The 72,089-nt window shown below is 41.4% G+C and overlaps 1 protein-coding gene across 1 annotated transcript; it reads left to right on the forward strand.

The window, feature by feature from the left end:
* The first annotated feature begins 20,149 nt into the window (after positions 1-20,149).
* Positions 20,150-57,641, forward strand: LOC147902613 (dihydroflavonol 4-reductase-like). Its single transcript, XM_087374069.1, has 6 exons — positions 20,150-20,449; positions 20,580-20,749; positions 20,861-21,064; positions 21,147-21,306; positions 21,460-21,652; positions 57,410-57,641. The coding sequence occupies exons 1-6, from the start codon at positions 20,335-20,337 to the stop codon at positions 57,555-57,557; spliced, it is 990 nt and encodes a 329-aa protein (XP_087230195.1). The 5' UTR covers positions 20,150-20,334; the 3' UTR covers positions 57,558-57,641.
* Positions 57,642-72,089: the final 14,448 nt, after the last annotated feature.

Genomic DNA, 72,089 nt, shown 5'->3' on the forward strand with positions numbered 1-72,089 from the left:
AATATATCTAACTTGCATCCCTTTTGCTACTGGACTGATTGGTCCTATAAAATCAATACCCCATTTCTCAAAGGTTTAATAAGTGAGATAAACCCCATTAGGGGCATTGAATCTTGGTTATGGGGTATGGAGGCTTGTTGGTGGGGGTTGCAACACTTAACAAATTTGGCTACATCTGTGAAGAGAGTCGGCAACTATAAGCTTGCTTGTAGCATTTTGTGGGATCTCTTTTGAGATATGTGTGATCAAGGGCTTGCTCTAGGCTTGCTTGTAGCATCTTGTGGGCCGTGAGCTCTCTTTTGGGATATGTGATCAAGGGCTTGCTCTAGTAGTAGTCATATGATCATGTGTGTGTGTGTGTATGTGCGTGTGTGTGTAGTGTGAAGCACACTTAGTGCTATGAGATGTTTGGACCATGACACAGCTAATGATAAGGTGCCTATGATGTAGGAGTCCCTATAATGTAGGAGTTATCTACTTTGATGTAGGAGAGATGCCTATGATTTAGGACACCCTCTCTCTCATTCTATAAAAGAGAGGCTTTCCTCTTAGATCAATGGAATACACTCTTTGGTTCCCACTCCCTCTTTCCATGATGCACTTCTACTCTCCCACTCACCAACATGTGGTATCAGAGCCTCCTTGAGCCTCTAGTCCATTGTAGCTCCAAAATGCCACCTCATCATCTTCTTCTCCACTCTCCACCCTCTACCCTCTTCTTCATTTCTACCCTCTTTCTCTCTAGAACTTGCAGAGCTCGATTCTCTATCCTCATGCAACTATTTCCTGATCCCTATGAAATAAAGAATCTCCTTCCTAGGGCACACCTCTCACACCGAAATTTTGTGTGTACAGCCCATGCAAACACTAGTAGAGTGATGCTATAAGGTGTTTGTTGACTTATTTTGAGCTCAAATGGTGCAATGAGCATGGAGAAACAAGCAAAAGACCAGTTGAAAAAGGGGCAACACTCACGAGCAATTTTGCCCAAATTTTTGACAATCCTCCTAGGTGGAAAATCTATGGTATATGACCTTCCAATGCACATTAAAAGCCCTCTTAGTTATGCTTCATAGTGTTTGAATTAAGGCCTCCAAGTTACTCTATTTTTACACTACGAGTTTGGGCATTTTTGGTTACTGGATGCTTAATGCAAGCTTGGAGATGGCTTATTGACAGAAAATTCTTCTCCACTTCTAATGCTTCATATGTGAAAGCAAAGAAGAAGAAACAAGCACCTAGATATGTCAATAGGAAGGTGACAAAACTTGAGAAGAAAAAGTCATATAAACCATATTATTATTTTGATGCAAAAAGATTAGGATTCTTTGATTTTATGGCTTTCAATATGCACTTGTATGGTTGAGTCTCATAGCCATTTGTAAGAGAGCATACACTACCTAAACATAGAGGTAAGACCCTCTCATGGCCACTTTTAATATAGACAAAGTCAATGGCCAAGGGTTCCATACTTGGCAAATGAAAATCAAATTTGTGCTTATGAAGGAAAATTTGTGGGATTTGATCAAGCTAGGGAATCAATCATCACAAGAAGGTGATGTTGGTATGTGTGCAATGCCCACCTTTCATATGTAATCACCAATGTTCCATAGTGCCCTTTTGTAAGGCCCCTATTATGAGGAGAAGCCATGGTGTGAGCACTAGAAATTGGTAGGATCCTAGTTTTGACACTAGATGAGGTCTCATGGTGGTGACTATTTGATGGTTAGGAGATGCTAGAAAGAACAACATACTCCTCGAGGGCTCAAGGGAAGCGCCCCCAATCCTGGGGGTCTGGGGGCAACACCCCTAGTGGGGGGTTCGGTGGTAGCACCCCTGATGGGGGTGTGGGGGTAATGTCCCCAACGGCAGGGTCCCACGATGGTATGTCTTCCTTTGCATGCACATGAGCATTCACGCATGAGTTTGCTTACACATGTATGATCAATGGTTGGTGGTCAATGGTCTTTGGCCGGTGGTAAAATTCAAACAAACATGTGCCACCGTCCTCACATTTAGTCACACAATGTGCTAAGTCAATATGAATGTGCCATCGCCAGCCCACCAATGTGGTGGAATTTGTCTACTACGAAGGGCTATATAAGGAGGCCACTTCTCAAGCCTCAACATCGAATGCCAATACCCCTACTTCAAGTCCTTCTCCATGCACTGTCTAGATTGCCATCAAAGTTCTAGTGCACGAGTGGACATCATCATTAGTTGTATCTGATACAAATTTTTTATTCTACTCTATTGTGTCTTTTCTTTGGTTATTGTACTATTGTTGTTGTCAAATGACCTCTCCACTACATCATATTTCTATATGGTATCAAAGCACTAGGTGCTTTGATTAGTGATAGTGCAAGAAACTCAGTTTTGCAATAAAGCTTTAGCATTAGGTGTGATGGCTACTCCTGGTGGAACTTTTGGAGTTTCTATTGTTATTGTTGTTGCTGCTACTTCTACTTCAACGATTCACATTCAACCACCCACCTTCACGGAAGGCAAACTTGATGGTATAAATTGCACTCTTTGGAAGTTCAAGATAAGTGCAATTCTAGACTCATATGAGGTGCTAGAAACAATTATGGGGGGTGATCTGTTGGAACTAGTTGTTGGCATTGTCGATCCTACATTTCCTAGCAACATAATTCCTCCTAGTACTACTGTTCTTTGAGCATGCAAGTGGCACAATGATGATGCACTTTGTGCCATCATCCACAAGTGTGTCTGATTTGGTTCTCACATTGATTCAACACACGTCCAACACATCCCAAGCTTGGAACATCTTAAAGAATCAGTACAAGATCCACAATTAGACTCAGATTCAAAATTTGGAAAATCAACTTGCTACCCAAAATCTTGTAGAAGGGGAGATTGTTGAGACATTCATCATGAGGATCAAGAATCTGCATGATCAAATGGCTATTATGGGCATTGTAAAGACTAGTGAAGAGCTAGTTGGGAGGTGCATACAAATTCTTCCACAGAAATTTAACGGTCTAGTAATTGCACTTAACACTCAAGTTCGAACTCTTGCAGTTAATTTTGAAGAATTTTGTGCATTAATACTTGAGAAGGAGATGCAGTTGTAGAGTTGTGATGGTGGGAGCAATGCTGCTTTCACTACTATTACCAAAGGGAGAAGTGCCAATTCTTTAAAAAAGAAGAAGTTTCAAGCGTCGTGTTACTATTGCAGCAAGAAAGGTCATGCTGCAAAAGATTGCAAAAAGAAGCAATACGATGAGAAGAATGGGACCTTGAAAAAGGACATGGTCAACAATGTTGAAGTTGAGCTTGAGCTATTTATGGCTATTGAGGAGATGTGCTCCATGACTCAATCTTCACCAAGCAACAATTCATGGGTATTGGATATTGGTGCAACTTGACACATGAGAGGTATGAAAGAATGGTATAGTTTTCTTTAGCCTCTACAAGAACCGACAAATGTCATGGTTGGGAATGATGCAAAATGTGCAATTCAAGGGACCAATACCATCTCACTTGCGATAGCCAATGGTGAGTCTAAGAAGCTGTTACACTTTTTGCTCCACAAATCAAAAGAAATCTACTTTTTGTTTGCTGCAATAATTGATCAAGTTCTTGAAGTTCGCTTTAGAAAATGTGAAGCCCAAATATTAGATGCAAAGGGAAATGTTGTGGGAACATGCTCTAAGAAAAACTTGTATGAGCTCATTGCACTTTTAGTCACTTCAGATTTCGAGATAGGAAGGCTTTGGCATTAGTGGTTTGGCCACATAGGCTATGCTGTGTTAAAGGAAATGCAAAAGAAAGGGATGCTTGCACATTTGCCTGCACTGACAAATAAGTGGGAGCCATGTGAAGCTTGTTTGATGGTGGGCAAGAAAGCCAAGAAGACATTTCCACGAGAGACCAAAAATCGAGCAAAGTCACCTCTAGAGCTGGTACATGTTGATCTCTATGGTAAGGTGTCTACTACTACTTTGGGTGGATCTCTCTACTTTATGCTGATAGTCTACGATTATAGTAGAAATATGTGGGTGTATTTCCTTTGGGATAAGGCTCAAGCTCTTGAAAAGTTTAAATTGTGGCACAAGTTGAGGCAATAAATACATCAGTTTATATTCTCAATCGGTGCTGTACAAAGGATCTCAAAGGGATGACTCCACAAGAGACCTACTCAGGTAAGAAACCTTCAATTTCTCATTTTCATACATTTGGATGTGATTGTTATGCACACATCATTGTTTGGAGGAGCTGTGAGCAAATTTCAACCTGCAAAAATTTGCTTTTTCCAGCGACCAGCAGCATTTCTTCTTTGAATTCTGATAAGTTGGCCTTAGGGGAGTTGCCTCTACTCTAGGAACACCCACACCAAGTTTAATCACTCCAAGAAATAGGCATCCAAATCTGTCTTGGAACGCTTGCAGTGAGCATAGAGCTATCTCTAGCAATCCATATCAGATCAAATAGTACTGCATCCAAACTCGTGAGGGTGGCATACAAATTTGAATCTTTGGTTTATAGTTTTCTCTGCATCCATAGGTTTTCAAGGGAGACCATCGCTATAGAGAAGATATGTTGCCTGGCCAGGCTACCATATCCTTGGCCATCCTTGTAATGATCCTCAGCAACTCCTATTGTATAGAAGTGGCATGTGTCATCCCTCCTCATCTACTCTAGCGATGGACCTATTGGGAGGACACTGTGAGCCACTAACCAAAAGAAATAGGAAGGTGGATCCACAATCGAGTCTAAAACCTAGTGAATACATATTGTGGCACACACAATCAAGAACCCCTATGGCAAGCAGATGAATAACCAGTCGTGCATCCCTCCATAGATGTCTGACTACACTAGGACTTCCACACGGAGAGGGCAGGTATCACCATTCTTGGATATTGTATGAGGACATCCAAAGGCACATGCAGCATGGGGTGGTTCTACTTCTAGGGTCCTCAATTTCAGGACCAAGGATGCACATGTATAAATTCTAGACTTTCAAGGGACTCACTAGATCACATATTGTTGAAAAGAGTGAAAAGAAAGGGCTGCCACATGGATAGCATGATGGCTATCATGTGAGCAGCACATATGAAGAGATACTTGGCAATGGAAGGGCTTCCTGGAGGGAAGATCTTGCAGAAGGAGATCTAGATGCTGTCCACATGGAGAGAGGACCTGATTGCATAGGAGAAACAGGGCTGCCACATGGCGATGACATCAATAGAGGTATGGATGATGTAAGCAGGCCATATTGCGGTTGGTAGAGCTGTTCCATAGCGTGAAGGAGACCCTGCAACGAGGTGTAGAAAAGGGGTAGAGGTGGAGACTATTGTGGGCCAGCCACCTGGCCATTGATGTGCCCACGAGTGGGGCCTGGCAATGGTTCAAGAGGGCCATCAAAGGGCCCTTAAATAGGGCTACCTGCATAAAGTCGGTCAAGGGGGGTCAGTACAAATCCCCCTACTAGTCGGCCAGTTTTGGAGGGCTCATCCCCTATCAAAGGAGGGCCCTGTGCCCTCATAATATCATATTTGGAGCAGCCTTTGAGGTGCAGAAAGGAGCAACACCATCACTATCAATCAGATCAGACCATCAATTAGATGCCTTAAGCACATTCACTTCTCACCTTTGAGATAACTTATGCAACATTCCATATATAGATACCATATTGGAAACATAACACATCATCCAAGCTGTATCTCCACTCCTAATGCCCTATCAAAGAGGCTAAATGCTCATACAACAATCATAATACACTGGAGCTACACTATAATCCCATTGTTGCCAACTGACCTAAGGTTGGGACAATCATATAAATGGATCAGCCTCCCAGTCAATGTTGCTCCTTGTGTTGGTCTTTGCCCAGCCCTTGGGGACTGTACATGGCCCCAATGGGAGGCCTTTTCCCATCCCCATAGCTAGCCTTAACTATATATTTAACTCCAATATTGTTTCTCATCCCCATAGCTTGCTCTTAATGACCACAAATTTGAAATTGTGCTACAACACAAACAATATTGGAGTGGAGTTGTGTATCACTTGCCCGAACTATAACAATTTACCTACTACGCTTTGGAGTCCCATATATATCACAGAAACACACAAAAGACTCGTTTCCCTCCACAGTGGCTATAAGAAAATGATCGAATGAATACAAATAACCAACTAAGTCTTCAGACATATACCTAGATGAATCAAGGAACATCCCCAAACTCATCCTCTGAAAACACAACATAGTGCATTTTCAATCTCACGATAGTCACTCATAAGATTGAAAACCATAAACTCCATCCCCTACATCGATTGACTATCCATCTAAGTAGATGGACCTATGTATGATATATATGGGACCAACTCCACTAGGCAGCTAAGGGGAGAGGAAAGCTCATCTGACAATGGCTCAGGATTGGGTGAGAGCTAGCACCAAGGAAGCAAATCAATGATACAATGCTGGTGTTGCTCGACTTGTCTGGGTCTATCCTCCTACTCTATAGTCTTCGTGATGTGGACCACTGTCTAGCAAGTGCTACCTTCACTCAAGTGGTTTATCTACCCATGTCATAAAGAGAGGACATATCTTTGTCCTCATGTGAGTAACCACCCGGTGTGAGGTCTATCGAATCATGCCCTTTGACTCTCTCCTCATTTGGTTCCCTATTCTCTCTCTCTCTCTCTCTCTCTCTCTCTCTCTCTCTTTTCTCTCCACTCTACTAGTCCTTGCTTTTGTTCATCATCCCTTTTCTTTCCACCTTCTCTGCGGAAGGAGGGGCATGTGTTTATGAGGATGTGAGACAAAAGGAGAGAGACTTACTGGTAAACAATGCTCATCCATCCCACATACCCGAGTGTATGGTGGGAGTTCCAACTTTGGCACCAATTGAAATAGGCTTGGGATATAGCATTCAAAAATATAGCTTCTTGTTGGAACCGTTCATAACACTTTCATATTTTGCATATCCTGCAATTATTTGCATTGCACGAGACCACATTTTGAACTAGAAGCCTATCAAAGACTACTTGTGCTTCTGAAAGGAAGCCCTATTTTGCATACGTATTGACCAAGGTGCTCTAAAGAAAAGGATCTCTTTCCCACCCCTTCTTGATGATCTCAGCATGTATTTCTTAGCACTTTTCTATTGCTCCTACATTGCCACAAGCTTTCAAGCTTCAAGCAAATGTCACATCATACAGCCCCTTTCTGGAAATTGTCCCATGCGTTTCTCAGCCCTTGTCTATGGCTCTTATGCTGGCATAAGCTTTCAAGATTTAAATAGATGTGATAGCATCCGAAGAAACACCATCCATTTGCATCTGTTTGAAATAGCACAATGCTTTGTCACCAAGCCCACGTTCAGGATACCTTGTAATTAAACTTGTCACGTGCTTTTTTTGATGTTGCAAGCACACCACATTTTGGATACATATTGACAAATGGGCATATCCCACAATTAATGCCCTCCAAAGACCACACTTTGAACTAGAATCTTATCAATATCTTCCCTTATGTTTGCAAGGTAGCCACATTTGCCATACATATCGACCAAAGTTGTGCCAACAAATGGATCCCTTTCCAACCCCTTTCTTGCAATCTGACCATGTATTTCTTGGAGAATCTGATGGAGGTCACTATTGGTGAGGGAAAAACAAGCTTAGTCACATAAACTCTAGATTTGGAGGATCTCAGCTATTGAGGTAGCCAAAGTATAGGTCTATGCATCTGTCTTTGTGTCTACTCTACCTCAGCTATTGATGAGGAATACAAAGAGCAATTTGAATATGGCTAGGGATGCTATTTGTTGGAATGACCGAAAATCCACTGTGCCGAGACCTTCATTAAGGCTCCAGGCTTTATCCTTCATAGATTAAATCAAAGAGCTCTTAGAAGCAACCTGCCCAAACATAGTTTTATGCACTTATTTGATCATCAAATTGCCCAAAGGATTTCCTTGCCTACGTTGTGCAATACGTTGATGATGGAGGGGGTTGTTGCTATCCCCACTAAGCGACTACTTCCAAATGGAGTTGAATAGTGACAAGCTGTGCTTCCTATGTTGCCCTTTATTCTTGCTCGATTGCTATGACCATGCTATTTTTGGCAAAAGGCATAAAGTGTGAGCTTGCATTTTCTTCATTAGTAGGTCTATACCCTCTGCAAAGAGTTTTCTTGACATCCCCATAAAGCATCCTCTGAACTTCACATCAACGATTAGCAGAGTCACTTTGCAATATTTAATGTATACAGTGCAATCTCCTGATTGGGTTGGAATCTTTACGCTTGGGAGGGGATTGAATGCAGAGTCTTGGTGTTCCGGTAGTGGGTTTCTATTTTTCATTACCATGTTTTCACCATTTTTTAGTACTCCTTTCCTCATGGAGGTTAGCAAAATAGACTATGTAAGACAAGAATGACAAAATAGTTCATACAGCAAGAAGACAACAAAGAGTTCGGTGAGGCATAGGGCAAGGGCAACTCAAGTGAGCTAAAGCATGACAAGAAGGTTACTCAGAAATCTGTTATCTAGATATCCATGCTACTGATGCACATGCTCACTCTAAGAACTAAACAAGGATTTCCTCATTCAAGCTTTCAGGATAGCAATCATAATTCCTTGCAAAGCCAATCTGATTGTGGCCATCCAATATATGTATATGACAAGGGTTTCTAGTTTGTAGCTCCTTAAGCACCTTCTTTGCAACCTTGGACCACTCACAATTCCTCCATACTTGCCAAAAGCTGATTTCATATCCCTCAACAAATGGATCTCATCATACAAGCTTTCAAGAAGACAGAAGCCTTCATTCCTCACAAACCCACTCTTCTAGTGCCCGTCTAACCTAGGTGTGGGAAAGCCCCCCCCTCATTCCTAGCTCCTCTTCTGTGAGCTTGAAACCATACAAAGTCAACACACCATATAGCTCACTGCACATATACCTAGAACAACAACCACCCAAGATGTTGATATGGCATGTTAGCCATTTTAACACTAATACCTAAATGAAAATTACTATATACTAAATGCAAAGTTCTATATCCCAAACTCAAATTGCTACATGCTATATACAAAATACTATGTGCAAAATACAAAATCATACATTCCTAACGCAAAGTACCATGTGCAAAATGCAAAGTGCTATGTTCTATATCCCAAACTCAAATTGTTCATGCTATATGCAAAATACTAAGTGCAAAATGCAAAATGATATGAACCCAAGGAAGGGTACGTTCCTTGATCTTATAATTTTTGGAGGGGAAATTTGCCGACTCTCACCCCACACAAATGTGTGGTTAAGTTTATTTGTTTATGTGTTGGATACAAAGTGCTATGTGCTAAATGCAAAAATACTAGTTAGTGAATTCTATGTGCTATATGCAAAATACTATGTACAAAAGACAAAATCATACATTTCATAAAACAGTACCATGTGCAAAATGTAAAATGCTATGTTCTATATCCCAAACTCAAATTGCAACATGCTAAAAATACTATGTGCAAAATGCAAAATGATATGAACCCAAGGAAGGGAACGTTCCTTGGTCTTATAATTTTTGGAGAGGAAATGTGTCGATTCTCCCCCCACACGAATGTGTGGTTAAGTTTATTTGTTTATGTGTTGGATACAAAGCGCTCTATGCTAAATGCAAAAATGCTAGTTGGTCAGTAAGTGCTAATTCTTAATGCAAAATGCTATGTATGAAATTCATAGTGCTATATCTTAAATTCAAATTGCTACCATAAAAATAAAAATTGATAAATGAAAATGCTATGTCCCAAATTCAAATAGCTACCAAAAAAATGCAAAAAAATATATGTTAATGCAAAATGCAAAATGATATGAACCCAAGGAAGGGCACGTTCCTTGGTCTTATAATTTTTGGAGGGGAAATGTGTGGACTCTCCCTCCACACAAATGTGTGGTTAAGTTTATTTGTTTATGTGTTGGATACAAAGTGCTATATGATAAATGCAAAAATGGTAGTTGCTCAATGATTAAGTGCTAATTCTTAATGCAAAATGCTTTGTACAAAATTCAAAGTGCTATATCTCAAATTCAAATTGCTACCATATATATAAAAAGTGATAAATGAAAATGCTATATCCCAAACTCAAATAGCTAAATATATGTTAAACAGAAACTCCTATGTGCAAAAAGAAAGAGCTATTTGCCATGTTCCAAATTCAAAATGCTATATGCTACATTCAAATTCCTATATGCTATATTCCAATTGCTATCAAATTGGTAAAAATATAAAGTGTTAACAACCTTGATATTTTGTTTGCAGATTATTTGAATTGGTGAATTTCAAGTCATTTTTAATGCTTTGATCTACAATGGGAAAATAAACTAGGTGCTTCTACTTTAACATATAATTTACTTTAAAAATATGAAAAGGTCACTTATTGAAACAAGAGAACGTGCTTCCTACATTAGCATAGAAAACAAGAAAAGATGATTACAATCGAGTTTCTCTTCATGGCTATTCATCGAAAAATTTCTAAAAGAATGGAACCAAATTACTTCTCAATATATTTCGAAGATGCAATATTGTCTATTTTGTGGTAGAATATAATTTAACACAGGTTCTTTTACAAAGTTAAAATTAGTAATATCACTACTAGAATCAAGTAAACACCATATGACTTATCCAATACGTTCATAAGTTTGCATGTAGAAAATGACTTAGGACATAGATAAAAAATGGTAAAGTCATAGTATTGAAGGACTCTTAATTCATAGCATATATTAGTCAATTTTTTTCATTTTCAAAGCATTACTAATTTTGTCCAAAACTTAAAAAATATTTCATGTATGAACTGTTATTAAAAAATGCTTTTAAATATGTCATGTTTTTAGTGATATATAACTCCATTTAAAACAAATCCAATAATAACCACTTTTAAGTATATTACATAAATTTTCATGTATTGTTACTGTCATAAAATATTGTAGTGTATTTCAAATATTTCTACTATTATAGTGCTCTTCTTGATATCATAATTAATTCTTCTCAAATTGCAAGTTTACATAAATCTATGTTCTAAATTAACTTTAAAAATTAAGTCAAAATGAAAAATATTATTCAATAATTTTCAGGAAGCACTAAATTCATTTATATATATATTCTAGTTCAATACAACTACCTACCTGGATCTAGTTTCTTTAATGTTGATGGTTGAGACCATGCCACCATTTCTTACTGCCTTTGGAGAATATTTCATGCTTGATACATTCTCGGTAGTGATCACTAAAAAATACTTTAATTTGTGCTCCATAAAATACCAAGCTGTTCAAGATATTTGAAAGACACCTTGGAACCAAAACTCAAAGCCATAATTTTATGCAAAGCAACAAATCAAAATATTAAAAAAATTGCTAATTAAATATTTAAAAATTAAAAATTTAAAAATTTAAAAATTTAAAAGTTCAAATATATTTTTAAAAATATATTTTATTGAAATTTCAAAAGTTCAAATATGTTTTTAAAAATATATTTTTATGTTTCTGGATACTATTTTTTTATCTAATATTTTTTTACATAAATAATTTAATTCAAAATATTTTATAAATATAGATAAAAAAATTTTATTTAAATTTTCTAAAATTTTATTTGATTTTTTTAAAACTTTATTTTATTTATTTATTTATATATCTATATATTTAAAATTTAATTTAATTTTTCTTAAAAAAATTTAAATTTTATTTAATTATATAATTTTAACTTTTTATTTAAATATAATATAATATAGTTTATTTTTTAAATAAAATTAATTTATTTTTTAGAAATTTTATTTTATTTATTTAAATTATTTAAAATTTAATTTGTTTTTTTAAAATCCCTGCCTTCGCCTCCCCCCTCGCGCCTCCTCCTTCACCTCCCCCCTCACGCCATTGCCTCCCCCTCTCGCCTCCCACCTTCATCCTCTCCTCCACCTCCCCGCCTCTACCTATCCTCCCTAAAACCGGTCCCTACCTCCCTGCTCCCCAAAAAAAAAAGCCCTTCCGTCTCTCCGCTCCGAGCCTCCCCGCTCCCAATATTATACATTAATAACATTTAAAATTATGTATATTATATAGTAATAACCTTTAAATTTCAAAAAGTAGTCAATCAAAGAATTGAATTAATTTAAAAAATAAGGAAATATTAAAATTTACACACGTGCTGTTAGAATGTATGCTTTTCTTCCATGTGTATAATACTTGTTAGTCGAAGAATGAAGAATTAGATAATGCATTTGTAAGGTAGGTATTTAAAATCATAGAATCTAGAAGAAATCTTGATTCTATGAATGTGTGTCATTTCCAACGTTGTGGTGAGAGAAGTTGTGTAGTGATAATCACCAACGTTGTAAATCCTGAAGTACATTTAAAATATCCACATGGAGACTTTAAAACATTGGGAGATATCTTACAATGTGACATATTTGATATGCAAGCACATAGAATGCTCTGGGACCGAGACGAAATTGTTCCAAAGAGGTACTTTCAAGATATCAAGAAAACTTATTTTGAGGGGAAAAAAGTAGAGATGTTATCTTGCTCTGGAGAAGTTTTAGCAGTTGGCAACTTTAAGGACTATGCTCAGAGTTTTTTTTGTATAGTGGAGATAATTAAGTTGACTAGTGTAGGTGTCATTCAAAATGCAATGGATAGTACTTCACATCTAGATGTCCATAATACTATGTCTCATCTACAAGTTCATAGTACTTGTAAATGGGGGTTAGCTTTCTTGAAATCAGTTTGCCCAAGACAGTTTCCTTCAATGTCATGGAAGACACAACAGAATATTATCAGAAGAAAAGGATTATAACACAAATGGGATCCAAATTGATAAGAAGCTATAGTAGTAATCAAGAGTATCATAGTGGCATGCTGACATGTATTGAGAATATTATAGTAATAGATGTTGATGCAGAAAAGGTTTCTTGTGTTGCAAGTGACTCAAATATACTCACTGGTATAGAAGACTTGTCTTGTGTTGCAAGTGACTCGAACAGGCTCACTAGTATAGAAGACTTGTCCTGTGTTGCAAGTGACTCGAACAGGCTCACTGGTATCGAAGACTTGTCCTGTGTTGCAAGTGACTCGAACAGGCTCACTGGTATAGAAGACTTGTCCTGTGTTGCAAGTGACTCAAACATGCTTACTGATATAGAAGACTTATCTTGTGTTGAGAATAATAAGATGGGACCACAAAGAAAAATACACACAAAGATCGATTGGATAAGTGATGTAATAATAGGAATTGATGATATTATTAACAATGATCATGATGTTACCACTCGAATGCAGGGCAAAGGGGGTAGAGAATCTAAGACTTGTCATGTTGTTTGTAAAATTGTTGCTAGCATGCCAGAGAATATAGATGGGAGAATCTTGAGTTACGAAGGAGAAAGAGTTTAACCAAAAAATTCAAGAGGCATTCAAGGCAACAAATTGACATCAATGAACATGTCTACCAGATTGCCATTTCCAAGATATTATAAGGCATCAAATAATTCTCAAGCCCACACTGCATTTGATTATAGAGATGAAGATTCAAGGAAAATGGATTCGAGGTTTGATGGTCTTACAACTGGAAAACGCTAGACACTATTTACAAAAAGAAAGTATGTGAGTGTGAAGAGGTGAAGAATCATGGCATCGATTCCAGAACCAAAGAGACATGCAATGTTTTCCGAGGAGAATATGGAAAGGATGCTTATGCAAGTTTGTTGCAAGAGACTTTACATTAGAAAAGTTGGGAAAGATGATTGTGCATCCATACGCCTTAGTATTTGGAGTAAGACAGCACCTAATAGACATAATTATCTTCTTCAAGAGTTTACATGCTTTCTTCATCAAGGCACTGATCAAGATTTGAGCACAAGACACTGTAAACCTAGATTGAAGCCCATGGTTAATGGGAGACCCATTTGCAATCGAGGATATCAATGGTTAACTGGACTATCACATGGCACATACTGGACCATCTGGGCAGAGATGAAAGAAAAAGTGGTTCATACAATTCATGGAAATACCTACAAGCTTAAATGCCATGGAAGCACTATAAATGCAACCGCAACATTAAAGCAAGTTCTCGAAGACCATGCATTACCACAGCCTCATTTTCAACAAACAATGCTAGATGGATGTGTCGAATGTCAATAACATCTTCCTTTGGGAATGACAAAGAAGGTCGTCCTAGAAACTGTCAATAAAACTTTACAAGATAGAGACGAGAGCATGATTTCACGGTCAACTTGTACAAAATTTGGCGTAGAGAATTTTTTCCATGTCAAGACACCATCAAAGCAAAGGATGTCAAAATGTAAGGCATGTGATGAATTAAAAAATGCCATTCAACATAGTAAATGTGAACAGCAACGAGGAAGATATATTAAATGGCGATCAATCCATTTACATCATGTGCAAGATGCTCGAAAGTTGTATGCTTCTTGGAGAGAGGAAGCTATTTCACATGTTGATAAGTCCATGTGCATCACCATTGATGGCATGGACTAAAATACAACAACTTTGCCATGATATAGACGTATCCCACCAGCATTGGAGGGCAAACGTGGACTAAAAACACACTTGTGTGGAGTATTAGTACATGGATACCGAATCTTTTGTGATGTATGATTGATAGTTTGCATGACCATGATAGTAACTAGGTTGTTACATCAATCATGAAAGCAATAAGAAAGGTCAGAGATGCTCGTGGATGTTTACCTAACAGATTCTGAATACAAGCTAATAATTGTTGGAGAGAGAACAAGAATAAATACATATTTGCTTTATGCTCTATGCTGGTTGGTTTGAAAATATTTGAAGAAGTGGAAGTTGGCTTTCTTCTTGTCGGCCATACGCATGAAGACATAGATCAAATCTTCAATGTTATCTCTGGTGAGTTGAAGTCAATGGATGTTTTGACAATTGAGGATATGCTATTTTGAATTAGGAAAAAAATTGGAGGGTCTCGCAAGGAAGAATCAGAAGTCGCTATCTTAGAGAGGATGGTAGATTGGAGAGCATTCATAGAGCCACATTTAGGATACACAAATCCACACTACTTTTGGTTTCACATGCATAACAATATTCCAATGATCTCTCGGTGGGGTCACTCATCTTACGTAACCCTGTCACGTGAGTTCAACAGAAGGATATTTTTATTTTCTAAAATTTACAGAATTTAACTTACATAAGGGATTATTTAAAATGATTTTAGAAAAAAATTACAGATTTGTATAGAAAAAGGGTTTATTTTATTAATGAAAAATCTACAGATAAGGGATTTTACAAATAAGCCTTGAACGCACGTGATATAGAGAGTTTATACATAGTGACCCCCCCGAGAGTGATCTAATGGAAGCACTACTCAGTAGATGGAGATCATTTATGGAGTGAGTCATATGCTTTATTACAATGAATAATTCCATTGGAGGAAACTAGATTTGTTGTTGCAAAAAACAAATCACTTGACATAGATGAAATGAAAGGCTTGAAAGCCTTCATTAAAAATCTTCAGAGTATGATGCAGAAATATCCTGAGCAATCAAAAGCTAGGTCACCAAGTTTTCCTTTGGATATAAATATGTTAGTAGATATGGAGGAAGCAGAGGAATTGCTTTTACCTCGAAAATATTGTGGCAGGAAGGGTTAAAAATCTCCAATCGACCTCAAGTACACCCATAGTATTAGATCATGTTATACAAGCCCATTTTGTTTGATTGAGAGGCAGAGATATATGCTTTAGCTTGCTCTTATATTAAAAAGAAAAAGGGTAAAGAAGTTCCATTTGTCCTTATACTCAAGGCTATACCTAGCTCAAATGATGCAAGATATCCAAAAATCTTCAGGGCTACCCTCTAAGGGTAAACTCTAACAAGGAGGCTAAAAATTTAGTTGAGAGTTTGTGCTTAGGAACGTGCAAATTTGCAAGAACCAAGAAAATATGAAGGTACATTCCCAAGAGAAATCAAGAACATGTCCACCAATATTGCTTCATAGGATACTTCCTTTTTGGCACTAGGAATATCAATAAGACTAGTCTAGCATCCTCCCTTCACTATATGAGAGAAATCACTTCCTCTCTCTCTCTCTCTCTCACACACACACACACACACACACACACACACGCACGCACGCACGCACGCAAAACCTTCTCTCTCTTTCAAGGTCTTCATAGAATCTTAAGGAGGTTCACTATGTATAAACCATGTATATCGCATGCCTTCAAGGCCTATTTATAAAACCCCTTACCTAGAAAATTTTAATTGATGAAATGCACCTGTTTCTTATTCAACTCTATAAAATTATTCCCATAATCTTTTTTGCACGACCCTTCTAATATCTATACGTGAGAATATGAGAAAAAATGGAATTAAATATATCCTTCTATTGAACTCACGTTATATAGCTTATAATAGTGAACTTCTTGAGCTAGAAGTATCATTATGTACAACTTTGTATACAACTTGGGAGTGAAATATGAAAAGCATGTACCCTTGCTCATAGAACAAAACAAAAAGAATGGAAGGTGCAATATTTGAACATATATCATGTCCATCAAATCCCACGAAAGAAGGTTGGAAAGGCACAAGTGGGTTAGAGCACTCCACAAGAGAGGTGGAGATGGGAGTTCTATACATTTAATGCCTTATATTGGCAAAGCGTCTGAGGATAGTTGCAAAACAAGACTCATAGGGTAGGCACACATATACAAACTTAGTATATTGGACAAAAATTACAATGGTTTATACATTAATGGTTGAAAATTACAAGGGAGCACACCATCAAAAATTACAATGTACAACTAGATTAAAAAATGGAGATCAAATGGAGAAATAAATAAATGAATGTATGTCTAGAACCCATTTTCAATCTGCAATATTTATGTACATGTTCTCCCTAGATGATTATGAGTATGAAGCTTCTAATCATTTGCCGAAGGACTTTTAGTTTCACTATAAAATTATAAATGCAACCCTTCATTTAACATGGACTACCTAGTCCCTAAATCATGGTTTATCATAGGTATTTATATATAGTTTTGTGATTAATTTGTATTTTTTAAAGCCACTTTTCACATTATCATAGTCCAAAGGTATGGTACAAGAACTTATAAAAGCAATTTTTAATTTATGTACTCATGATAAGTTAGAGTACAACAACTGCTAGCAATATGTCCTCCTTTTCAATTAAAAAAGAAGCATTCAATTAGTTGGGGTGGTCACTCATGATGTGTAAATATACCATATGGGTTCAATAGAGGGGCTTTTAGATTTAAAAAAAACACAAACCTTTATAGAAATATACTTATTGGCAAAGGGGTTTTTTAATTGGGTATTGAATATTTTTTTAATAAGTTCATATAGAAAAAGGGGTTATTTTAAAGGCTTCTTTCTTATATTCCTTAAGGAAGAGTTTGACGTATAGCTCAAAGGTCCAACCACGTGGCATTCAAAGTCAATGTGTAGCCCTGAATCAATGTCAAAGTGGACAGAACCAGATGTCATGTTGAATCCATACCCGATAAGAGTGGTCTCAAATGGTTGAAAATCATTGAGATGCATAGCTTTTGGCAGAGAGGAGCGGCCTTTAAGAGCATAAATGCAAGCCTTTCAAGGGTGAAGTAGATGAGGTTGCTACAGGTGTGGGTGACAAAGGAACCAAGATTCATTCGCACAATGCATTGCCACACCGGCCCTTAGAATTTGTCCAATTATTGCATCGGAATTCAACATGTAGTTTGAGAGAGAGGGTGAGAGTCTACAGAGCTTGAAATCCATGGCGTTACAAAAACTTGCTACAATAGCAATCTACTTCGAACCCCCATCGACTTTGCCAAAGGCTTTGTGTCTATGTGCTATGGCAAGCAAAAGTATACAAATCCACGTCTATCTCTAGATCATGTGGATCTCTTTGTTAGTTATTGAGACAAGGGTTGCAACAACGTTTGGTCTTCCCATGGATTTCCTATGTCTTTTGTTTCTTCTTGCTAGGAGTATAGAAGACTAGAATTTTTTGCCTATTAGAGATGTTGCCCAGTGTCCAAGAGATGCCAGAGGTTAGAAGACGTCCCTTGAATCATGAAGACGACTCTCATGAGGAACATTTGAGATCATGAACTGCCCGGAACCTAGAGGCAAAGTTGAAGGATTCATGCTGCACACGTTACCACGTCCAAACCGTACATGGGAGTTTGCCAAGTGCCCATTGCCTCATATCTTTAGCAACTTTACGTCCTCCCCACATAGTTTTACTCTATGATAAATTCTTCTAACCCTGGCAGAAAACTAACACACTCCAAAAATTATCCAAAGAGACAGTCAACCAACAAAGCCAAAATTGTTAGCTCCTCATGAGCTTAGAATGCATAGTCTTCTTCCAAGTCAATCACCAGGATTCGTCCTTCTGGCACTAACCTAGCAACATATTCTTCTTGTTCATTCTCTTCGATCAACCATTGAACTCCATACTGTAGAGCCAAAGAGAGTTTCGAGCATGCTCCAGTTTTGTGCTGCTGTATTCGAAATGTCGACATCGTGGAAAAAATCCACCCCAAGTGCTCATCCTAGAAGGCCCAGGTCCTTGTCATTCTTCAAGTCCCAGGCTTGCATCTTTTCCAATTCCTAGTTATTTGCTAGTTTTTTCTTAGAGCCCAAAATGACCCCCAAATGCCCTTCTCCATAAAAAGTAATTTGCCAAGCAATTGCCACAAAGGGAAGTTTCACCCATCAAACTTGACATCTGGCATTTTTGGAAAATTTGACTTGGAGGAGGTCTTAGACCCATCTGTCCATATTTCTTCTTACTATAGTAGAGCTTGGCTGCACACTTCAACTAGTATGTCAAGAGGACACGTCCTTCTTCTCCAACAGCTTTTGACTCTCTTAAGATCTCTAGGAGCATTTACTAGGTCAAATCTCGGTGAGATCCTTCATGAAAACTTCAGGTTATGATTATGATCCCTTAAATGCATCAAGTAGGATCGAGGCCTACTTTGATAACACTTGTTGGAATTCTGATTGCTTCGTTCCTTGAATCATGGAGATGACTCTCATGAGGAACATTCGACAAAAATAATAGGGTGGCCCCAGTAGGATCGGAGGGGAAGTAGATGAAGCCAAGGAGGTACTAGATGAGAGAGAAAACCAAAGGCCAAGGGGTAAGCTAGGAAGTCGATGACAAATAGAGAACTCGAGCAGGCAGTCAGAGCTAATCTGCCATTAAGTGCTTACGTCAAGAGTAGGGTAAGTGCGAGAGATAGAACTGCAGAGAGACGAACATGATGACAAGTACATGCAGACACGCAATTAGTGATAGGGGTTTCCAAGCAACAAATTGGCGAGGAACAAGAAAAGCAATAAGGCAGACATTATGAAGAAAGGGAGCTCATTTTGAGGCCTTTTAGCCAAGAAAGAAAATAGCCCTCCACCAATCAAAGGCGGGCCAACATAACGTTGAAAATTTTAGAAAAAGGAAAACAAAAGAAATGTGGTCGAGTTTGCATTCAATGAGGACACTTGAGCTACTTTAGTATCATTGAATAGTTAGAAGATTGAGACAAGTCTTAAGAATGAAAACTCATCATTGACCAGTCAAACGATCATAGGAAAAAAAATCAATTATGAATTGCCACTTGATTGTAGTATTGAAAACAATGTTTAGAAAATCATATAAATGTCACACATATACCAAAGAGAGATAAAGAGGTGAATGGCTACATTAACTCCTTCATATCACATATGAGGTAAAGAGGTTAATGGATGTTGTAGATGAGTCATATATATATTTTAATTGAGAGCCAATAAGGTTGCATTGATTGGCCACAACAATCCTACAAAATGTTATATGTAGTACACTAACTCCGCATTGAGCACTTTATATATTTATGAATATTTTTCAAGTTGGGGGACCTCTTACATATTGCTCTATATATATTGCTAAGGTTCTTGTAGGTAAAAAAGGAGATCATAGGATAGATTTTTTTATTCCCCTTCCGGGAGAATTTAGATACAAACGAATCAAGGGTATAAGATGAAACGAGATCAAAGGCTTAGATTCACGACAAGTGGTCAAGGGGTTGTGAGAAAACCCAAGCATCTCGGTAGGCTGCCTTCGCTAAACATAGGGATGGACAATATATAGTAGTGTGCTTCGGGAAAAGATAGTTCTTGTCTCGTGGGCTGAGCAGAAGCTCGTGGAAAAAGAGCGTCTGGGCAGAAAGACAGAGAGAGAGAGGGGACTGTTGCGTAACATCGACAGAAAAGGAGACCGGTTCATTGTGTGCGCGAGAGAGAGAGAGCGAGAGAGAGAGAGTTCGTTGGCCAGCAGGCTTGGGGAATTCGGCACTTCAATTCAATGGCGAAGACAAGCACGGTGTGTGTGACGGGGGCTTCAGGTTTCTGTGGGTCTTGGTTGGTGATGCGGTTGCTCGAGCGGGGATACAGAGTGCGTGCGACCGTACGAGATCCAGGTTGTGCATATAGAAGTTCTAGTAAAATTTCGTAGTCGACAAGGGGAACGTCTTGGTGCAATTCAGTCATCGAGAGGAATTGCCGAGATGCATGTGGGATGCTAACGAAGTTGTGCAAAAAATGTGGCAGAAAACATAGCTAAGACGTCGCATCTGCGTGCTCTGGCGGGAGCAGCGGAGAGACTGGAGATCTTGAAGGGAGACGTCTTAGAGGAGGCCGACTTCGTGGAAGCTCTGAGGGGATGCGAGGGAGTTTTCCACCTTGCATCGCCTATAATCTTTGAAACAGACCATCCCGAGGTAGACACTCTATAACTGATCCATCATTCATAGCTTTTCGATCAAGTTCAACGCTATTGTGTGAAGGCAACATTAAACCCACTGATCAAGGTTGCTCCGTTTGCAATATAGCGAGATCTTTTTGAACCGGCAGTGCAAGGAACACTAAATGTACTGAAAGCTTGTGCGAAGTCCCCCTCCGTCAGGCGTGTCGTATTTACATCGTCCATCTCTGCTATACCGCATCATGGAAAGCATTCGCCGCCCGATTATCCTCTCGACGAGTCTTCTTGGACCTCAGTAGAATTCTGCAAGGAAACCAAATTTCGAACGTGGGTATGTGTGTTTTCGACTCTCAGATCTCCTGAATCTCGTGGGATCTAACAAAGCTCAATCAACAGGAATACTGGAAATGCAGGCGTACTGCGCTTCAAAAACCTTGGCGGAAAAGTCTGCGTTCGAGTTTGCAAAGCAGAATGGCCTGGATTTGGTGAGCATTAACCCTGCCCTAGTGGTGGGAGCTTTCCTGACGCCAGAAATCCCAAAGTCGGTGCAAGCTGCCCTGGCGATGGTCACAGGTGCGAAATTACTGTTTGGATGATGTGGAAAGAAACATCGATAAACATTCAAGAACAAATGGGTCTCTTGTGACTAATAATTACAGTAGAAGGAAACACAGAAATGATCAAACGCTCGGGGTGATTCATGCCGATCGTGGATTGAACGTGCAGGTATGTCACAGAATTTGGAATACGTACGGACGATGAGCTATGTGCATGTGGACGATGTGGCGAGGGCGCACATCGTGGTGTACGAGACCCGTGAGGCGGAGGGCCGGTATTTGTGCTGTGCAACGAGCGCCTTCATCGACGAGATTGCGCAAATGTTGAAACAACATCATCCTGAGCTTCCAATCGTAACAGAGTACGCTTTCTCTAGCCCTTGCTTCCCACCTTCCTGAGTAGCTTGGCTCGAATAGCTTCACGTCCTCCTCTCCACTGAACACTGTTATCGTCCTTAAATTGCCAATTGCAGCGCTCCTTCGTTCGAGTTCCTACATAGGCCCAGGCAAGACACCTGAGTGAGTTACATCGGTAGTTGTCATGTTTGTGCTTGGCTATTTTGAATGTTTTGCTGTCTTGAGAGCTGTTTCCACAAGGCGCAAATGCGTGCTCCTGCGTGCGCGATGCGCCCTCGCTGCGGTTCCCGCTTGCAGAAGTTGAAAGATGGCGGTGGAAGTTTGAGCAATTGGGTGGAGCAACGAGCATTTTGTAAAATGGTCGACTCATTTCAGCACCCAGGTGCTTGAACGTCGATAGTGACGCTTTGGACATCATGCTGAAGCTTTGAGCTAAGCTCCTGGAGCTTGCCTCTCTCCCTCTGCCGCTCCCGCTGTTCAGCCAGTGCTCCCTTCCCACCGCAGCGTGTGGCCCAAGTATTCAACCTATTCCTCAGCACCGGTGCCTAATTGAGCACCGCACCGTGTAATTGTGGAAACAGGAGGTTGGAAGAGCACTTTTTCCCCACGTGAATGACATAACTATCCAAGGAAAACCTATAAAGAAATTTCACATCAATTTTAGAGAAGTGTCACTTCGATGTGTCTCAAGGGTTTGGGAAATCTCACCTCACCCTAATTCTAGAGCATGGAGTGCCGTTTCCCACGGTCGCCCCCCTATTTCCCATGTATTTCCCCTCTATTTCCATGGTACATTTTGCATAGCATAATGGAAATAGCTATTCCCCCTCTTTTCCCCTTCCATGACATGAGATCCTAAAGACTTTTGGCAATAGGCAATGTTCTAGCCACTTAAGCTCCTCATAGCAATTTGACATTCAGAAGTCTCACTTTTTACACTACTTTGTACTTAGGATTTCAACTTAGCATCTTCTTTGAACAATGGTTTTGCAATCAATTTTTAACTCAAATTTTTTGTGGTACATGCTAGTTTCTCAATGCATCCATGGCCCTTCGTTTCAAATATACATGGCAATCGCCTTTTCCAAATACCTAGAGACCTTGTATTCTGGTACCAAGCCGCATGCTGCACCTCTTCATCCACTCGGTTTTGTGTCTCTTGAGCTGATTGTGTCTTAGCTTCTTTTTTGGCTCGCTTCCTTGCTACGTGTCACCTTCTTGTTTCTTTCTTCATGGATAACTTGCTCCTTTGCTTTCTTGGCCTCCTCACTCTTTGACTGTATTAGCCGCATACTTTTGTTGCTTCTCCTCGGAGGGATAACTCATAATTATGTAAGTGTAGCACATGGGTTCAATAAAAGGAGTTCTTCAAATCTTCCTTTTACACATTTTTCTCATACAAAAGTGTATCATATAAAGCGGGTATTCATAGATTGAATAGAAAAGGGGTATATTTAATTTATGATAAATTTACTGATAAGGGGTTTTACAAATAGGCCTTGAGTGCACGTGATATATAGGGGTTATACATAATGAGCAATCCCCCTCCCGCCCCCCCAAGACTTAGTCTCTTCCTATTCTACTTCACTAGCCGCATACTTTGTTTCTTCCACAGTTGCTTACTCATTGGATTTGCGAACTGCTAGCTTCATCACTTTTGTGATCGCCTAGGTCTTCTCTTGTTTGCTAGCTTGTCTCTCTTCAATGCTTTTCTTCACCTCGGCTTCCCTTAGCTACGACCTTTTAGTTTTCTTGATGGTGCCCCCTTCATTCTCTTTCACACATTGCGTTTTCTAGAGGAGGTGTTGTCTTTGAATATCGTAGGGTCATGGGCACCAATGCTTCCATTGCTCCTATGATGCCTTCTCCTTTTGATCATCTTCTTTCTTTGGCCTAGAATTTTCAAACCCTAGGGCCTTGGACCTTTTAAACCCTAGCATCTCGACTTGTTTTAGAGCTCATCCCATTTTCACTAAATCCCTTCAAATACTTTAGAGTGAGCTTGGATTAAACTCCTTTCAGCTTTTCCTTCAATATCAAGACCTTGTCGTTGTCCTTCTTGCATTGGTCCTCCAAGATGCCAACTCTGGTCTTCAATTCAACGTTCTTTTCATCAGGCCAATCACTATGTATTTGGGCATCCTTTGCCTGTGTCTTCTGGAATTGATTTTATTATTTAATCATCTTGACTTCTTTTCTCAATGATGCTATCTCTCTCTTGGTGACAACCATTGGCATGGGTGCAGGGCTGAAAACTTCTCGCCCCAATGATTCCTATGCCGTAGATTGAGAGGTGGTGAGAGAATGACAGTCGGTATCAAGTAGGAGATTTTATGGTCCAAAATTAATGAAGGGTAAAATAAAAGTAGAAAGTCTTGTTTTGGTTTTGGTTCAAGGTGAATCAGCTATGGAGATCGCAACTTATGCTTGGGTACTGATGAGAATATAAGCATAGCTGTGCTTTCTAAGTTATTAAAATTTCTAGTTTTCTCTTTTATTCTTTACAAACCCCCTTCTTACTTCTCTTTTCTGTAGAAAACAGGGCAGTGCAGGATAGCGGGGAGAGAGAGAGAGAGAGAGAGAGAGAGAGAGAGAGATTTATTAATGTTGAAAGGCCGAAACGACATGAGACCAAAATCTGAATACATCGTTAGATACACCCCATGATGGGGAACTGGAGGTGTCTAGTTCACCCCCACTATAGTGCAAGCACACAAGTGACAGAAAATGACACAGGTGACATAAATCTGAAGTGCAAATGCTGGGGATGTTGGAAAAACACTAGAGCTCTGCCCATGATCAGTGCTGGGGATCTAGTGGGCCCTAGCATCCCTGAAAGATTTGTAAAACCTGCAACTGTCGTGCCCGAATCTACTCCATGCTTCCTGTGTGGGAGTGATGTGCCAGAATTTGTCGAAAGGTGGTCTAGTGACGGATTGCAGAAATACATTGTACTGGACACTCCATGAGGTATTGAAGTTGTGAATGAGCCTGGCGGGTACTCTTACAAGCATCTGCATACTTCTGTTTCGATTGGTCATCTTGCATGTTCTTTTTAGACAATTGGAGATGAGCCGTATGCTCTCCAAGCCATCTCGTGCATGTTGATTTTTCATAGCTATGTCTGCAACTGAGGAAGGCTTTCCCACTTTGCACCAATACATTGCCTCAAACATGCTGATTCCAATAGAAGGATGCTTGGTGATTTGGCAACATCTGCAAGTGCAAGGCACTTATCCAACGACCTGGGTACCATGGAAAGCATGCCGTAGATATTCCTCCACCATTCGTTCACCTTCTGTACTAACGATCAGTCTCAGAATGGCATGCTGTGCTAGGGGTGAGTTAAGTACCTACTGCTGTAAATAATTCCTACAAAAAATGACCCATAAATTTTTTAGCTGGGTCTTGGTAGGTATGAAATGGGCAGCTTATGCTTGGGTACTGATGAGGACATAAGCGTAGCTTTGCATACTAAGTTATTATTCTTTCATTTACTCATATTTTGTCTATAGTTTCTTACGAACTCCCTTCTTTCCTTTGTTCTTTTGCTTGTTCTATAAAAAATGTATATGAAATGTATAGATGGTTTCCCATCCTCTATCTATAGAAGGAAGCCCCATGATGAAATGCATAGCTATGTATATGTCCATGTGCCCTCTCGAATGAGTAATGGTGGCAACAAACCAGCTGGTAGTTTGCCGTCCACTTTATTTTGTTGACATGGCAAACATTCAGCAACATATTTTACTACATCTCTTCACAAACTTTCTTAGAAGAAACTCTGCCTTATCCTCTCATGTCTTTGTGACACTTGTATGACCTGTCATAGGACAAGAATGCATTTTCCTCAACACCAGCTACCTATACAGTGAGTCTGGAACCAAATAAATTTTGTTCTGGAACCACAAGAAGGCATTATGAAATTTAAAATTAGGATGATCCTGACATGAGGGCTCCTGCAATATGAAAAGATGGTTGTTGTCTTAGAATGCTGCATGCACTCTTCTTGAATGCCATGTATACAATCCTGGTAAATTGTAGAGACTGCAGACTTAGTCAAGTTTTGTGTAGATGTGCTAGTGTTTAAGTTAGTGTTAGTTGTTAATGAGGGACCTTAGTTAACCTTATCTTCTTCTCTTGCATTCTGCTCTATGCTTCCCCTCACATTAGCAAAAAATAGACAAGCTTCATGCCACCCCTCTCTCCTCTCAGCTCTCCCTCACTTAGGGAGCTTGTCTATTTGATAGATACGATGAGTGGAGAGCAAATCTCTTCCTTGAGAAAATGGCTTGTGGTGAGGAAGTAGAGCCCATGGCCTGTTTTAGGACCCTCCATTGGCTATAATGTTTACACTATAAACAAGACAATTCCATATCCTCCATGTTATCCAGCTAAGGTCATTCAAGGATCCATCAATGAGGAGGAGAAGTCAATGCAAGTGTAATATGGATCTCATTGAAGCTTGAAACATCCCAAACCTCTAACTAAACCTTTGTGTGCACCACGAGCTAGGACCAAGTTTCTTAGATCTAGTTGATAAGTTGAAGAAATGTATGCTTATTTATTTTGTAAAAGTTTATGTTGTGAATATGCATATGCATCATTGTCTGTGATGTGCTCTTTCTTTTTTAATGTATTTTGTAAAAGAAGGGCTTGGTTTGGGAAGTGGTGTCTAGTTCCTGCGCTCACAAGGCAGGGGGCTAAGAGGCACCACAACCTAGGAATAAGGTTCTTAGATCTAGTTAACAAGATGAAGAAATGTATGCTTATTTATTTTGTAAAAGTTTCTGTTGTGAATATGCATATGCATCATCGTCTGTGATGTGCTCTTTCTTTATTAATGTATTTATTGGTGCATTATATAGAGTAAGTTGAAATTGGTTTGGCATGCTTTATGTAGTGTAGTATTATGATTTCAAACATAAAAAAAGGGCTTGGTTCGGGAAGTGGTGTCTGGTTCCTGCGCTCACAAGGCACGGGGGTAAGAGACACCACGACCTAGGACCAACTTTCTTAGATCTAGTTGACAAGCTAAAGAAATGTATGCTTATTTATTTTGTAAAAGTTTCTGTTGTGAATATGCATACGCACCATTGTCTGTGATGTGCTCTTTCTTTGTTAATGTATCTATTGGTGCATTGTATAGAGTAAGTTGAAATTGGTTTGGCATGATTTATGTAGTGTAGTATTATGATTTCAAACATGAAAGAAGGGCTTGGTTCAGGAAGTGGTGTCTGGTTCCTGTGCTCACAAGGTAGGGGACTAAGAGGCACCATGACCTAGGAGCAAGTTTCTTAGATCTAGTTGACAAGCTGAAGAAATGTATGCTTATTTATTTTTTAAAAGTTTCTGTTGTGAATATGCATATGCATCATTGTCTGTGATGTGCTCTTTCTTTTTTAATGTATTTATTGGTGCATTGTATAGAGTAAGTTGAAATTGGTTTAGCATGCTTTATGTAGTGTAGTATTATGATTTCAAACATGAAAGAAGGGCTTGGTTCAGGAAGTGGTGTCTGGTTCCTGCACTCACAAGGCAAGGGGCTAAGAGGCACCATGACCTAGGACCAAGTTCCTTAGTTCTAGGTGACAACCTGAAGAAATATATGCTTATTTATTTTTTTAAGTGATCTGTAAGGACCCCTATTAGATGCATATAATCTTGGATGTGGGGTATGGAGACTCTTTAGCAAGGATCAAAATGCTTAACAAACTCATCATCATCTACGAAGAGCGTGGGATATCATAATCTTGCTTGGAGTAGCTTATGGTTGTAAGCTCTCCAGGGATATGATGATATGTGATGCTTGAATAGCTTCATTTAAGACCTATATAAATTCATCCTCATGGACCTAATGGTGCATTATGCCATCCTCCCCATTTGGTAGAGTTGGACAACTATCAATTGATATAGAGCCGCATCCTTAATAAGTTTCCTAGTCCTAGACTTATTGAGGGCCTTGTCTTGAGGGAATCCATTGGCTAGAAAGTGTCTGATCTCTTAAGTCCACTTTGGGACTAGATCCACAAGGAATAGTGGAGACTCCTATTGCCAGTTCTCCCATTGGGAATACGGGACATATAGTGAGCCATAAAGTAGGTGTGTCCCTTTCATACAACTACGATGAAATCAAACTCTAGAAGAATCATGACTAGATAAAGGAGAGCCTAGTGATTTGTAAAGAAGACAAACTTGCTGGCCAACAAGTAATTCCTAAACTTTTTTATAGTGTACACCATGGCAAGTCCTTCTCGCTCAGTTATGGTTCTCGCTCAGTTATGGTATAGTTCATTTCTGCATCATTCAATTGACGGCTTGCAAAATATATTAGGTAATCTAAATTAAAATCACTTGGTTGCACCAACATGCACGCTATTACGAACTTAAAGGAATCAATGTGGACATGAAATATCAAGTCCAAGTTTAGTGCTCACAAGATTGAGGATGAAGCCAAAATAAGCTTGAGGGTTTCATAAGAGACTTGGCACACTTTTGTCCAATGAAAAATGATCAATAACTTATACAAAGGGCCGGCATAATTGTAGATAAATCTATGATAATAGCCCATAGGCCCAATGAATCTCTGAACACCCTTTGCATTAGTGGGGAGTGGTAGCTCTAGGATGAGTTTGATTTTATTATACTCCATGGAGATTTCATTCTTAGATATAACAACCTCGTGTTTAACCCAAAATTGATAAATTTTGAGTAGGTTGAGAGAGATTTGGTAGAGGAGACACCTTTCAAATATGAGTTGTAGGTACTTAAGCTAATCATCCCATGTAGAATGAGCACACAAGTCATCTAGAAATACCTCTAGGAAATAAATTCCTATGGTATTCTTTGAAATCTGTGATCATTAGTCTCTTGAATGTTGCAGGAGCATTGGTAAGCCCGAAGAGTATCACCTTGGAAGCATAAACTCTCATTCCATGGAAAATGTAGTTTTGTGTTGATCCTTTGGCACTATGGACACTTGATTATATCTAGAGAATCTTTCTAAGAAGCTATAAGCTTCCTTTCTAAAATACACTCCATAAAGGGCAGTAGGTAGTGGTCCTTTTGAATCTTTCCAAAACATGCTCCAAAAAGGGCAGCATGTAGTGGTCCTTTCGAGTCACGACATTTACCTTTTTGAGATGTACACATGCTCAAATATTTCCATTCTTTTTTTAACACTGTGACAATGGGGGATACCTCATCCGTATACTCAACCTTGTATATGAATCCTATGTCAATTAATTTATGTATCTCTTCTCTCACAATCATCGTAAACTTTGGATTCATCGGGTAGGATCTCTACCGCACCAGTCTAATATCATACAACATAAGGATGGTGTGTTGTAAAACCTCGGGCAGCATATCCTACATATCGGTATACTTCCAAGAGAAGAAATTTTGCTTATTCAGGAGGTTGAAAAAAGTTGTTCTTACTCAAGGGTGAGGCATTGGCTATGCAAACCGGTCTAGGGTCTTCACCTTCATTGGCAAGGTCCATTTCCTCGACCTTAGCCAAAACATCATAATCATTTTGGTTCCCTTGCTTCGCCAGTTGCTTAGTTTTCTCAAGAAGTATTTTGCAATCTTGAACCGTGTAAGCTTTGAAGTTCTTGGGGACTTGGCATAAGTGAGCTTCCTCTTCCTCATTCTACTCCAAAGCCTTTAAGGTAGGTTGCTTCTCCTTTGGAGAAGTCTTGGTATCTTTGAATTTTGAGGCCTTGCTTTTTTGCGGTGGCTTACTTTCAAAGTGGCCTTAGCCTCAGCTAGAGGGGCTTCTTATGCTTTAAGGGATCTTAGGGGGGCCTTAATTATATCCAATTAGGCTCCCCAATTAGATGAGAATTGATGGTGTGCGGTGATAGCACCCACATATCTCAACCAATGAAGATTCATCTTCACTTTTTGTACCCCTTGGCCATCCTCTGGTGCCTTCAAGATGTTAATCATGCTTAAGGGGACTATAGCCCCTGGTACCTTGGAATTGTAGGCTGTCATTTTTTTTCATATCTACTAGGCCACATCCATGGTTGGGAGGACATGCATCTAGTTCTTTGAGAACTCAGTTCTGGCAGTGGATTGTACTAGTGTTCATCTCAGTCCTCTCCCATTTCCTTCTCGTTATTATAGTCTTGGAACCTATTTACAAAAGTGGTCCTTTATGTGGTATCTGACTCAGCTACAAATAAACTGCAAGTCATTGGGTGGGCTCTCCATGTCTGGAGGTCGTCCCTCATGATTTGTTCGTCCCTCGAGGGGGTCACATCATATGTAACCCTATCACATGAGTTCAACAGAAGGACCTTTTTAATATCTAAATTTTACAAAAGCTAATTTACATAAGGGAGTATTTAAAACAATTTTGGAAAAAATTTATAGAAAAAGGGTACATTTTATTAATGAAAAATTTACAGATAAGGGATTTTAGAAATAGGTCTTGAACGCACGTGATATAGAGGGTTTGTACATAGTGACCCCTCCGAGGTTCGTCCTTGCACATATAGAGTCTATTAGAGGCCTAGTCATGGACTAAACTTGATGCATGCATAAAGGGTCCCCCAAGAATGACATCATAGCGACTTGGCTATCTGTGAAATAAAATCCATTACGACAAACCAAACATGATACGCTTATGCTAATTACTTTTCCCGTATGCGACACATCGGATGGAGCTATAGACGACTTTTCTAGTTGTGCCTTATCCATCATATTATCATCCAAGAGTACAGCTAACTTGCTACACAACTCAAATGATGTGGGTTTAAGGGTAAATAGATGATCATGCAGGTTTTCATCCCTTAACCAGAGGACTTGAGTGGCAATAATTGCTCTTTGCTCATCCTTTCATGAGGCTCACAGTGGGAATTCAAGTGTTTAATCCTTATAATATATTCCCTTAATGTCTCATTCTCTTTCTACTTGACCTCATACAATTGGTCTATAAGGCTCCATCTGGGATCAGTGGGACCGAACCCCACTATGAATGCTTTTCTCAGCATCTCCTAGTTTATTTTCTCTTCCACTTCTATGGCCCTGTACAATTTGCATGCCTTACCATCTAGGATTAGCCCAAATGCATTCACTTCGTCTAAGTCACCAATGTCTCAAAGGTCTCACAAATCTTCTTGAACCGTTCAACATGGGATACTGGGTCTCCCTCTCCTAAGAATTTAGTTAAAAGCATGGATATGGTGACTGGACGGCTCCTTGATGCATCAACATCTCTCCCCAATGGCATAATAGCCTATGTTGCGGCCCCCCTTCCTAGTGCTTGCACTAGGACCCTCATAGCCTCATCTGTCAATACCATTTGTGGTGAAGCGGAGGTGGTTGAGGGGTTGGCATGGTACCATAAAGGGTGGACTTTGGGTTGGATTATAAAAGGTTATAAGCCGTATGGGTACTGTTTTAACTATCCCTGGCCTAATAGGACCTGGACTCAGCATCCATGGGTGCACTTCGCCGTACTAGCCACACTGGGGTGGAGCTTGCCATAGGTATGTTCACATTGGGCACCGGCTTATAGGGTGCAACCATAGGGAAAGGAGTGCCTTCTGGGGCTCCTACCCAACTTGAGTACAAATTGGGACGAGGGGCCATCGTGCAAGGAAGAGTATTTTCCTCAAAGTCCATTTGCTCATTTCCCTGCCCCTCTGAACTCGGTGGCCAAAAACTAGGTACCTAGATCTCACAAGTTCTGGTGAAGGATGGCTCATCCTCATAGAATTGAACATGAGGTCCTATAGGATATCTAATCAAAACGGGCATTGGGTTACTTGAAGCACTATTATTGGCAGATGTTGGAGGAATGTCTTGCTGCTCCTCTAGCACCCTGGTTTTCCTCAGGAAGGGACTGAATAAATATAGGTCAAACAAGCCAAATCGCCCCATAAACTTAGAGAAGCATTCCCTCAATCACGAGGCTATGGTTGAGGACATGGGAGATTGGGGCCTAATCAAGCTAGAATTTGGAGCCATGGTGGCCCCAAGATTTAAGTTTTCTCCCATTTTGGTGTCGAATCTCATTGCATCCTCCGAACTTGACGACTTTGTGTATATGGGACTATGGATTAAATAAGAACTCAAGGTCAAGATCCTGAATGGAGCTGACAATGCGGTGTGTGATGGACCTCTTAGAATGTTTTTTAAGGCATTGTCTTCTGACTCTAGGTCAATTCCTATCACCCTACCAGACCTTAGGTGCATTTTTTATCACTTAGCCTAGCTGCTCCAGTCTAAATCAATCACTAAGTCTCTCTAGACTTAAAGTAGCAGTCATTGTGTTAGCGTTAAAGTAGTGACTACCTGAGTTGCCACATTATCAGGTCACTATGTTAACCTTAAAGCAGTGATTTCCCAACGTGATGGGTTCTTAAAGTAGTGACTCCCCAACATGATGAATTAACATGACAAATGGTGAAGCTATGACCTCATAACGCAATGGATACCTAACGTAGTAGTTGAATATAGCAACGACTCCTTAACACAACGGCCTTGGAGTCGCTATTACATTAGCCTTAGAGTAGCAGGTTGACTTTTGATATGATAGTTATGAGTTCATTCAATGCCACATGTCAGATAGGTGAGGTGGGTGGGGGTGATTGGCCAACAGCTAGCAATTAACGGGTCAGTCGTTGCATTATAATGCAGTGATTTGGTCAGTTTTTCTGTGTTAAGCTTAACGTAGAGACTCACTGTCTGGCTATGTTGTCAATTGATTTTTGGTTCTCCTTGTGAATTTTTGTGTTTCTATGTAGGAATTTGTGAGCACTAGAGGTTGCTATCCTACCTAATCTACCTACTCAAATAAAAAGACCACAAAAAACAACTCTAAGGCAAGAAATGGGAGATTTTCCTAGGGGTGTCTGGGAACTCACTCACACCTCAACCAAATCTTATTCAACTTCCAGTTTTTAGCCTTTTCAGCAAGATTTGACACCATAACACCTTAGCAATCACACCAAGTAACTCCTTCTATGATTGGACCACAAAAAATACTTCAAAACAAGCTCAAATAAATCAAAATCAATATATGGATAGAAATGACAGTTTTTGCTTTTTCCACTTTAAGCACACACTTTTCCCTCTCAAAACAATCCTATTATCCACTAATAACACTCCTAGTTTTAAGCTAGAAAGCATTGTGCAATGGGTGGTTGATGGTAGAAAGCTTGTACATAATCAAGACATACCTCACACTCCCCAGCAACGGTGCCAAAAATGTGTAGCAAGTGGTGACTCCATGTGTTTTAGGGATCTTGGAGGAATGCCGGCGAGGAGTCCACTCCCAAGAAAATCCTTGTGAGAGCTTTCCATGCGCAAGCCTAACAGTTGTATCGCTATTGTCTACTAGATTGTGTCTATGTGATCCCGCAAGAATGTAGAGGGAAAGAGGGAAGGAGAGAAGGGGAAAGAGAGAATGTAAAAGAGAAGGGCAAAGGGAAGAGTGAAGGGAGGGGAGTGGAAATAACAAGGCAAAACACAATGGAAAGCAAGAAGACTCACTCACAAGAGAATGAAGAGAATGAGAGAGCTTGTAATCCAAAGTTTGCAAATACACAATGAAGACCAAAGTCTAACTTTTGGCCTTTTATACAATCCACCTTTTGAAGGGAGGGATGATTTTGAAATTCAAGATGGAATTGAGACATCTCTTTAAATAGAGTCAAATGAATTCATTCATGATGCTTGGGGAATGAAACTCAAGATGATACTAATGGAATGGATTTTAGGCATCTCATTAAATAGAGTCAAATGAACTCATTTGTGATGCTAAATTGGAGATAAATCCTTGAATATAGTCAGATGAATCCATAGAGTGAATTGACTAATGAGCTAATCAAGAATAACATAAGCATAAATTTAGCTCATCAACAAGGCGAGGCTCATAAAGATAATTTTGAATGACTATAAATATCATAAAGACAAATACAAAACCATACTTCTTTCTCCTAATATGGTTCCATGAAAGGAACTCGTAAGAGTACTTGTTATTCATGAAAGGAAGTCGTAATATGGTTCCATGAAAGGAAGTTGTAAGAGTACTTGTTATTCAATTGTACACTCTGGGAGTAACTCTCTAGTAGTCATACTCTAGCTATGGGTGATGATGTTATGCAAAGACAATGTAAATTCTTCCAACTCTTATTGGAACGAGTTTAACTAAAGATACTCAAGTAAAATGTAGTGAAAAAAGCTTTAAAGGAAGCAAGAGGAGCATTCCTCAATTGGATGAAGCTCATAGCTTCATAGATAAATGAGCAAGTCGCATGAATCTAGTCTTGATGGTAGAAGGGCAGATGAGTCAAAGCCCATATCTACCTATTAGCACAGGAGAATTCAAAGAGAAAATCCTCAGAAAATCGTACTATCAACCATAAATAAATAAAATAATTTATGAGGGATTAGTCGAAGAGAAATAAAGAGCAAGGAGTGACCCCACCCATCGAACCACCAAGCAATGTGTCATTGCCATCGAAGAGGCAAACAACACAAAGTAAATGAAGCTCCAACTTCCACACAAACCATTGTGCATAAAGGCAAACCCATCCCACTTAAATCACATATGAGAGTGTGTGCACTTTGTCTATAGCTCCAGACTTGTACTGTCTTTCTTGAACTGGAACTGCAGGATGGAGTGTACCAAAGCAAACAACATAGTATCAAGTTAAATTCTAATGCCATAGTTCATAAAATGGCTAGAATGCCAGAATTGTCATAAAATAATTAAAGAGTTCTTTTATGGCCTGATGAAACAGTGTCTGATTAATATGTGAACGCTGTATGTCAATTGGCCAATTATTGTATTAGTACAAGAGGACTCACATGGTCTCGAGCCCGTTGAAGGGTATGTGCATTGTTCAGAAGACCCACTTCATGGTTTAATAAGAATCCCTGAGGTTACTAAGGTAAACCCTAAGGTAATAAGAATCACTTTGATGAGACAAGAAGTACATTATGGAAGGAACAAAATACCGGATAGCTGACGGCATTCATCATGAACGTCAATTGAAGGGAAATGTCCTTTGACGTAATGATACCACTTTGGGCATCTATGTTATGGCTTACCAAGCCACTTACAGATAGAGAGTTTCATAATTAAGGGATTAGCTATCTCTAATTTCTTCTTATGCTTTGTGCTTTATTACAAACAATTCTTCAACACCATGGTAAAGTTAGCCTAATCCATGGCAACACCATTTAGTGGCAATGCATAACTCCGTGGCAATGCATGTAGGCTGGATGCTCCAGGACAAAGGAAAAGGGAACTCAATGAGTGGCTCTTACCGGTTTAAAGATTCCAAGCTTGGAACGGTGGAGCTTGGGCAGCACTACGTTTTTTACCACACAAAAGAGAAGAGCCAAGCTTCTTTAACAAATGCTTGATCGGAAAAATAAAGATGTCAAGTTTGTGAAATCTGGTGTTACATGCTCAAAGCACAGGAAAATATTTGATCTTTTAACTTCAAAGCGGTCGGATTGATTCGCTGCTAGACACTATCCTAAGTCAAGGTAGTAATGCAACGTGATAAAATTACCTCGTTGGAAGAATTGACGACGGCATCGACTTCAAGATTCCAGGGATGCCCACGCCATAAGTACAACTTAGAATTGATCTCGTGGTCGAGAGGAAATCTGCAGCCAACAACTTCTATTAACCCATTGGCAATTGTGAGAGGGTCGCCGAAGGAAGCGAACTCATCGGACGCATTGCTCCAGCGAGGAACTTGATCAAGCTTGACGACATAGTCAGCTCTAGCACCACCTGTCATGTCTATCACCAATTTTATGTTTAATGTTATCTTGCTATAAAAACTCTCATGTATCACATTTGTCATAAAAGCTCGGTCCATGCGCTTTTACTCAAGTATCTAGAAATCCCATATTCATATCCCGTGCCTCTCGAACTAACTATCTCGATATTGCATGCCGGCATCACCTCCTCTTTGTGGGTGTAAGATGGTGAGGGCATCAAGCCCTATATCTAGCCTAGCAAGAGGCGACTAGAGAGCAGCAACATCAAAGACAGCCTACCAAGCTAGGATCAGGGAAGGCAGGAGGGGCTAGGCCTTGCAAGAGTATGGAGGGCATTTGCCCTTGTTTTGAAGACCCACAAAGTTGGTGGGTATAGAATGGAAGCCAACCTAAAATGTAGTTCAGAGGACCTAAAAGTTAACTAGTTGCATGATAATTGTGGAATGGGGTCTCATCTAGTGGGACCAATCAAATGGAATCAAGTATTGTAAGGGATGATGTTGCCATGTGCATAAGAGACATGTGGAGTTGGTTGACCCCTAAAGTCAAGTGCCTGCACATGGCCATTTGGCATACATTAAATAGAGGCATGTTTAAAGACAAAGTAAATACCCTTTGAGCATTGTACATCAATATTGTGACTCAAACCTACTACAAATCTAGGAACAAAAACGACGTGCATTGTTGGCCAGTATTGTAGGAGATTACTTAATATCCTTTGCCCATTGTGCATCGATGTTGTCAATATAACCTACTACAAAAGCTATTGAACAAAAACGATGTGCATTGGCGCATTAGAAAAGGCTTCCTCGCCCATTAGCAAAAACGATGTGCATTGGTGCATTAGCAATGACTGATGATCCAAAGGGTTCAAAAGGGTGGCATTTCCATGAAGATTATGGATATAGAGATCAAGAGAGAAAGGCTAATAAAAAGCTAGAGCACACATCTTGATAGGACAAAATGATGCCCCCACACGGGGCTGGATGGCTAATGTGAGTATGGGATTGGGTTGGGAACGTGGGTGGGCTAATATAGACATGGCAGAAGAGGGGGTTTCTTGATTCTTCCTTTCTTCCACTGTCACCCTTTGCTCATTCATCAATGTGCATCCCTAAAGCGAGCTGGGAGAGAGGGGATTACAACATGTTATGTATCCCCATAGACATTGGATTATATTAGGACAATCTCTAGGGACATATCTTACCTTCCTTAGCACTCCACGAGGACATCTAGAGGTGCAAGTAGCTAGGAGAGGTCTTGCTCATATGGGACTTCAATGCCAAGACCAACAACATGTGTGTGTGTGTCTGTAAAAATAGAAAGAGAGTATGTCCCCCTATACATTGATACATACATTTAAGTATTTGCATGTGGCATTTTAGTTTAGTTCATTTCTTCTTATTTGTTGTCATAAATCTATAGAATCTTCCACTATACAAGATTGTGAGACTGGATAGATGGCTTAAGTGTACTAAATGTATGAGAATGCTTGAGGGGTAGATTTATATTTAAAGCCTCTATTGATTGGCAAGTTCTTTGCATTGTGATAAATTTCTAAATATATAAATGTATAGAAGTACATGATGAAATTAAAGTTAGATTTTCACACACACACACACACACAACTAAATATGTGACTTACTGCGTATTCACTACTCTAGCTCTATTCATTAATTTAGTTGAATTTTTACCTACTTTTCGCGATCATAAACTGAGACTAAAGAAATACTTAAAATATCTAACAAGACACCTTCTACCAGGCCATTATAGAAAATTTCATTCTTTAATTTTGTGTCATTTTAATCATTTGATTCTTCTTGCTAAGAATCTACTTGTTGTTTCTGTTTACCTATGTATGTAGTGTCCTTTCATGTTCTTGTTGAAGATAGAAGCATAAAGAGATATATCCCTACTATATGACTTAATGAGGGGTAGACATACTGCTAATGATGGGCCTACCATAGGCTTAAGTTAACCAAATGTGCATTGGATATAAGGGCACAAGTCTTCTTTTGGTGCTTAATTATATAGATCTAGCCAAAATTTTAAATTGTATATATAATATGTTGGCGAAAGTATATTTATTTATTATATACAACTTTGGCGAATTTTCATGGACAGAGGTGGAAAGTGAGAGTGAGGATGGAAAACTATTTTTTCTTATAGGAAAGCCATTTGAGAGCATTTGAGGCTTGTGTTTGATGCTTTTGGGTATTTCAAGTTGGTATTTCAAGTTGATAGAAACTTAGTGGGCTTGATTGCTAAGGTGTGTGTAAGGTCCAAACACCTCAAAAAACAACAAAAATAAGGATTCTTGCCAAGATTTGAAGTAGTTTTGTGTCTTAGAACTCACCCTTTCTGAAATTTTGCATTTTGGCTTTCAAAAAGTATTTTTTTTTCAAGTTTTTTTCATTAATTAGGTAGATTAGGTAGTGTAGCATTCCCCCATCACAAAAAATTATGAACGAAAACTGCAAAATCTTCAAAAATCATCAAAAACCAGTCAACGACACATTATGTGACTATCCCACTGAGTCGGCGTTGTAACCCTATCGCACCAACCAAATACCCCACCGATCGGCGCATTAGCGATATCTCACCAGTCAACCCTATGTTGACCCGACACCGTAACTGTCCTATCTTGTCGACCTAACCTCTGACCACGATCTACGAAGCATCGATATAATGGGTGTCAGAGTTGCTATCGTGCCGATCTGACAGTTGTTGACTGTCATTGTAGTCCCACCCCGTCGACCGTTGCTATCCTATTACTCTGCCGCCGATGCAGTGAACCCACCCCCACACTCGTGGTCATATTTGTATCCCTCCGCTCATTGCGTTACTCCCATCACATTGCCCGTCACTATTTTCATTCAGGTGACCGTTGCTGTTTTGATCCTGTCGTCCAGTGCTTTACACTTACTCTACCGTTGTTGTGATACGCTTATCCCCATCAAGTGTTGTTGTTTCGATCCCCACACTCATCGCGATACTATCTCGCAGATTGGCTTGTTAGTAAGATCCCATCGATTCCCTATCTTGTCACGTGCTGTTATTCCATATCCCTACGCCCGTGGGGATAGACCTTGCGACTGTTCGCACTGACCATGTGGCAATATTTATCCCATCAATCATCGCGATACATCTACCCCACTGCCCATTGGTTATATTCTTACTCTATCACCGTTGCTCTAAACTTATGTCATTGACCGTCGCTAAAACCGTATCCCACCACTAGTTGTTATATCATATCCCTCTAACCATCACTATAGAGCTATTTCACCGACCGATGCGATATCTCTAGGGTAGCCAAAGAATTAAAAGAAAATTCTAGAACCTCAGTTCAGCTTGAGTGTTCCCAGCCAGAGGCATCCCACATGCACTTGAGGTTTGGAAGGATTTTTCCAAAGGATCCCATGCTAGAAGAAAGCGCTTCGAGCTACATTCAGCCCACCCTCCATCTTAGCTAGGAATCTGGATGCTCGAGATCCCGAGCCTCCACTCGTTCATAGGTTACCGATGAGAAACTCTATCTAGTTCTGACAAAACAGAGAGTCTGGAAGAAGTGATCATGATGCAAGACCCCTCGGGTCCAAGGACCTCAGAAGATCCATTCACAAGTGAAGCCTCTCCCACTCTCCTGCACCTTCGGTTGCATCCAGGCTTAGAGGTACACTCTCTAACATGTTTGGCCGCTTAGGACAAATAGAGTCGATAGAATGGAGAATCCCTTTGCTAGCATGTCCACAGGAAGGGAAGGCCAGCAGCAGATAGCTCTCGAACTCTAGACTGGGGCAAAAACCACCTTCATCGAGATCCAGGTCCCTCCACTTATGCCAGACCTCCCCAGTGGGAGAACATGGATGATGAAGATCCATGGATGAGGTAATTCCATAGATAAGACCCAAGTAAAGGGGATACTAGGAACTTCCAAGGTGGAGTGCCTTATGACCCTCTAACAGCCCTGATGCCACCAGCATTTGTCAACTATGGGGCACCACAGTTTCCACCCCACCGCCCGCTACATAAAACCAACATTACCATGCCCCAGGACCCACCGACTCCAAGAGTCTGTCAGCTTGGAGTAGTCGGAAGCTCCAGATCTGATGCAGAAGATGTTCTAGGAAGGCCCAATGTTGCATAACCTCCAAGACGAAGGAGACCTATATGGCTTCGAGGACATGTTGTTGATGGAGGAAGAAGCTTCACTAGAGCCCTACGACAACGCCGGGTTGGCTGCTTTCCTATCGATAGAGGTGAAAATGCCTATCTCTTCCCTGCTCAAAGGAAATCCCATCCTATGGCGTGATCTGTCTAATTGGATGAACAGACCATTTCTACCTCCAACCCCTGCCAGCAACCAATCAACGTTAGAAAAGGAGTAGAACCTACCCAAGGTTCCCATCAACAAGCTAGGCCAGTACTTCGAGGGTGATGACACAAATGCCTCTATCCCCATAGTCTACCAAAACTAGAAGGTGGAAGCCATCTTGGATGGGGGAGCAGGAGTGAGTGTCTACACCAAGGAATGCTAGGAGAGATGGGAAAAACCCGCAGTCGAGCAGACCCATCTGGTAGTAAAGTTAGCCAATGGGGGAACTGTCAAACCCCTGGGAGTGATGACTAGCATAAACATTAAGGTATTTGGATTCACGTATCCCATCAAGTTCGTGGTCATGGACTTCCCTTGACAGCCAAGATATGAAGCTATCTTAGTCAGGCCCTTCTTGCAAATGTCCGGACTCATGCATGACTTGTGCAATGATAATATCTACTTATAGAACGAGGAGCAAAAAATGAGAGTGGACCTGCACACCTACAAGGCCCACCCATTGTCAGGACACCTCTTTGCCACAGAGTCTAACACCACCACCCGGACCACCTCCGTAAAGTTATCCAACTTCTGGTATGCACCTCTCCCTAAGCCAGAATTCTCACAAAACTGAATGCACGTCTTAGCCAACATAGATGTCCAAGAAAGAGTAGGGTTTCAGATCACCACCCCAAAGCTCGAGGGTCGGTCGTTCCCCTAAGAATGTTTAACATGCTCAAACCCCAAGAGGTAAGCAAGGAAACCATGAGGGTAAAATTAGATTTTCACCAGCTGTCCTACGTAGGTGCCACCACTACTCACCACGAGTTCTCCTCTAATTGGGGAAACAAGGTAAGTAGGGTAACCACCCCTGTCGACTCTAAAGTACAATGGAATAGCGCCTTTTAGGTCCCAAATCCCCTGTATCCAAAGGTAAGGCTAAGGCCAAAAAGACCACTGCTCCGATAGAAAAAGAGGAGGAGATTGAGGATAAAGAAGACCTACGGTAGGTACCATCTCACTACAAGGCCTATGCTATTTAGGATTGTAAGATCTCATACCAATAGGCCAAAAGATCTCAAGAGGATGGTTGTTCTCAAGGGTATGATGGGCTGGCCCCGGTCAAAGAGGTAAACCTAGCCCGGGAAGGACAGGACCCACAACTCGTATTTGTCATCGATGACCTCACCCCCAATGAGGAGAATGCCTTGATAGCTCTCCTCCAGGAATATAAGGACTGCATGGCATGGAAGTACACGGACATGAAAGGGGTACCTACCACAATAGTGCAGCATACAATCCCCATGATGGATGATGCCAGGCCAATATGGCAATGCCCCTACCCTATGAATCCTAAATATGCACTCATAGTGAGGGAAGAAATCTAGAAACTCATAGATGCAATATTCATCTATGAGATCGAGCATATGGACTGGGTATCACCCATTGTGATAGTCCTAAAGAAAAATGGAAAAATTAGAGTATGCGTGGATTTGAAAAAGGTCAATGCTGCCACGAGACATGACCACTACCCCTTGACATTCACGGAACATGCTCTAGAAAGGGTAGCCGAAAAGGAAGCATATAGCTTCCTAGATGGATTTTTAGGTTACAATCAAGTATCGATTGCCCCCCAAGATCAACATAAGACCACCTTTGCAATGGAATGGGGTGTATATGCAGCCAGGGTGATGATATTTGGATTAATCAATGCCCTTGCTACCTTCCAACATATGATGATTATGGTATGGCTCGAACCCCATGAATGCAGCTCAAGACCTAAAGTGGTGAGGCTTAACTTCCGCGAGACACTCAACGGTAACCCTACCTCAGGATATTTTGGAATCAAACTCCCTGATTTTGATCTGTACTCCTTTTATGGCCATTTTCTTTGGCCTGGCTATTTCCATGGATGTGGAGCTGAAAAGTGCATGTTGCTTGCACTCCTTGTAGTTTCGTGGATGTGGACCTAAAGTGTGCATCTCCTTAGTCCTGGTGGTAGCTGGAACATACAACCTATGCCTAGAATCCTTGAATCCTTAGACTTTGGAGCAGACTTTGGGTATTTGGGGATCAAACTCGCTGAGTTTGAGCTATACTCCTTCTGTGTGCACATTGCTTGTAATCATTGGCCTTAGGGTATTTGGGGGTCAAACTCCCTTGAGCTTGTCCGTTGAAGTAGATCATTCAGCCTGGTCACCTTTACTCATTGATTACCCTACATTCGGCGGCTGTACTCTGTGGATGTTAACATGCCCCCTTTCCTATTATTGATCCGTCCACGTTGGAGGAGGTTGGTGGTGAGGATAGATTGTAGGATGGTGTAGCTGTCCATTTGTCATGACGTGAGGCGAGTGAGGTACTTGCAGTGCTTCCAAAAATGTGTGGCATGCATATCCTCATAAGTGCGGAGGTGATGCTTGTGGAGATTGCGAACGCGAAGGTAGAGGCAGAGGTCCTAGAATTGAGTCGGATCAACGTCGGGGTTGAAGACAATCTGGTTATTCAGATTGTGGATGCGGTTGTCGATGGGGCGATTGTGGGTGGGAAGATCGTGGAGGAGTAAGAGGAGGAGGCAATTGAAATGGATGGCGGCAAGATCTGCACTCTGAGCCATATGTGTTGTTGAATAACTTGAGGTGGAAGAAAAATCCCTTCTGAGTTTTTTCTTTGGGGAAGTTGTACTTAGGAAAATTGTACAACACATTTGGGTCCTTCTGTTGGAGCTCTCTGAATGTTGCCCAAGTCCATCATCGTTCCATGGTATGTAGAGTGGGTGGACATGACGATTGATGGGTGCACTATGGTAGTAGTGCCAAAATTTCTCGGGCTTTAAGAAGGGGAGCCACCAATTTGACTGCAGACTAGCATTAGCATCAAACGCGAGTACTAGGGCATCAGGGGCGAGGCTGTATTCTCCTCTTATGTGCTTGGGATGCATGCAGCGCCAATCGTCAAAGGACTGCATGATGAACTATGTGAGGGGATGCACCTCAAGAATTTCGTAGAGGTGGTGGTGTGAGCCCTCAAGCTGGCACTTCCAATGGTGCATGAGAGCGCTATCTGGTAGCTCTTGAAAGGACTGTAAGTCCGGGTGCCAGTGGACAACTTCAGGGGGAGAAACTGGCGGGGATGGTAGAGAATCATCATCTGCAAGTGGCATGGGCTTTGACTTCGTTGTTCCTACAGGACTTGCTGCATTAGCTCTTTGTACGAAATTTTCTACTTTGAGTAGCGTGTTAAAGGATTTGTCTGGAAGGTCGACTGGAGCACTGAAGGAGATGGACTGGGAGGGTCCGTGCTGTGCGGTGGTGGTGTTAGAGGCATTAGACAAGTACTTGGGCAGTGTTGTCCAAGGGAGGGGAGGGTGGGCAGCTTGTTGGGTGGGTAGGGTGGGATCTAGAGGAGGCGACAGTGGAATTTTTGTAGGAGGGCGGTGGTATCAAAGAGGATGATTGCATCATTTCCCTCTTCCTCAGTGACTTCCTCTAGGTAGGCTACGTGAATTGTTTCAAAATTGCTCACCAAGGACTCAAGTGAGTCTTGGAGAGCCTATAGCACCCTATTGAAGAGGATTATTATTCCGAGGGGGTGGAAAGTTGTGGACTGGTAGGCCCTTGAGATTGGATGGCTGAGGCTTGGCCGTAGGTCTGCGTCCAATTGATGTTTGCATGCAGACTTGCAGGAGTGCAGACTAATGACGTGAGTTCCTCGCACTTTGCAAGTTGCATCACTTCATTGTCCGTAGGATAATTAAGGGACTCAGTGATGACGCTGCACTAGGCTTGAAAATTGAGAAGGATGGGATGTGCGGATAGTTTTTGGAGATTGCAGAGGCAGAGAAGAGATAGAGAAGTGGGTTGAATATCGAGAGAAATATGACGGCTAAGATGGGGCGGTAGTGGTTGGGGTTACGACGAAGAATAGTCTAGAGGGCATTAGGAGAAAGTGGAGAAGTGAGGTCTAGGTGGAAGATGAGATTTTGTGTGCGGAGTGCATCAAAGTCCATTTGAAGGGTTTGGGGGATGGTGCGTGGTGCAAGTGTGTATGTGGCTAATTGTGTAGACACCTCCCTATATATCCAAAACTCCTGTTGCTCGCGGTCTTCTAATCCTGACTCCTCTGATTGGCTGGTGGCAAGCTAGCATTCAATTTCTTCTTGGAGGGAGACTGTTAGGATTCTCTCTTGTGGTAGGAGATCCTGTAAGGAGTGGACCTATTACTCGTGGGACTCCTGTGATTAAGCATATCGCTCCTCTGCCTGTGCCTATTGCTCCCGTGTTGTGCACAGGTTTGACTCTACCTTGTCTACCTGGTCCATGAGCGTCTGAACCAGGGATTCACTAGTGGTGAGGTCGTCCTTGAGCCTTGTAAGAGCGAGCTTGAGCTCTTCCACCTTGGCTCGGTATTCTTCGGCTCTATGTATGGCGGCATGGCTTGTTGCTTGGGCTATGACCATTGCCGATTGGCTTTCATGCATTAAGAGCTGGGCTTGGATGAGACTAGCTGAGAGTTGTGAGGCTTGTTCTTGCCTCCTTTGTAAAATCGTGTGGGCGACCTATGGGAGTTGTGCCATGGCGGGCTTCAAAGAGGTTTAGCTCCATCAAGCCCGTGCGTGACAGCTGTTCTGTCATCATGTGGCTATAGCCACCTGCTACCTTATACTAGGGCATGCTGCAAAATTGTAAGGCCTCCATTAGACTTGCCATGGAGTGGAAGAGGTGCCGGTGGCAAAGGATGTTGTCTCATGAGGGGTGGTGGAGACTAAGACATAGGTCGGCGTAGTTTCGGCTCTTGTATGGAGGTCAATTTTGATCGTCTCATTGCCATGGAGATCTTCTATGAGAATGGGATCCCCTTGAAATCGTTTGCTGTTGTCTTGAGGATCTGCCTGCCACAGGCGCAGTTGTTGTCGCATGAATTCATGCAACTGGCAGTCCTCATATCGGTCGAGAAGCTGACTTGTTTTCGGTTGCACATGAATTACCGGAGTGACACTAGGTGTTGTCCTTGCTCTCTTGGGCTTCACCTCCGTTTCTTCTTGCCTAGTCTATACTGGGCCGGTGGCAGATTTCTATACTAAGCTGAAGCCGACGACTGGCAGATGTTGACTCCTTAAGTAATAGAGGACCGACATGTACATGGGATTACCAATAACATCCCCGTGGGTGTCAAGATCGTCGCATCTAGCTGTAGAAGTAGTCAGCCCAATTTGTCTCTTGGAATTCCACCATTCACAGTAAGATATTGGGCACAATGGACTGATGATGGTCCATGTGCTTAGCTTGAGTGAGCCATTGCAAGGCTCTTGCTGGTCACTCCACTTCGGGCTTGTAGATGGTTGTGAACTAGAGGCAGCCCCTGCACTTGTGGCAGTTGTAGTGACAGACCGTTTTGAGGGCATCGATCTCTTTCTTCTGCTTGGAGTATTTCTCCCCGACCACTGGTGGCAGGTTGACCGTGTCTAATTTGGTAGTGGTGGGGAGTGCCTGCTGCATCTCACAGGATGCCAATCTTGGCATTATTGTTGTACGCCTTGAGGAGTTCTACCAGATGTGTCATGTCCAGGTGGCATGGGAGATGGGCGGCAATTCTACCCAAGCCTGTAAAGTTGAGTGCCTCCATGGCTATCGGGTCCTAGAGAGCGGCATATGCCACTACAATATGGTAGGAGCATGTAGTCGTGGCCCTCATATACAAAGCATGAGTGTATCACACAAGCATTTAGCTCTTAGAGCCATGCTTCTCCAAGTGGCGAGTGTGGTTGGGAGCGTACGACCTTGTACTAGCCTATAGCGGTTGGTGCCAGGGTGCGCTTTTGTGACTTCGAGGGAGGCCTGCCTACCGTAGTTGGATCTTCTTGAGTGGCCTGCTTGGTGGAAGTTTCTTCGCCTTGTAAGTCTTCCAAGGGTATCTCGGTCGGCATGTGGATTGTGGCAGATGGAGTGCTTTGGGAGTCCGATGGGCCAGTGGCCTTTGGGTTAGGGCAAGGATGGAGTCCTAGGTCGGTTTTGAACTCAAAGAAGTTGTGCTCAGTATCCATCGCAAACAAGGATGGGAGTTGAGTGACGAGGGAGTTGGTGGATGAGGAAGAGCAGGAGAACATAAACTTGATGTTTGGATTGTATTGGAAGGGGGCGAGAAACTGTCAGATTTTTGGGCAAATTTTGCAAGAGTTCTAGGGCAACATCTATGGTGATGACCCGGTGGGGTAAGCCTACTTATATAGATTTCCTATTCCCCCCAATCGGCAAGATACAGGTATGGCAAAAGTCGGTGCTAAAAATCTATGGTGGCAATCGGTGCTGAAGGCCACGACCAATGTGGCATAGAATGAAGATGGGGCAATGCGATTTGGAATGGCGACGAGCGGTGGTGTCTTTCCGTGGTGTCGATCGGTAGTATGTGAGGATTGCGACGGTTGGTGGGATACTTCTAATGTGACAACCGGCATGATTTGTCAATGGTGATGGCGACGGTCGACGACATGTTGGGATCGTGATGATTGGCGGGATATTGACTGTGTAAAAGAGAAAAAGAAAGGAGTGGTGTTGGGGGGGGGGGAGGGTGACTGAGCAGAGTGCACTTGTGCGGTGCGAATGTGATAGTGAGATCAGTGTGCAAGATTATGAACACATGTAAAAAATGCAAAAATGGATTCTAATCACCTGGTGCTGACCGTGTGTGTATGCGGTGTGTTTGGAAGGAACTAGTGGGCTACAGGTGTGTCGACTGAGATGCCTATCATACTGACTCACCTAGATCTGGACGCGATGATTATGATGATTGCGGTGAAGGCGGGTGTCGTACTACAGCATAGCATGTAAGGAGCCATGTAGAGTATGTGCCCAGTTTATTTTTTACCTTGGATGCTTGGGGCACATTTGTGTCGGACCTTGTTGCTGCTGCATGGTCCGTCTTCTTGGGAGAAGCGAGCTTTCATGAGTCTACCTGTGGGACCGAACCTTGCTTCTGTGAGTAGGACGATAGCATTGGAGGGGGTACATTCACCATTACATTCGAGTGTTTGTCCCTAGAGGGAGGTTCTTGTGTAACTCTTTGTGGGGTGGAATTCGATTCCTACGGAGTTCCACGTCTACTTCATTCGGTTCGTTGGCAGGTTCTTGTAGTGCTACCTTCGACATCCTCATGGTTTGCACTATCGACTTTTGGACCCACGTGACTTTCTTGCCTTGGCCGCCCAAGCGGGTGGTGTTGATCAAACTTTTGGAGGTGTGTGGCGGTGGATGAGACGGGGCGCAGGTGAGCGGTGCAACTTTCTTCTAGTAATGGATGGGTTCAGAGGAGGCTTTCTTGGGGCAACCAAAGCTGTCATTGCTGCTTTACCGTTCTCTGGGTGTTGGTTCCAATCGAAGTGACGTTGGGCACAAAGGATAGCATCTTGTACTTGTAGCTCTCGAATTTCTTGGGTGGAGGATGCTAGCATCAGTCAAGTAGGCAATGGCATTGGTTTACCACTACAGTGAGCTTTCTTCTCCTTTCAAGCTGGGACCTTAATTGGGGTGCTAGTGGAGGCTGGGGCTTCCGGTCGGCCTTGCTATGTAGCGTCATTATCATGGATCGACAAGGTCAGAGCCAAAGAGGGGGGGCTTGGTTCACACAATGGAACTATTGCCGTTTGGCCACCATTCGTAAGCGAAGTAGTTCGAGCATGCCAGTCGATTTGACAGTTGATGGCGTAGCACCAGGTTCTTCCCAATATAATATGTTCTTCGGTTGCTTCTGTAGGGAGAACATAAAAGTGTATATCCATAGCTTGGCAAACAACCATTAGACTTAGATTTACATAATCCAAAGCTTGTAGAAGTTGGCCATTTATAGCTCTTATTGAAGCGACGGTGAGGGTTAGGGGTACCTGTAGCTTCTCCCACACCTCTTGGGAGAGGAAGTTGTGGCTCGCTCCTGAATCCACGAGTTCTCTGATGCGCATGCACGAAACCTGCAGTTGAACAAGAACTTGGCTGGCTCTACTGTTAGCTCATCCATTAGTTGCATCTGTTCAATCGTTGCCTTAAGCAGAATCATTTGCCTACACTGTTGAAGCTTAGCATTATGAATTTTGGCTTCCTCGATGGCCTAGTGCTTCATCCTGGCCACCTCTTCCTTGAGTTCTTTTTCTCTATGCACGGCTTGAAGGGTGGAGAGAGTGAGTGGGCCGTAGTATCTTTTTAATTTGCTTTGTTTAGGTAGCCATCCATTTCTATTCCATCCAAGGTGGCTATTCGGCATGACCCCTAGGGAGTGATCTCAACTATGCGGTAAGGACCCATGCCTCGGTACTTAAGCTTATGTTTGGTATTGTGGATGTTGTATAGGAGCACCAAATCTCCTTCTGCCAGGTCCTTGTTCTTGCGGTTGTGGTCGAACCACTTTTTATGTTGGGCCTTTTCTACTCGGAGAGAGTAGGCCACACGCGACCTTGTCTCTTCTAACTTTTTGAGGTCGACTAGCCATTCAACTAGCGCATTTTTTGTGAGTCTTTCAATCACGACAAGATGCACTACATACTCCATTGGCATTACTACCTCTACCCCAAAGGCTAACTTGAAGGGGGTACAATGTGTTGCCACTTTGTAGGAGGTCCTATAGGCCATAACGCTACTATGAGCGTATGCTCCCAGTTTGTATGACTGGCTTCTACCGTACATGTGATGATCTTACAGCATGTTTTGTTGGAGCTCTCGGCCAAGCCATTTGCTCTGGGGTAGTATTGTGTTGACTTCCTATGAATGATCAAAAACTCACTCGTCAGGATTGCTATGGTTTTGTTGAAAAAGTGAGTTCCTCAGTTGCTGACTAACTCCAACGGACATCCAAACCGCGTAATGACTTGTTCATATAAGAATCTGGCAGTGGATCTTGCATCAGCCTTAACCGTGGCTCTTCCTTCTACCCATTTGGTGAAGTAGTCAGTGGCCAAGATGATGTATTGGGCCCCAGTCCCCTTAGCTGCTGGGCTTATGGGACCAATGAAATCGATGCCCCATTTTTCAAAGGGTTGGTCGGCCAGGATTTCGGTTAGGGGCATCATGTCTACCTTGTGTGGGATTTGGATATGTTGGCAGGGGTCGCATCGTTTGATGAATTTAATCATGTCTTCGAAGAGTGTTGGCCACCGGAGACCAGCCTACAACACTTTACCTGCTATAACATCAGTGGCAAAATGACTTCCTGCGATTCTTGAGTGGGCTTCTTCAAGCACCTCGATGTATTCGTGTTCGCACATGCATCTTCACAGTATGCCATCCTTGCCCATGCGGTATAGTTGGCCTACTAACAGCTGATATGGTGTTGCCTCCTTAATGAGTTTACAGGCTTTATCCTTCTTAAGGGCGTGACCTAGGGGTAGTCCATTGGCCAAGTAGTGGCCGATTTTCGCGGCCCATTTGGGAATGATGCCAAGGAAGAAGAGAGAAGCATCAGGGAGATCATCGTCTACTCTCATTAGAGCCTCACCGTTCGGGATCCTCAATAGGTGGTTGTCGAGAACATGGGTTTTGCCCTTACGCACAACGATTGTGAAGTTGAATTCTAGCAGAATTAGCACCACCTGGTGATGCGCCCTGTCATGCAGGGTTTGTTGACCAAGTATAACAATGCTTGATCGTCCATGAAGAAGACAAACCTATTAGCTAACAAGTAGTGCATGAACTTCTTTACTGCATAGACCATGGCGAGACCTTCCCTCGGTGGTAGTGTAGTTAACCTTGGCCTCGTTTAATTAATGTCTCGCAAAGTATACCAGGTAACACACATCCAATGGCAAAGTTAGAGGCATCAATGTGGACATGGAATATTAAATTCTAGTCGGGTGACCTCAACACTGATGCGGTGGCTAGAGCTAGTTTGAGGGTTTCAAAGGATGTTTGGCATTCTTCAGTACACTCAAAGGATACTAGTAGTTTGTATGGGTAGGGCTTTGGCCGCATGATTGGGAGGGGAGAGAGTGGGATAAGGGGGGTGAGGGAAGCCTCTAATATTTTGATAATTCTCTAAAGGGCCCTTTTTTTAGTCCAAATTTGTTGTAACGGGTGCTTGCGAGGTCTGGAGGTGCTTCCAAGTTGTGGAGGTTCACTTCAAGGCTAAAAGAGATGAATGAAAGTGGCACAATTCATGTTTTTAGTTTTACCTCCTACAATATCGATATTAGCATATTAAAATTACCATTGGTATTTACGTCAAAAAAAGTGTTGAAAATGAGATACCTTAATTTTGTAAAAGTTTTTATTCGGGCTCAAACTTTTTTATTTGGGCTCAAATGTTTAATGCTTGATTTTGTTCCAATTATTGATAGATTTAAGAAGATGATAACATGAAGTGGATTGTGACATGCTTGTTTTGAGCCTTAGCATCAGCGTTTAGCCGCTGCAACTTGAGCTGGAGTTCCTGGAACAGCCGTGGGATCTGCATTTACATCCCCAAATCACCTAAGCCTAGGAGGCGTGAAGCTAACACAAGCGCTATTTGGGAGATGGTTAGGACCACCTCCTAATTCTAGGCCTGTCCCAAACGCTCTAATATGGTTAACACAAGTGCTATTTCCGCTAGTAGGGAGAGATGGTAAGAATAGCAATATGCCTTGGCACCCTACGGGCCCAAGAGCCCTTGGTTATAAAGAGAGAGAGAGTGCTAAAAAGGAAAGGGTTGGCCCTCCCTTCAATAGGTGACTTGTATAAAAGGCCAAATGGTTGACTTTGGTCTTCATTGTTGTTTGCACCAAGTTGAATACATGCTCCCTCTTCTATTCCAAGAGAGTGTTTTGGGTGTTCTCTTGTTTCCTTCATTTTGCCCTTGTGGTTGTCACCCTGTCCCCCTTCACTCCCTTCTTCCCCTTCCCGTCTTTCTCTCTCCTTCTCCCTCCCTTCTCCTTCTCCCCTCCCCTCTTCCTTTTCCCTTTCTCTCACGTGAAACCACATTGCAACAATCCGGAGGCCACTTGCATGACACTTGCGGACGACTTGTGCTATGCATTACTCCCACAAGGAGTAGCTCGGAGTGGAAGCTCCATCAACATATCTTTAACGTTCCCATGACACGTGAGTCACCACCGAGATCCACTACATATAGGCCACAATTGCTCTAGGTCAAGATATTGTAAGCCTGGTACTCATTTGAGCATCATCAAATATAGGTTGTAGTCAAGACAAGTGGCTTAGCCTACAATCCTCAGATCTATAGTCATTCCCCTCACTCATTGTTGATTCATGTACCATGGCCCCACATGTAGTATCAAACCCATGTATGTGCCTTCATCTCTAGATACTCTCTACTAGGTCTTGAAAATTTGAAACTCCTCCAACACCAAGCCAGTGTTAACAAGGATGATGGTGCCTCTGATAAGAACCAAGGTGGGTGCATTTGGGCCATTTACATCCAAGCTTGATAAAGAAGATACATCTCCATACTCCAACAAGCATTCTAGGCACAAATTTCCAAGAATATGATGGCAAATCAGACCGCCTAGTCCCAAATCCCTCCATTTGACTTCAATCTCTTGCCCCATGTAGAGGTTCTAGAGTAGAGTGGAGTTGACCAAGAGTTCTCCTTCACTAAAGATGATCTCCATAGGAAGAGATCAAGAATAAAGGGAATCTATTGAAGGAAGAGGGCACACAAGCCCTATAGAAACTTGGACACATGGTCCAATATTTTATTCCTCCACAAGTTGATCAACATGATAGTGAGAGAGACACAAAAAATCATAGAACAATATGATACCCTATAAGTTTTCAAGAACATGCTCAATGGCAAGGTCATCGATCTCATAGAGTCGAATTGAGAAAATTGAAGGTCAAGCAAGCTATCCTCTAGGCTTGAATTAATAAACTTAAAAGGCCAAACCACCCCACCTAACATGTCTCACTCCCATCCATTTGTCCTCTCCAGTGGATTTTGGGCTGATATGAGCAACACAAGTCTCTCTCCAACCATTTCCTCTTGATGCAAATGCTCTATCCCTTAGCTAGAAACTTTTGCCTACAACTCTCCACATCTCTATTGATATCTTACAAGCCATTCTAGGAAGGAAGAACTTGTGTATAACATACTACCCAATAACCTAACACTTGGAGATGTAGCCCCTTGTCCACAAATGTATTTGCACCTGGCTCAAGTCATACCATTAGATTAAGCTTGCATTTATGATTGTTCCAAGTATGAATTTGATCTTTCAATGAAAGTCAAGGCCAAGTGGTACCAAGCAACCTACAAGGTGAGCTATTATGAATAATTCTCTCTCTACATGTAGAACTTGTATCTAGAAGTTGCATGTGGGAGTTGCAAGTTACATGTAGAAGTTGTGTGTAGAACGTGCATGTAGGAGTTGCATGTAGGAAGTGCATGTAGGAATCACATGTAGAACTTGCATGTAGGAATCACATGTAGAACTTGTATGTAGAACAGTGTAGAACATGCATGTAGGAATCGCATGTAGAACTTGCATGTAGAACATGCATGTCGGATACCTAAGAGAGATAATTCCTAGTCTTATATGCAAGTACAAGCGGAGCTTTATCACTACTATACACACACATTCTATGCTACTTAAGTCCATGTTGACACAGGATCAACATACTCCTAGATCCATTTTATTAACCATTCTCGGGCTATGGCTTCAGGGGCTATGGCTTATTGTGATCATGAAGTTGGGATGCCATGCATGTAACCCAATGGCTATGCAACTTGTGGTGTGCCAGTCGATTCTACTGTAATGTCTTTGGACCATACAATTTCTACTTTGTATCTAGGAAGCCTATATCCACCATTTGTGCAAACAAAGAGATGTGGCATGCTTCTAAGAAGTTGCCTCTTTGATAGAGTCTGCTTGTAGTATCAGCATTCATTCGGCCACACTAGGATTGAAACTGAGTGTAGGAAAATGGTGGTCGATGTGGTTGGGAACCTCTAGAATGTATTACAAGGTTTTGCAAAAGATAGCACTTTGTTAAAGGATGCGGTCAAAATGTTTCCTCGCATTATTGTCTCATGGTGTTCAAATGCTCGGGTGAGTGTGCCTTGGATGTTCCATTCTACATCATAGTATGGCTCGATCATTGGCCAATTAATGGCACGATCCTTACCCAAAGTGTTAATGTTGGCCTCCCTTCTGTGCCATTGTGGAACTGCTTAGAACTTGGGATGGGTTCTGAGGCATGGAGGTGCACAAAGACATTGTTTTCACAAGATTACATCAAAGATCTTGGGGCAGCGCCAATCAGGTTAGAGATCCAAGCTTCAGTAATTTGGTGCTCATGAAGGTTGGCAAGGAAGTTGTTCACCTCAAGTTTTCCTATCAAGATATTTGTTCCAAAAATCCTTGATAGGGTTACTCGGAAGTGGTATTACATCAAAATCATACCCATCATTGGAATTTGGCATGGGAGTGCAATTTGGATTATCTGGATCTACATATTCAAAATCAAATATTGGGTCCATGTAAATTGATGGCAGCACAAGTAGTGTCGGAGGTGATGGGAGGACATGGAGAGAATCAGGGGACATGGGGCAGTAATATGGAAGAGTGTTAGTTGTGGGAGTGGAATTAGAGGGGAGGGAGGAAAGAGCTGGGAAAAGGGTTTGAGCATCTTGGTAATCCTTGGGGGTAGGATTAGCAAGGGAATGGAAGAAGCTAGGTGTGAGAGGCTGGTAAGTTTGCGACTGTAGGGTTAGTTGAAAGTGGTGAGAGGCATGAGCAAAGACATAATTAAGGGAGTAGATATTTGGCTAAAGCTCAGGGAAGGTTAAGAGGGTGGTAGCAGCAAGCGTAAGTAAGGTTATGAGATTGGCATAGAGAGTGGTTAGATATGGCAAGTTAGATGTGAGATAGGCCCCACATTGTCATCCTCTGACAATACTTTTTTTTGGTGAGATGGGATCATCAGCTGCAAGGGTGGGATCTTGGTCATGTCCTAGAGATAATAGTGATGGATTTTATAGCGATGATAACAAACCACCAATGACCCTGAGGGGAGTATTGTCCGTGAGGCATCCATATGCAATGAAAGCATCCATCCCGAGTGCAGTAAACCTGGCATGTGTAGACAGGTAGAAGATATTTTTTTCATCTTTAGACAAGTCTTGGAAAATTTTGTGTAGAGTTTAGCTCCCATTTGATGTTTGGATGAGCGGAGATGATTTTGAGTTGGAGTTGTTTCCATTGGATAAGCACTCGTGCTCTGAGATGATCTTCCTCTTGTAGAGCGGCCACAAGATCTTGGTACACCACCGTTGTGCATTGTAGTGGGAGTTCATTCATCCATTTTTTCCTTATAGTTATGGTAGATGGATGCATATGCATCCTTAAGATTTTTCATTTGCAAGGTGGCCTGTGCTTGTTGAGGAATGACTTCAGTGGTATTAGACCATTGGTCCAAGACTTGTGCTTGAGCAATGCTAGCCTCTATAGGGGTGGCAAGTTGGTTTTTTAAGAGTAACTAGTCTTCAAAATCTCCATCTTAGTTGTCAACAATGTCACTTTTGGAACAAATTTATTCAGGTTTTTCATAAAGAGAAGTGAGGTCTCTCTCTCTCTCTCTCTCTCTCTCTCTCTCTCTCTCTTTTGGTGTTCCTCAATCAACATGTAACTCACTATTTTTTAATCACTAACATAGCATTGGCTAATTCATTCTCCTAGTGGGACTTATGTAGCTAAATTGTGATTAGCTATGCTTCCCTTATTTTTTACTCAAAGGAATGCATCTCAACTTGGACATTGTCCATGTTCTTTTGCATTTGTTGGATCTCTTTGTTTCACTCCTCTTTTAGATCAAACAATTAAATTTCCAATTCACATATCCTCTATTCTTCAACTATTCTCTCTCTTATACCCTTCAAAACATTTGGATTATTGTCAAAATTTGGTCTTCCATTTGTGTGCTTGCACTATTGTACTTGTGTATCAACCTTCTATGATTGGCTCATAATTGTGTAGGCCTTCCTAGTTTTTTGAAGACAATCCTATGTGGCCTTTACATTGATTTTTGATTCCAAATATCTCTCTAAATGCTTTTATCCAATGACTTAGAATCATCAATGAGCACATTCGCTAACCCTTTGAGCATCAAGTCCTCTAAATGTACTCATATATTGTGGCAATAGCTTCTCTAAGTATATCCAAGTGTTCTACTAATCTTAGACCACATTCACCTTGATGATGTAGTCCTACACTAGATCTCCCAAGTCCATCTTTGTGTTATACAAGTCTATCTCAACGTTGAGTATCTGGGCTTTAGTTTTCACATAAAACATCTTTCTAAGGACCTTTCAGGCTTTCACTAATGCCGAGCTGATGCCTCTGTCATCTAGGTGCTATAGTAAACTCATAACTTGACCAAATAGTTGAGCACAATGCACATAGAAAAAATGTTGAATTCTACTTCAATAGGACACACCAAGTGGTATCATTGATTAAATGAAGTTATCAAGGATTTTTTCTCCACTTTGGCCACAACAAATCATTAGCTGTGCCTAAGCTCAAATCATGAAGCTATCAAGAAGTTTCAATCCAGTCCAATCTTGCCATAATATACAACAATGCCTAATCTACAAGTTTAAAGTTTCTAGGACCTTCACTCCAATCTAGTCTTGCTAGAATATAGCGTATTCCTTAGGTTGCAAAGCATGAAGATTCATGAAGATCCAACATGCCTCCTCATAGGGGTTTATTGGAACCTTGAGTTTTTTCAATCAAGGTTTCCCATGATAAATTTGAGTTTTGCCCTAAGTTGCTATTGTCATGCATCTTCTAGCATGCCACTTTTCATAGCATGTTGCTTCACTAATTCTAAAATATGGGCCTTCAACTTCTCCATGCTGATAAGTTCCCTAGTCTTCAGCAAGTTCTCCATGCTACTAAGTTCTCTTGTCTTTAGCAAATAAATATCTTTGCTAAATATTTCTATACTGTGATCAGCCTCAGAGATTCCCTTATTCATCAACCCAACTTTATCTATCTACATAACCTTACCCTTCAAACCTACTTCTCCTAGATACAATCAATGCCATGACAATGACATTAGTCCTTCAATGACAATGAAAATTGAATTAGTTTGGACATCACAAAGTAATTACTTCTTGATTTTTAAATCAATGAGTCAACCCTTGCTCTAACTCATCTCTGAGTTGATAGCAAGTTTCCCATCAAGATTCCAATTACAAATTCTACACTTCTTGATTGTGTTTATATTTCCTAATGGAAGTTAGTGTAGGTTTGATATCTGAGAGCATGTCCATCCCACCAAAATCCTCATCCAAGTTACAAGTTTCTTCATTTAGACTATTATTTGTGTAACATTAGGAATTCAACTTGAATGCTGATAAGCTTCCATATCCATAATATTTCATCACCTTCCTCCCTAATGCCTATCCTCTTCATATGGGAACTCAAATGTAGGGTAATGCTCAACACCATAAGCGATAGACAATATTTTGTGTAGGAGAAACTTGAGTCAACAAAATAAGCAATAGGTGCCTTTCCATGTAAGGAACACTAAAGGTAGAAAAAATGCAAATATGGGAAGCTAGGCTTCTAGAAATTTCACATATAAATTGAAATTATTGTGGAATTCTTAGACGTTGGTAATTTGGATGCTTTAAGAAGAAAAGATATCAATCTTAGTAGAGAGATCAATCTTAGAATCACCATCCCAAACACCTACAAAAGCATCAAAGATATCAATCTTAGAAGAGAGATCAATCTTAGAATCACAATCCCAAACAATCTAAAAATCATGCCATGCTTGAACATTAACTTATCTTTGAAATCCTCATGGGAGTATTATATCCATACAAGGAGATTTTCTTATGCATTATAGTTTCTCAAGTTCAGAATTTTCTCCAACTATTTTGGTTATTCTCATTAAAGTGCCTAGTTTTTTTCATTTTTGCCCAAAAGTAAGCTTATTTTGTCACCACCCTCACCTTACAAAGTGCAATTCAAGGGGTTTTGAGAAAGTTTATGTGCATCTATGGTTAGTTTGAAATAAAAGAGTGGTGAAAATATAATGTCCTAAATACATAAGGGTGTGTGAAAAACCTCATAAGATTTCAATTAGCTTGAAGTGTGCAATTTTGTAGTCTTTTGTTTCTAATAAAGAGGGTGCTCATTTCCTAAGATTGTTTGATTTTTTGTGTGCTCTAGTCCTTCTATCCTCTCTCCATTCCTCCTAGTTGTCACAAATGAGATTCTCTTTCAAAATGCATCTTTGCACTATACTTTATTCAATAGGATTCTTACAATCTCATTATACACTAAATTGTTTGTGCTCAAACCCTAGCTGTAATGCTGTTTTACAAAATTCCAAGGAGAAACACATGCACAAAAATGTTTTCTATACAATCCAAACTATTATAATAACATGTAGTGAAATGTTTAAAGGAACTCATGATTAAGGGGAAGTAAACACTAGCTAGTGAGTCACTAAGTACATTTCTATGCACATAGAACACTTTATTATAATTATACATTGATATTTTAGTTTGTGTGTATTCATGTGCACATGCATGCATATGTCATTGCATCTATGCACAAGTGTGTGTGTTCATGCATTCATACATGTGTGCATGATGTGTCTGCGTGCTTCCATGTGTGTATGTGTGTGTGTGTGTGTGTGTGTGTGTGTGAGAGAGAGAGAGAGAGAGAGAGAGAGTCATAATTTGACTTTTTGTTTTGAAGTTTTGGGAGTTTTGAGAGACATCCTCGTTTATATTCATCCCAAAAGCTATTGACACTAGGATTTACATACAACAATAATATTGAAGATATGTATGATGATGCCATCAATTGTTGTTATAAACTTGGATTACTCAAAGACTTGATCTAAGCCCTTTTGAACATAGTGAACATGAAAGTTTAACAAATTTATGTGTGGATATTTTGATTTGGCATATAAATTTCAAAGATACAATTAAAAACTCTTGATAGGTGGATCTCTTGAGATTGCATATTTAACCTTTTGGGAAGAAGATAGGATGAAAGTATGGGTGTCCTATCTTTTGAGAAAAAGATAAGAGGAGCATATGGGTCTCCTTGATCCTTTTATTTAAAAAATAGTTTTTTAAAATTTAGCGCAAATGTGACTTTTTCATTATATTGCTTGCCCTTATTCTCTAAAATTTAAACTATAGCTTCATCAACTAGGAAACATTTACAAAGTGTTTTACTTACATAGATTACTTCTATCTAGATGGGTCAAAATGTGAATGGGTATATTATTTTTTTGTGAAATTTTCTAAAGTTTCTACATTATTCTTGCATATGTGTATCAGGTACAAGTCATAATTTTTTAATTCTATAATAAAATACAGGAAACCTATAAGCTAATATACATAGTAAAAATCTTAATGTAGAACCTAAACATCAAACTGTTACCTTAACATGATCCTACAAAATTTTGCAAACAATATGTTGACCATGACATATGAATCTTAGACAGCACATCACATTGTAATGTATTAACATCCATTAAATTTTACTCTATAATATGTTTATGTAAATACTCTTTGGAAGCATAAAGAGTAGGTTACATCCTGGTCAATGTATCCCATGCCTAATGAACTTATGGCAAAAAATGGTCTAATCGATTTATTGAAGCTGATCTAGTTGAATAGGCAAGGGGGATGGAGGATGGTGATCGAGATGGAGGTGACCGTGATGGGGATGCCTATCTACATCGCACTCTCTCTCACCTTGAGCCTGAACTACAAACAATATTAGTATGGGATATGAGATTTGAAGGACAGCTCCCAGGTTGGAATAACCTACTTACTGACGACTATTGTCTTTGTGTCAACATGGACTTAGGTAGTATAAAATATGTGTGTAGAGTAGCGGCAAAGCTCCGCTTGTACTTGCATAAGGCTAGGAATAATCTCTCTTAGGAATCCTCAACATGCAAGTTCTACTTGCAACTACTACATGCAAGTCCTACATGCAACATGCAACATTCGAGTTCTACATGCAACTTGCAACTCCTACATGCAACTTCTATATGCAAGTTTTACATGTAGAGAGAGAATGTCTTAAAATTCTTACACACAGAGAGAGAATCTCTCCAACTTGTATAAATACCCCATAATGGAATGAAGCCCAAACTCTTTGGGGCATTGTGTTGAGTTCTACTTTGGTATTCTAAGCAATTGTCTCAAGTGTCCATGCTTCCTTGCACTCCATGTCCAAAAGCATGTCCTAGCCTTGCAACTCCTCCTCCCCTCTCCTCCAATCGTGCAACCCATCCTCCCCCATCCTCCTCCTCCTCCCCCATCCTCCTCCTCCTCCTCCTTTCTCCTCCTCCTCCTCCTTCTCCTGCTCCCTTCTTCTCTCTCTCTCCTTTGCCCCCATGCTCTTACAGCTTCTTCCTCTCCCACTCCTATGCTCCCCCTAAACCCTTAGTTCCTCAACCCTTAACCTCCATGATCTACGAGGGAGACGAGTTCTCTACCATATACTCTACCTTGAACCTTGGATCCTCCTTCTAACCCTTGAACCTCTTTTAAACTCTAGAACCTCTCTCTAAACCTTGGAACCTCCTCCTAAACCCTGAACCTCCCTCTAACCCTTAAAATCCTCCTAAACCATTTAACCCCCAATGAAGGCGAAATCCTTCATTACTCCAACCATGATTATGCATGTCCCTTTCACACATGCATGCACTATGTTTGCTTACCACACTTAAACCTACGTCTCTCACCGGAATATCACTCGAGGTCCTAAGCTACACTTATACTGCAAACAACAACACCGATATATTTGTAGGTGACAAAAAGGCTCAAAACCCTTCATACTAAGAATATCTTCCTACAAAAGTTGTGGGAAAGAGCCAACATTTCGCGCCACTGTCGAGGAGACTAGCATCTCAAGTAACGAGTAAACATATGCAAGTATGTGTAAAAAAACAAACTACTACGAACTTTCACAAGCATAACACTCAAGGGCAAGGAGAGAGAAAAAAATTTTCAACTCTAGCCAAACATATCAACCCCAAGCATCAACCTTGGGTTACTACCTTAAGAAATTTTCATTATTTCTTAAAAAGAAGCCACTTGAAAAACAAATCAAGCTAGGTAATGGACACGAATGCATAGAGCTTGCAATTTTGATCATTTCACCTGTTTATAGAGGAGCAATCCGAGCTAACTATGAAAAGTTATGGCTCGAGAAGAGTTTAGGGTTTGACCCTAACCCTACACCCATTCCTATAAAAACCCACTTCGCCCCCTCATTCTTCTTCTTTCACATCTAGCCTCCATCCTCTTCCCCATTTGGAGCCCTACGCAAGACATTCCTCCCTCTCCATCGACCACCACCCTACTCCCATCCTCACACGGTGAGTTATTTCAAGACCCTCTCACAATGATAGCCTAGCCATCCACCCACCGTCCATTCGCCCTCAACAATCATGTTACATCAAGAAATACTTGGAGAGTGTTTAGGTGACCATCTCTTCCTCCCTTTGGATTTTTGTCAAAGTTTTCATCTGTCAAGTTTCCTCCACCACCATCCACCCCTCCACCCCCCCTCTCCCCCACCCCCTCCATTCCCCCCCCCACCCCCCTCTCCACCAACCCCTTTATCCCCCCCCCCCCAAAACCACCCTCCACCACCCCTCCACCCCCCCTCTCCACCACCCCCTCCATTCCCCCCCCCCCCAAACCCCCCCCTCTCCACCACCCCCTCCATTCCCCCCTCTACCACCCCACCCCCCCACCCCCCCCCCCTCCACCACCCCCTTCATTTCCCCCCCTCCATTGCCCCCCCTCTCCACCACCCTCTCCACCAACCCCCCTTCCCCCCCCCTCCACACACCCTGCTCCACCACCCCCACCCCCCCATCCTCTCCACCCCCTCCATCCCCTCCCCCCTTGGAGAGTTGGAGAGGATGGGAGCTGGAAAGCAGGAGAGGAGGGGAGCAGAGGGGGCACAAGGAGGTGGTGTGAGGTAGGTGGGGCACAGAAGAAGGGGCACTATTAGGTGGAGGGGGTGTAGAAGGAGGGGCATCGTGAGGTGGGTGGCTCAAGCAAGGTGAGCACGCCACCGCTATGGCAGGTGCTCTATGCAGTAAGGGCTAAGCCCCTTACCTAGTTAGGTGTAGGGCGGCTTCCAGTCGAGGAAGCATAGAAGTCACAGAAGTCGCTCGGGTGTTGAAGTTGCCTGTTTGTTGATGGCATCGCTCGATCACCTTGCAGGCAGGCATGAGCGTAGATTGAGCCACTTATGGCTATTGACTGTCTTGTATGCTTTGCATCGACCAAATCTGAGTAGAGCTTGTTGGAGCTTTGTTGGCATCTTCGCCATAGAAGTTTGTTCATTGTGCACTATATGAAGATAGCCTAGAGGCTTTTGCTTTAGGAGTGGCTCAAGCTACATGCGCTTTCAAGGTTGTTGTCCTTGCTATAAGTGTGGTGCACAAGTCTGTTGGTTGGGTCGTGAGGCATTGTAGCAGATGGTCAACGAAGATACAGCTATGTCTATAGGTTGCTTGGCCGATGGAGGTCCGAGTTGGAGCCACCACTACTAGTCGATTGTGGTGCTTTTGAGCAGATAGGAGGTTGAAAGCGTTGGAGAACCTGGGTGGTCATCGTAGGCCATCTTGAAGGATGGCATGAGGCTTAGACATTGTTGAAGGTGACTTGAGCGTGGAGTTGCTTGTTGTTCATAGAATGGCCTTAGCTGTGTAGTCAATGAAGTAGCTCTGGAATCCTTTCAAAGACTTGTTTCTCTTGTTGCACTAGGATTAAGAGACTCTCTCTTTCATGTTTGGATAACCAGTCTCGACTCTCAACCCTTTCACTCCATCAAAAACAGAGATCCCTCTCAATATTTTAGAATGAGAAACACTCAACCTTTCTTTCTCTCCGTATCTCTCTCTCAACCCAAAATTTGTCAGAAATCTCTAACATGAACAAGAAGACCTCATAGAATCAACCTTAACCATCTCTCTCACCTCAAACACATCAAGACATAAATGATCATATCTCAAGCTCCAAGAAGCAGATTCGTGAGCTTTTTAAACCGAAACGGAGATGGAGAAGAGCTCTATGAGAAGAGGTAGAGATGGAATAAAGATGCCTCAAAGAAGATGCCTTGTGCCTTGACAAAGCAAGGGCTTTATGCCTTGATGGAAGCAAGGGTGGGAGGTGGAGATGGAGGGGGGGAGCATGACAGTAAAAGGGGGTGGTGGAGGGGATGGAGATGGTGAGTGGGAGGTGGAGGTGGAGATGGAGGGGATGGATGACAAAAGTGATGGTGGAGGGGGAATGTTGGATGGAAAAAGTGGTGGTGAAGGGGGGAGGTTGATAGAAAAAGTGGTGGTGGTGGTGGTGGAGATGGTGGACAGAAGGTGAAGGATGGAATGGAGGTAGATGTAAAATATGGAGGCTTGATGGAACTTGGAGAGATATAAGTGGCTTGGAAAACTGAGGAGGGGGGGGTAAGATTTGCTTTTATAGGATGTGGGGGGTTTAAGGGTTACTTTTTTGTGATTAGTGTATTAATGTGCTTATTTGAGTCAACATTGTTTAGGATGTAAATCTCATCCTTTTGCACCAATGGAGTAATTTTTTCACTCCTTTGCCTTGAGGGATGTGTCTTGAATGTTTTTTTGAAGGGGTTTCTTTCTCACACATGCAAACACATGCTTCGCTTTTGCTTCAGCTACTAACCTCCCTAGCAACGACACCAAAATGTTGTCTATTTTTCTCCCATGTCCAGGTATCAAGGGTGCTGGTCACCTACAATCGTGTTGTTGCTCATTGTATCATAGGTGGTCACACGTGTAACATATGTCCTTGGGACATCATTCGGTGAGAGGTGTAGGTTGAAGCATGAAAAGTAGCTCTCATAAGTCAGACATAGCTAGTGGCCACTTCACCATAGAAATTATATCATAGAAAGTGTTGCAAGCAAGTCTTTAATGGCCTACACTCTTAGATATTCGGTCAAGTTTGTGAAACATTGTGATCCCCTGTCAACCAGCCAAAATCACCCACAAGGAAAACATGATGCCCCTCACTAGTACCTTAACAGACCAACCATTTAGAAAATGCAGTATAAAATTCATTAGCCTACAGCCCATCAACAAAGGGAATAAGATCTAGATATATAAGGTCCACAGCCAAGTTCTTATATGAACCTATAATGACAAGGTTTGGAGGTCCCTTGGAGCTCGTTAGTGACCAAGGAACCCTCGAATCTCATCAATGATGACCGAAGAATGAATTTCTTACCCAACAAGTTTATAACAATTTACAAGAAATCCATGTGTTACTAGCCACAAGCAAATGGCTAAAACGAAAGCTCTAATAAGACTTACTGCATAATAATCACCTATACAATCAAAGGAAATCACACAGGCTATCATCACAAGCTCATTGTAGTGTTGTGGGCATAGTGCACATCATATAAAGTGGCAACCAACTACAACCCCCTTCAGCTTAGCCTTCAGAGTGGAGGTAGTGCCAATGGAGTATGTAATACCTAGCCTAGGAATTGCAGTGAGGGAAGGGCTTACAAAAAATACCCTAGTCGAGTGCACAATAGAACTTGAGAAGCTTGATAAAACAAGATTGCAAGCCACATATTGCCTTAAGGTTGAAAAGGCTAGATGCAAAATATGGTTCGACTACAAGCTTATAAAAAAAGATCTCAACGAAGGAGACTTAGTACTCCTTTATAGCGTCTGAAACACAAAGCAAATGCTTAAATATAGGGGTGTGGGTCCCTACCATGTAGTGAAGATTACTCTACAAGGCATATGTAGTATAGCAACACTTGATGGAGTCAAAAATGGATGGCTACCTCAATAGTAGAAAATTGAAAAGATATTTTGGTCCTCTCACCCTACAGACCCTTCAAGCCATCCATTGGGAAAAGGAACTTAAGGCTGAAGTGGCAAGAATGAAACACCAAGCCGTTGAAGATCCAAGGTCCGTAACATGAAACTAAGGCAAAGGAAGAAAATGGCCATATATAAAGCTGTAACCCTAGAAATGGTAGATGATGCTGAGGATATAACAATAGATCCTGCTATGGTGCCTCTAATGTTTTAGGTAGAGAAAAGGATGATTCAAATTTGTGATGCACTCATCGGCCTGAGCATGAGCCATAACTTTGTATCGCATGAGGTATGGGAGCAACTGCCATAGGTACCTCTCATTTCTAGGCACAAAGAAGTACGTACCATAAATGAAAACATCTTTGTGCCCTAGGAAACATAACAATCAATGCTACAGTAAATAACCATGTTGTGCAAGCAGCTTTTTATGTTTTACCCATAGGCTCGATTGATGAACAAGTGATATGAGGAAGAGGGTGGTGTTGGCAAACAAATTGCCAGATAAATGGACATAGGCACATGGTCATCCTCACCTATTGGGGTCATACTTCCTAACTCCTTCTAAGTGAGGAAACCAAGAAGGACATGACAAAACTAGCAAAAAAGATGCCTCCCAAGGCGTTGGCCCCTCTAGCCGCCACAAGGATGCTTAAGGTTTTGACCCGCTAACTTAATAAATTAGGGGTAGAGAGAGAGAGAGAGGAGTGCACACAATATGGCTACCTGTACACGATGTTGTATTGAACATAAACATAATATACATGAGTACCCCTTAGGGTTAGGATTTGCCCCTAATGCCCTATCTGGATGGTGCAATTTACACCATCTTGAGCACCCCCTTTTAAATTGCACTGTGTAAGTAGAGAGTGCACGTACAAGACCTTGTCATGGATTTCATTTGGTGGATATGATAAATTTCCAACCTAAAAAGAAAATTGGAAAAAGAATAAGAGTATTATGTGCATGTGTGAGCACAATGACTATGTAGCAGTAACATGTACAATGACTAAAACTCATGCTCCTATACATAAAAGTGCATTTCCCCCTCTTAAGTTGTGGGTCATCCTTTACCTTTGGAAATAAAACCCAAAAGATAGGCTGAAGGGAAGAAAAAGGAAATATGCAAAAGGTAAAGTCCACTTGGATCAAAGCCTGGTCGATCAAAAGATCAAAGCCTGGTCGATCAAAAGATGACTATGTGAAAAATGGTGTGTGTGGCTGCATGCAAAACATGTGAAAGTTGAACATGTCATGAGCCAAAGAAGAGGCATTTAGATGTGAAGCCAATCAATGTAATGAAGGAGAAAGAATTTGGTAAGTCATGATGGACAAGGGTGTCACCAACTCAAAAGAGCTGACAACAATACTGGAGGTATGCTGGAGTAGAGTAATCATATGATGTAGGCTCATAGAAGACTACATAGTTGGTGTGGATAGAGTAATTTAGGGGCTAAAAAACTAGGGCCAAAGGTGTAGGTATGATACACTACTCTACTGAAGAAGAGGCCCATAAAATTGACAAGGTATAGGAACTTGTCTAACTTGTATGCTCAACTGTCATGAGCTGAAGGTCATATAATGTGTGCATGGCTAAAAATCCATTGGCATGGGATGTAGCATCTATCATAGGCCCTTCAAGAAGGAGCTGACAAAATAAAAGGCCTAAAACCCTAAAAGATTACAAAAAATGCATAAGATATCCCTGAGGTGAATGAGGTGCTAAATGTTGATGTAGGGACCAATCTATAATCCTAGATCCAACCACTAATCTGCATCAAGTATGGACTGTATACGAGAACCATGAGTGCATGCTGAAACATTGAAGTCCCCAGGTTGCACTATCGTTAAACTTGATGATGTCCACTATACTAGGGTAGGATTGCACTCATGCATAAATATCCTCATACTGAGGAATGATCTACTAACTGAAAGAGGTGGTGATCACTGCATCCAAGGGTGGTGCAGTGTATCCAAGGGTGGTGCAGTGTAGCATAACTGAGCTGATGCTAGAATGTCTTAAAGATTGATCTATTGATCTATACTGCTCCTGGAAACTGTGTCCAAGGATGCTATGTGATGGAACAGCATGAAGGATTCAACAATGGAACAAAAGAGATGTTTATTCAAAAGAGGAGAGGCCCTTATAATGGCAACTGATACAATGCATGTGCCCCAAAGGAGAACATCTCTAGATCCACAAATCACTCCATTGATCTCTCAATCAAGCCCATGAATCTCTCAATCACACTAATAGAACCTTCTACCACCTAACCTGGTCACACTAACCACCATGTGGTGACACGCAAACTCACACAAACCTTGTACCCCTTGATACACCCCATTACATCAATTTGTCCTTCATACCCCCCACAAATTGATGACCTCACCCAAGCAATAGTACATGGGAATACAACTAGAAGATTGGACAATGACTATGTATGGAAATCCCCATGGGTCCAACAAGATAAAACCTCAAACAAAGGACTAAAAATCATTTAAGTGGGACATCCCAGGGCAGATAACCCTTATTGACCACACACATAAACAACTTAGAAGATATATGGGTTATCACCCTCATCAAGATTGACTTGGGTGGTGAAAGCAGTCAGAGCTTTAACATCCTCTGGTTCTTCTTTCTTTGCTTCTTCCACAAGGTTTGCTAAACATGTCCTCTTTGCATAGCACTCTTTCTCAAAATGTCTAGGTTTTCCACAAAAGTTGCACTTCATCTTGGTCTTGCTGGTGGATCCCTTGAAACTTTTGACCAAATATGCCCCATGTTCTTTGTAGTCATTCCTTTGTTTGATTTTCCTTTCCTCTTCCAAGAGGGATGCCTCAATTTCCACCAAACTAATCTCTGGTATATTGGTAAGAGTAGTGACAATAGTGCCATATTCCTCAGTTAGGCTTTTGAGTAAGATAGCAATTACAATGTCATCTTCAAGATTAAACTTAATGTTGGCTAACTGAGTCAGTATGCTCTTCATGGATTTTAAATGTGAAGAGATGGATTCTCCTCTATCCAATTTTAGATCAAAGAATTTGATGAGCAAGCTAAACTTGGAACACTTCCCCTGTGCTCCAAAGACAAGCTCAAGATGACTCCATGCAGCATGAGCAATCTCACAGCCATCAATGTGGTGGATAAAAGAATCACTCAATCCAAGAGCAATTATGGCTAGTGCATTTTCATCCTTAGGGAGCCATAAAGCTTCTCCTTCCCTAGTGGTTGGTTTCTTTTCTTTTCCATTAGCCACATTCCAGATCCCCTTCTTCATAAGAATAATTTTAGTTTTATTCTGCCAAGTATGAAAACTCTCTCCCTCAAACTTATCTATCTTGGCTTTGGAGGCCATAGGCTCGAATCAGACTGTACTGATGTCAATGGTGCTGAGGGCTTACCATCAAATGTCCCTCATGTTGAGGGCATACCAAGAAATGTGCATGATCAAAGAGTGTGGGCTGATCCATGCTAATGTGTGGAACATTTGTATCTGGTCTCTCAAGACCAATGATCGAGCCAACATCAGAAATTGGCACATACCCTATGGTAATGAATGGTCAAAGTAGGTTCTCTTTCCACTCATGGATCTCATATGGAGTCATGTCTGGTATATCATCAACTGTGTGATGAGAATAACTCCATGCTAGAGACAGTGTGGTGCTTTGTGGAAGAATCTTACCCATGTACCAGCAAGATTGTCTACCGATGAGAGTACTATGTGAAAGGTGCCAACCGAGGGCTTATGTTGAATTCGTCAAAACCAAGTCATGTGATGGAAGAACAACTATGTGCCAACGATCAATCTTGTAATGAAATGCTCATAACTGTGTATTGGGAGTAGCCAAGAGGCTATACAAGGCGGCATGTGAGTGCAAATGGTGCAGATGTCTTGAATCCTAGAGGAAGATCACTACCAAGTGTCAAACTTACATGCTAAACTGGCGAATGCCAAGAAATTGAGCTCGTGACAGAAGTGTGAGTGTGTATACTAATGATAGATCTCAAGGGACTGATGTCAAACATCAGCAGTTAGTAATCTAGTGATATGGCAATGGCTTACTTGGCTTGGTGGAGTTGAAACTCCTCTATCGCTATGCTTATCTACAGGTAGACTACAGGTCGGGTCAAAAGTAGCAAAATGGATTTTATTTTGTTCATTTTATGTGTTGGATGCACTGCAATGGATTAGGATTAGATGATGAGGATTGAATATTTTTTATCTATTTAAAAGTAAAAATGCAAATCTAAGGTGCTCATTGCGTACAGCATGATCTAGTAATCATTTTGCTTTTTGGATCACCTCAAATTCCACCTAGATCAAAATTTATGGCTCCCGGAAGGATGGCTAAATTTTGATCCCAACAGGGTGATCAAAATGATGAGGTGGCATGGAGGGTGATGTTGTAGTGGGTCACATGCTCATTACAAAGTGTGTTTGTGAGGCACTGTGTGCTTAAAAAGAACTGCTAATGTGGCACTGTGTGTTCATATGTAGAGGCTAGGCAGTGCGTGTGGAGAGGCAAGTGTGCCTTGGTGGCGCTATGCCACTTGTGTTCACATCCAGAGGCTAGGTGTTCCTGTGGAGAGGTAAGTGTGCCTTGTTGGCACTCTACCAAGTGTCATAATGACATGGCATATAGATGCAAAGGTGGCAGGTGATAGGGCCTATGATGACATGGTTGTGGTGATGCATCACTCATGAGCTAGCAAAGGATGTAGCAATAGGGTTGGGACGCTGACGTGGTTGCTATCGACGAGATGATATGGCAATGTCCACGTGGATGATGACATGGCACTATGCCAACTATTCTGATGATGTGCCATTTGGCAACCTGAATGATGATGTGGTAGGGTAGTTAGACTATTGCCATGGCACTAGAGTCAGGACTAATGATGTGGCAAGTGGGGCCAATTGATGTGGTAATCTAGATAGTATGATGATGCGACATAAGGTGGCATGGACGATGTGGTAGTGTGCCATGTGTCAGCCGGACTGACCAAGTGTTTTCCTTATCCTAACTAAAGGTGATGAGTGAAGTGCCACGTGGGTGGAGATAAGATCTACCAGAATATTCCTTGATGCATCATAATATTTCAAGATGCCAATAAGATCTTATAGATTTTGTCTCTCCTCTCTGAAAAAAACCATCGATTGCAAGCGTGGGTCGTTGTTGGAGCTGGGCAATGGGGTGCTATTGCATTTAGAGCTTGCCTAGTTGAGCGTTGATTTACTGAAGCCATTTTTCGAGAAGCAATTCAATTTGTTGTAGATGCTAGATACAGCTTGAGCCGCTAGTAGAAGCTTGTGAGTGTCACTGGAGGCTAAGCAGTAGGTGCTCTTGACCTTATGAAGACATTGTGCAAGGCATGTCTAGCCATAAATGACCATTGAAGCATTGTTGGTTGCATCTCAATGGGTTGGGTGCCTGAATGTCGTGCTTGGCAGGTCATGGAGTCGTTGTGGGATGGCAAAGCTGCCCGAGCTTGATTGGAGGCTCTGTTAATCATTTCTATGGAGTCGTGGTAGCTACTGATTGCCATGTCATTGAAGGAGGCTATTATGCCGCTCAGTGGTGGGTGTAGGAGGTTGCTTTGGATCCATAGTGTGTCGGATAGGAAGGCCTCACTTTTGTGGCAGCATTGGCTAAGTGGAGCTCTAAGCATGGTCATGTGGAATATGGAGTTTGCATTGCTATGGTTAGAAGAGATGCTCGTGGAAGAGAGCGTTGCTGGCTAGTCGGCCATGGTTGCCATTCATTGAGCTGGCTAGTCCGCCATGCTTGCCATTCATTGGCTGTCTCGTGACTCTACAGTGCTGCATTGGCTAGCTTCTCCTTGTAGAGGCTGATGGCGCTCATCATCGCTTAGGTTGGTCACTGGCATTGGAGTTCATTGGTCCATTAGAGCATGCACGTATGCTTGCATTGTTGGCGAAGTAGGGGCCTTGTGTAGTGATCCTTTGCCACCACCAATGGATTGGGAGCGTGAATAGCTACTTGCTGAGCATCACTAATTATGTGAATTTTTGGTGCTCTGCGTCAGACTACTTGTTGCTGGAGGTTGGCTCATTGTGGTGAAGGTTGCCTGTTAGCTGAGCCGTTGTTGCAGGGCTACTTGAGCGGTGCAAAGGCAATGACTTCAAGTCCCTCTAACACAACTCTCTCTCCAAACACAGAGGTTCCTTGTAGAGGTTAATTCTCTCAAAGGAACCTTTTCTCTCTTAGACAAATCAAGAAGAAAAGCCTCTCTATCTCCCTTTCTCAAAGCAATCTCTCTCCCTAAGAAAGGGAACCTTCAACCTTTCTTCTTCTCACAGACGTTCACCGAGAGACTAAAATGCCCATAATCATTGTCCATAGCTCTGAATGAGGAGCTTTCTGAAGAAAAATGGAGAGAGAAAAGAGATCTATACGAAGAGCTGGAGAAATTATGAAGATGCATCAAGGAGAGCGCTTGTGCCTTGACTATAGCAAGGGATTAACTCTCACTCAAGTAGAAACTCTCTCACACAAAGAATGAATCTCACAGATCTCTCGCTCGGGGGTGGAGAGAAGGAGGGCTTAGTGCAAGGGCTTGGGAGCACCATTGGCTCTAATACCATGATAAAGTGGGGAGAGAGAGACAGAGAGAAAGAGATAGAAGATTGCACATGATATAGCTACCTATACACTATGTTATATTGAACATAAACATGAATATATATATACATGAGTACCCCTTAGGGTTAGGGTTAGGGTTTGCCCCTAATGCCCTATCTAGATGGTTTAATTTTACACCATCCTCAACATAGATACCCAAGGCCCTACAGAAACCAAGATCATCAAGACAGACAACCCAGAAAAAGAATAGGCCAGATGTGGTCCCTACCTCCCAAACAACCAACTCATATGGGTCCCCAAGAATACACCTTGGAAGCCAAGTCCCCTTCCTCCTCCACCTCCTCCAAGTCCTATTACTTCTCCTAAGCCTCAAGTTCAAAGAATCCCACCTCGTTTTTGCAAGTAAAAGACCCACTCCCAATGGGTTTCGAAGAGTCTCTTGGTTATTACTAAGGCAGAATTCAAATTTCTCTTTGAAAAAGTAGACCCAACAATATTTGCTAGTCTTGAATGAAAGTTAGATAGTACAGTGAACCGTTGATATTAGGGGTCTGTGCATAACCCCATACATTTATATGTATCAAATCAAGAATACCTCGTGCTCGAGAGGTGCTTTTGTCAAACTTGGTTCTCTTTTGTTTACCAAAGCAACATGCTTTGCAAAATTTTCCAAAAAATTGTATCTTAGGAATTTCAATTTCCATATTTTGATTTCTTAGCTGCATCAAGATTTTGCAAGTGACATGTCCATATTTTTGGTGCCATATTGTGGAAAGTGGCATTGGTTTGTTGATGCGCTGACATGGCATGCAAAACTGATACTGAAGCTAGCATTGTGAACAAGTGTCCTTCCTTGACTGCTTTTCCTACTAGTTGATATCCTTTGCATTTGTCTCTGATAGTGCATTCATATCCATCAAAGATGACCTTGTAGTTGTCTTAGATGTGATTTGCCCAACTGACAAGAGGTTTTTGCTAAGCTTTGGAACATAGACTACATCTATCACCCAGCCTTTCATACCAGTAAAATTGTTCATAGGGACTATGCCTTTCCCTTGAACTAGACTTGGTGTGTTATCTAGATTGCAGATAAAATTCTTTTGTCCTTCTAATGGTTTCGTCTCTGTGAACCATTCTTGATGCTTTATCAAATGAGATGATGTGCCTCTATTGATGTACCAGGGATCTTGATTTGCTTGATCAACTTGATAACTACATTCTCTTTTTGAATTGCAATCAATGTCAAGATACATTGTATCAGTCTTTTGCCTATCCTCACTTGCAAGATAGATAATTGGCATAATGATTGTGACTTGAATTTTCACCATGGTGATTTCCTCTTCCATGAAAATTCTCTCAATAGCTTTTGGGTTGACCTTCTTAGTCATACTGCTTTTTGTGGCAATGTCTTTCACAGTGTCCAAATTTATGACAGTAGTTGCACTGATTGTTTGACACATTGGTGGATGCCTTCCCTCTTCCTTGAAATCTTACTCTGTTGGAATGATTCCAACTTGGATGTTGATGCTGATTTTACTAACAATGATCATGATGGCCAGTTCTCTAAGATGCTCTACCTCTGCCTTTGCCTTTACCTCTATCGGAGGCTTTGAATGCTTGATCGTTGGAATGACCTTTGTGTGCTTGAATGGCCTGAGTCCTGAGTTCTTCACAAAGTAACACTGACTATAATACTTACAGTGTTGGAATTTGCCATTGAATGGCAATACTCTAGACTAGATTCTCATATCCTTCTCCTAGTCCACGCACTCTATAATGTTCTTAGAGCTGATTTTGTTCGTGGAGCAGATGCTATTGGTGACTTTGTGGAGTAGGTTTATTTTGTATTGTATTTTTGTCTCTTTATATTTTGTTGTGGCTTTGTTTGATTGTGTTTTTTGTTGTAGGTTTAATCAACGG

Source organism: Dipteris shenzhenensis, chromosome 4 (assembly GCF_047967505.1).
Source record: "Dipteris shenzhenensis isolate YYH24624 ecotype China chromosome 4, Dip_SZ_1.0, whole genome shotgun sequence".
Lineage (NCBI taxonomy): Eukaryota > Viridiplantae > Streptophyta > Polypodiopsida > Gleicheniales > Dipteridaceae > Dipteris > Dipteris shenzhenensis.

What these genes read in the sequence shown, in the direction of transcription:
- LOC147902613 (XM_087374069.1), top strand. Translation starts at nt 20,335, where the DNA reads ATGGCGAAGACAAGCACGGTGTGTGTGACGGGGGCTTCAGGTTTCTGT. An exon ending in TTGAAACAGACCATCCCGAG is followed by an intron (nt 20,750 to 20,860) that starts GTAGACACTCTA and finishes TTTGCAATATAG; the next exon opens with CGAGATCTTTTTGAACCGGC. An exon ending in TGCCCTGGCGATGGTCACAG is followed by an intron (nt 21,307 to 21,459) that starts GTGCGAAATTAC and finishes TTGAACGTGCAG; the next exon opens with GTATGTCACAGAATTTGGAA.